At 48.0% G+C, this 60,948-nt stretch overlaps 3 protein-coding genes across 17 annotated transcripts; 2 read left to right on the top strand and 1 right to left on the bottom strand.

Annotated features, from left to right (window-relative positions):
- On the top strand, positions 393 to 40,301 carry LOC110400594 (myosin-M heavy chain-like). Of its 15 annotated transcripts, none has more exons than XM_021400596.1 (9): positions 423 to 521; positions 7,726 to 7,805; positions 25,227 to 25,345; positions 26,789 to 28,521; positions 33,734 to 33,908; positions 34,686 to 34,890; positions 35,317 to 35,939; positions 37,564 to 37,709; positions 38,547 to 40,301. In XM_021400596.1, exons 4-9 carry the CDS (start codon positions 26,951 to 26,953, stop codon positions 39,340 to 39,342), a joined length of 3,516 nt encoding a protein of 1,171 aa, XP_021256271.1. In that variant the 5' UTR covers positions 423 to 521; positions 7,726 to 7,805; positions 25,227 to 25,345; positions 26,789 to 26,950; the 3' UTR covers positions 39,343 to 40,301. The 15 variants fall into 15 exon arrangements, with proteins under 15 accessions (XP_021256270.1, XP_021256267.1, XP_021256271.1 ...); XM_021400591.1 differs by having other exon boundaries at positions 21,040 to 25,345; XM_021400594.1 differs by lacking the exon at positions 423 to 521 and adding an exon at positions 21,867 to 21,983 and having other exon boundaries at positions 578 to 21,202.
- On the bottom strand, positions 46,229 to 52,421 carry TSN (translin). The gene is made up of 6 exons (XM_021400600.1): positions 52,154 to 52,421; positions 51,982 to 52,075; positions 49,572 to 49,668; positions 48,759 to 48,874; positions 48,108 to 48,187; positions 46,229 to 47,747 (listed from the first exon to the last, which is right to left on the bottom strand). The coding sequence occupies exons 1-6, from the start codon at positions 52,217 to 52,219 to the stop codon at positions 47,511 to 47,513; spliced, it is 690 nt and encodes a 229-aa protein (XP_021256275.1). The 5' UTR covers positions 52,220 to 52,421; the 3' UTR covers positions 46,229 to 47,510.
- NIFK (nucleolar protein interacting with the FHA domain of MKI67) lies at positions 52,625 to 56,091 on the top strand. Its single transcript, XM_021400599.1, is given in 7 exon segments — positions 52,625 to 52,789; positions 52,876 to 53,001; positions 53,626 to 53,734; positions 54,005 to 54,216; positions 54,520 to 54,597; positions 55,545 to 55,689; positions 55,692 to 56,091. Coding segments are annotated over 7 exon segments (864 nt in total). The 5' UTR covers positions 52,625 to 52,639; the 3' UTR covers positions 55,736 to 56,091.

The following is a 60,948-nucleotide window of genomic DNA, read 5'->3' as shown; positions in this document are numbered from 1 at the left end:
TGCTCCAAGGGTCCGAGTGAGACTAGCCATCACACGCAGGGCTCTGCGAGGATGCTGTGGGCATCACCCTCAGCTCCGCAAAGCCGTGATAAAGAAACACCCCACCCGTGATGAAGAACTGGGGACTTCTGAGGCGTTCAGTTAGTCAGGACGCCCACGAGAACACAGCGCGCAAAGCGAAGGCTCCCAGCTCGGGCTGCCTCACGCCCCGGCCGTGCGCGCCCACCCGCCGCGCCCGCACACGCTTCTCCCCTCAGCCGCGGCCCCGCCCCTCCCTCTCCCAGGGGCGCGCGGCGGGCGGGGCCGCGCGGCCGTTGCGCGGCGGCCGTTACCCGACCCCTGTGCCGCACGCGCTGCCGCGCGCCCGCCGTTGCCGTGGCGACGGGCTAAGCCAGGGCCCGGCGCGGTGCGGCGCTGAGGGGCGGGCGGCGGCGGCGGCGGCGACGGCGCGGGCCGGGCTCGGCGCTGCCGGGCATGCACAACAAAGGCGGGAGGCGAGGCGCCGCGTGCGGGTTCTGCAGGTGGGTACGGCGGCGGGCGGGCGGGTCGCGTTCTCCCCGGGGCGCGGGCGGTGGCGGGGCCGCAACAAAGGCGGATGGCCGCTCCCCTCCCTCCTCGCCCGGGTGCCGCCGTTTCGTACCCGCGCGGCGTCGGGGCCCTCAGCCGGGGGCCGCGGGGGCCGGGGCAGGTGCGCGCCTCCCGGGGCCTTTGTCCATCCGCTGCTGGACCGCGTTGTGCCGGGTGTGCGCCTTGCGAGCGGCTGAACGGGGCTCTGCGGGATGCCGCGGTCATTTCCGAGCCCGTTTCCCTGTGATTGGGAACGCGTTCAGCTCCGGAGTGCGTGTTCCCACGCTGATACCTGAGCTGTTTGCCGGGGCACCTGCTCGGGTCCGCACGGGTGCCCAGGAATTCCCTGAGGCAAATCTAGGCACCCGCTTCTCCTATCTCTGTGCTGCAGCAAAGCGCCGCTCTCTGTGTCTGCACTTCTGCATTCCCACATCGGTGTGGCACTGAAGGGCATCAGCTCTGCGGCGTGCGCTGGTGTTAGGGCAAGGCTAGAGTGGTCGGTAATGGCTGCTTGCGTTCACGGCTCTCAAAATGCTCCGTAGACATCCATGAAGGCTCGGATCCGTGCTGCAGAGGTTGTGGTGCTTTTCCCGTTCCCTATTCACAGGTGGAGGTGCAGATCAGAGACCTAAAAGGATTTAAGTCAAAGATTTCAGTTGCATCTGGAACCTAAATGAGGATCTCACAGATCCTCAGACTCCTGGCTGAGGTATTTTCCTGCACCTCTTCTAATGAAGTCATCTCTTATCTTGACTAGCTGCTCCCAGAGCTGCGCTGGGCTCTGCCAGCCCATGTCTTGAGATAATTTTGCCAAGGTTTGTGTGCCTTTAGCACTGTGTCTGATTAACACGGGTCTGTGGTTGTTGGTTGGTGCGTATGGGTGTAGAACCTAGGAGCCATGGAATAGGCTCAGTGTTGGACAAGGCGTTGTATGATCAGACAGCAAAGTGTGCTGATGAGGGAAATGCAGAAAGGCCAGGTATCTGCTGTGGCTTTGTCAGCCTCTCTCATGGAAGGGAGAGGGTCTATTTCTTTGAAAAGACTAACCTTGCATTGTAAGGCGTACTTCCAAAAGCAAAATAAGTGGTAACTGTAACCTAAAAGATGCCAGCCAGCTTTTGAGAGCCTGTCCACTTGGTTTTGTGGCCCAGACAGGAGATAGGCAGTGTTTGAGATCATGTTCCACCTGGCATTTGCAGAGCTCTGGGCAGATCTAGTCTTATGAGATATTCTGTAAACCCTTATTTCTCAATATTTAATTTTGTAGAAGATCAAGTTCCACTCTCACAACAAACACCCTCAAGAAACAAGAGGCCAAGCACCACAGTGCCGCAGTAGCAAGGGGCATTGCTTCCCACTGGCAGACACAATGCGGTATCACAGTTTGTTTCCTTTCCAGTGTTTTGGAGGGACAGTTCTTGCAGAGAAGAGGGAGCAAGCATAGCTTCAGGCCTCCATTGCTGGGCATCGGCCAATTACTGTCATATCAGATTAGCTCAATGGCACATTATCACTCATTTATGTTAATACAAATGTAGCATGACTGTTCCATACTATTGATGAAACTACTGTATTTACAGCCCTATAATATGACTAATTGGAAGGGAGGTTCTGGTTACAAAACCACGGACTTCCAAGGTGATTCCTTCTGCTGCTTCCATAAGGGCTAGTTTTGAACCATGAAGAATGAGCTGCTGGAAGACATAATCCATTTTTTATTTAGCATTGATGCAGTTACCGTTTTGGTAAACTCCAGGAAAAAAAATGTATCCTGTATCACAAAAGAAACAGAAAGAACTTGTGTTTCTTTCTACCTTGCCACAATCTAGGCTCGGTAACCTGTGCTGCAGTAGATACGTCCTTGCCTCTGAGAAGAGCTCCTGCCTGCCTGTGCCCTGCAGGAATCTGTCCCTTGACACCAGCATTAGGTTTTCCCCAGCTGCCACTGCAGTGTATGAGCATGTTCTGTTTGTCCAGAGCAGCTTGGCAGCAGCGCTCATGGATGTTTGTGAGATGAGAAGGCTTAGCATGCAGTTCTTCAGCCAGGGCTGTAAAGCTGTCTGCAGCTTAGTGGCTATCCTGCTCACCTGTCACCCGCTGGCATGCAAAGGATGCACCCGTTTGTATCTGGGAATAAACTAGCTCCTCTGGCCAGAGTTTCTGTGAGTTTCACAGTCCCTGCTTCATAACGAGCTTGGCTTCCACCTGCTTGGCAGTTCACAGTGTCCCTAACAGCTGGTTCCTGGCGGCCATTAGCACCTTGCAGCACAGGAACACCTTTCACTTTGAGTCTTGGGAGGATGGACAAAGCTGGCAGCATCAGTCAGTGATCCTAGGAGAAATAAGGAGGGGGCACAAAACAGATGCATGGATGGAGAGAAAGAAGGTGGACTGAGAAGGTATGTGACAAGGAGGGGAAAATGGAGTGACAGGTGGGAGGCACTGTGGGAATGACAGGAGGGGGAAGGAGGCAGGGAGCTTGGTGGCTTTTGGGAACAGAGGAAAGGATTCTCCTCTGCTGCCAGTGGATTGTGTTTTACTGCTCTCAGCTTTTGGAGCCATTCAGCCAGTCCTGAGCCACTGCAGCATGCTGCAGCGCTTGGTGTTTTCAAATCCCCTTTACAGCAACAAAAGGTGAGCAGCTCTGGGAACTGTCTGGGAGAGGTGGGATCAGTCACCTTGTCCACAGAGCCCTACCTGCTCAGGAGGGGCCCTGGGAAAAGCTGTGTTCCGGCAGCAGACACCAGCACTGGTTATGTGAGGAGCTGCGATTTGCTACATCAAGGACAGCAAGGACAGTGGAAAGTCTATGATTTCAGGAATTTGCTATGGAAAGCTGGGACCCTCGGGATGAGGTAATGAGAATAGCTGGAGAATTAAGCAATTCCCATATTCATAAGATGACAGAGTGCAGTTCCTTTGCCAAGGCTGTATTAAATATGCTGAGGGGCAGAGGAGTTCTCTGGCTTTGCTAACAGCTGCTTCAAGGTGAAGCACAAGGGGAAAAGGGAAAAAAAAATCTCAACCATCTTATTTGTTTAGCCATGGAGCAACTCAGGGACCTCTGTGGGCTTTCTTAGAACCTGGGTTTGAGACAATCCCCTCATCTTCTAGAAATAACCTAATTGGGAATTAAGTAGCACCTGGAAAGACTTATTTCCAGGAAGGAACTAAAGATGCTTTTGAAATTCTTCTCTATTTCCTCTCCTACACAGGAAACCAAAAAGCAGCAGTATGTTCTTATGAATTGATCACGGCTTTGTATTTTGCAAGTGTTTTTAGCTAGAGAAAGTGTTACGCCCTTGCCTCCGCTGCTGTTGAAATGCTTAAAGATACATGTAAGCAAAAATAATTTTTCCTTTGGGATGTGAAGCTTGAGCAGATGCCAGTGGCAGTTTACACTCTTGCTTCTTTGCTAGTGCTTGCAGGAGCAGCCAGACGCTGTGCTGGTTGTAGGTGCGGTCCTAGAGCTGCTCCAGTCGAACGCTGCACAGCCTGGCAGCTGGGATCAGTGATGGCAGCATCCTGTCAGAGCTCATTTGTTTGTGATGGAGCAATCTGAGTTTCTGGAGGCATGCCGAGGAAGGCAGTCAGTGACTGAACTGTGACAGTGGCTTTCACCACAAGTGCACGATTCACAAGACTGTCAGAGCACTGCTGGACTCATGGGAGCTTGTACCCAAAGAAAGAAGGGAGTGAAGGACCATCAGATGTGAGGACAGGCAGCTCCATTCAGACCGAGCAAAGAAGTGATACATGTTAGGTAGGCAGTGCTGCTGTGACAGATTTATCTGCTGACTTTGTAGCTTGCTTCAAGGACAACTCGCCTACCATTTCTCAATTGAGTCCTTGCTCATCTTGAGGACGTTGCTCAGTAAACCCACCTTGCACAGAGAACAAGAGGGAAAGCAGCAATTTGAAGTGTGACTTGGGCAGACTAGTAGCAGCTGCAGCCGGTGCTGAATTGGAGTCCTCTGGACTAATGGGGCATCAGTGCTTGGTGAAGCTGATCAGCACTGTGCTGAGGTACCCCTGTCACATGTGGTGTTGCAGCTGCTGGGTTGTGGCCTTCCTGACTGTTTCTGGGAGCAGACAGCTGCGATCCCTTCTGGAGTACCTTTCAAGACAGGGAGTAGCGGGGCTTTCAGTTCCCCCATCCTGCAGTCGGAGCACAGAGCCTTCTGCAGGCAGTATCTGCTGGGTGCTTGGAGCAACAGACAAGCTTTCCCTTTCCAGCATCATTCTCAGCTCAGATCCCAAGATGCAGAGGAGGTAGCTTTGCAGCAAGTATGCGCTAAGAGGCAGTGCTGAGTGGACAGCCTGCCAAGAGACTTCTTGATCTTGGTGTTTCTCTACCCTAAATACACGTGAATGGACAGCTGAAGTGCTCAGAATTCCCTTCGGAGTAAAGTAGAGAGAAGATTCTTTAGACTGGACAAGGTCATCTCTATCCTTCCCGAAATGGGCATACTTTAATTTTTTTTTTGTCTTTTGGCCATACCAGGTCAGAGAACCTAAGCCATATGCTGAATATAAGCCAGTGGCCTGACAGCACTGCATGCCACTAGAGACAGGAGATTTCACGTCACCTAGAGTCCCGTTTGTAATTAACCAAGTTTTTGTTTTAATCTTTGTTTCGTATAGTAACTTACTGCAGCTGTGCTAAGATCATATTCCTCTTTGCTGTAGAAGAGTGTTTCTTGTAAGGGATCAATACAGTTTCACTGCTGTGCTAGTTTAACCTGGAAAAACCTCAGGCCTGAACTGAACGGGGACCTCTCAATTACAGAAGATCTTGCAGCACTCCCTCAGGAGGCCTGGTTTGTGGTACTTAACTGTTTTGCACTAATGTGCCCCATTTTCTACCGCAGCTGTTGCAACAGCTTTGTTCTCTGTGTGCAATCAGGGTTCAGGTTTCTGCAGTGTAAGATAACTTGTCTGTGAGCCACAGTGCGGCAGCCCTCTTCCTACTTAGAGGGTGCAACATGGTTTTGGAAATCCATGCCTTATGCTTGGAGAAGCCATACTTGCAGTGGGGAGACCTCACAAGTTGTTAGCACAGCTTCACTGAAAGCTCTGAGAGCGTCATTGAGAACAAAGAGCAGCCAGAGTCACAGGTGAAAGAAAGAAAAGCAAATCTGTTTCTGGAAGAGGAAAGAGTAAGCCATGGAAGCTTCCCTTGCTGACAAGCAACGCCTGAGCTGATAAGCTTTTGAAGGTTAGGATGTATAACTTCTTTGTTTGAGTCTTGGGAGCTGGGAAGGACTGACATCCCACTCCAGGCTCTCAGAACCGAGCCTGCTAATACCACAGGGCTTCCACAGCCAGTCACATCTTTCGGGAAAGATCTTGTGCCCTTTTTTCCAGGTTCTGTCTTACCTAATTGCCATACAACGATGTCTCCAATGGTCACAGTCACTGTTCCTATGTACTAGTGTGCTATTTCTGATTACAACCCTGCAACACCTATCCTGGCTGTCAGTGCGTACCTCAGGCTTTTCATTGCTGTAGCAGCAGCATGAAGCAAATCTATAAGACAGGTAGGCCTGCCCAGAAACACCCACAGACACTTGCATAGCCCACAGCCACATCAGCTGTCCCTTCCATGCTTATGACACTGCAGTGTGCATTAGTGTGTAGCTTTTTTTTTTTTTTGTACCAGATGGCTTAGGAAGAAGCTCCCTGCTCTGTGGTGGGGAAAGGAATTTTTGTAGCAAGGAATAGAGGGTATAGCAGGAGTACCTGTGCTCAGCAGTGGGGATGAGAGAGCGCAGCTCAGTAGGAGCAGGGAAGAGGCAGGACAGGGGGGTTAGTTAGGGCTGATGAAGGCACCAAGGCAGCGTGAGCAACATGACTCCACATGAAGAAGAGCAAGGAGCAGGGTGTCGCTTCTAAAGTGGTTCCCTGCTTACCCTGTTGCTGTTTGAAACACACAGTTAGCAATGGGAAAAAGCAATGCCCTTGGACAGTGCCTCCAGCTTCAGAAGAGTTCTTCCAGCATTGAATTTGGCCTATGGATTTTAATTACTCACCACTGTGAAAGTAATGAGAGCCAGTGGAGTTGTACTGATTTTATTTCCTTTTAATTTGTTATGATGCTCTGGATGCAGATTAACTTTCCCAGCTCGATACATATTATTGATTCATCTTGCCTTGTGATGTGATTAATTGTTCAAACAAGTTGCCAATTTCACTGTAGTGTCCCTTGGTAGCTCTGTGCTCTATGCAGTGTCCTCCTTGCTCTGGCAGTAGCCAAAGTCAGGTAGCTCTGCTTGGTTGGGTTATTTACATTGGTAACTAAGGATAAAATCAGGTCCATTGTAGTGTTTCTTTAAATACAGCACTCCAGCTTCCTTTCTGCTCCATTTACTCCGTGTGAAGGTTTGTGATTTGATGGAGATGAGCCTGCTCCTGGGGCCTGCGCAGAAGAGTGAGCCTCACTGAGGGGAATCAGCTTGCAAGGTGGGAGGAGAGCTGCAGGCTGGTGTCCTCCTGCAGAGTTCCTCCAACACACAGCTTCCTGGGAAGCCCCTTTGCAAGGTAGTGGCCAGCCACTCGCCCTGGTCCTCATGTGGCAGGCTTGGTTGGTGGGCTCCACCTGATCAGATTAACTCAGGGGGAGTGTGGTGCTCAGAAGAGTCAATGTTTTCTGTCCCATCTTGGCTAGTAGAGAGCCAAAGGAGAAAGGGTACCCTTGTGCTGTGAGGGGAAGCAGGAGTCTGACTGCAGCACTGCATCCCCTTCTGTGCTAGCCCCTTGGCATGGCAGCAGGGGGCCAAGTGTGTCAGGACTTTGTGCCATCTCAGGCAGCCGTGCTCATAATCTTCTGGTTCAAAACACTGCTTTGTGGTTACTGGTTCTTCAGACGTTATTGCCACATGAGACCAGTGTGTCCCTCACCAAGTCCAGGGGAACACTATGGCAGTGTCATATCATCACAGGCCATTGGGTATCTCAGTGCAGTCATTGCACTGCTGAGTTTGCTGCAGCTCAGTGGTTGTTACCTGATTCCTGATGATGGTTATTGGTGCCTGGGGGCATTCCCTCGAGCAGGAACTGCGCTCAAGCCAGAGTAGCTTTGCCTCAATTCAGAGAATCTGAACAGTAATCTGAGGTGTAAAATATTATTTGCTAATCCTCTTGAAAAATATCCATCAGCTCCATGGACAGTTCTAATGCACAGGAACATATGTGCTGACCATGCAGTGCTGGGGAGGCCAAGACAAAGGAGATGAGAGGTAAGTACTGGTTTGTCTTTTCACACAGCTTACTTTAGGGCTTAGAAGCCCATATCCAATTAGAGCAGCCAGGCAATTAACATCAAAACGGTTGAGCCTCATCTTTATTTAGCGTATGTTAGTATGGTGGTGGTAGCTGCAAGGAGGCTTCAGATTTATCTGAGGAAGTCTGGTCCTGCCTCTGTTATCTCCGTCTTGCAGAACTTCTGTTTTCAAACATTGCCATGTATTACTTGTCTGAAGCATTGTCAAAGCATCAATTTTCTATCTGTCTCTGTTTTCCTTTGCCTCCAGTGCTCTCCTGTGTGCCTGTCTGCCAACAGCTGCTCACGCTGACCCCTGAACAGTGAGGAGTTGCTGTCACCAGCTTCTTCAGAGATACTGGGCAACAGCTTAGGAAAGCGCTTTTGGAAGACTGGAAAATAGCACTAGGCAGGAAAACTGAGGCGCAGTCGGAAGCTGGCATATGTCAGCACCCTAGCGAGACTGGGACAGTGTCCCACAGACACCTGTTGTGCATTAGCTTAGCAGTGTCACATTGTCCTTGCACCTGGTAGCATTTCCCTAGAATACTCACTTAGGGAGATCAAAAGCCTTGAGGACCTAGTGGTTCACCAGAGGAGGTGCTTATGCTGCCCTAAGCAAAGCTGTGCAAGTACTCGCTTTTGGCTTCGTTCCACCATACCCGCAGGGAAGATAAAAAAGCATTTAACATTTTTTTTTTTCCTCTGCTTAGACTAAGCCAAGTTGATCACTTGGCTGGGCTCACTCCTCAGCAGCACGGAGTATGTCACCAGTGAGCATGGCACCAGTGAGGGCACCCAGCCACACCAGCCTTACAGAGACCCAGCCAGTTCAGCTGCATCCATTTTATTTCTTTTAGATGGGAAAAAAATTAACAGAAGCATCTAATTTGTGCTACTCTTGATTTATACCAATCTTGCCTTCCTTTCTGCCTTCTGAGAACTAGGCTGCTTTATTCCCTTGTCTAACTGCTTTTTTTGTTACTTAGACTGAGAAAGAAGAAACCAGGTGAATGTTTGAACAGGATCTGGTAACCACCCTTCCCCAAAACTGTCTCCGCTGAAGTGTACTTTTAATATGTTCCTGAAAAAAATAGGGCTGTATTGGAAATGGTGAAACTTTTGCTTCTCCACTTCCCTGGCTGTCTCTGCCTCACAGAATCACTTGAAGGAAACAGTGTATCTTCAAGATTTCTTTGGCATTTTCTGCTGTGGCAGTTTATTTATTCCTTTAATGATGAAATCCCTTACTCCCATCTCCAAGCTGCAACTCCCCAGAGCACTGCCACGTGATTGTATCTCAGGGATGATGTCTTGCTTGGAGAAAATGCAGTAAATGCCTGCTGGTCTCCTGAAGGAAGAAAGCAAAGAAAGCCATGTAGCAGTTGTTGTAGTCTGGCAATTTAAGGGGGCATTGTGAGAAGAAAACTGGTGAGAGGCCAGAAAACTTTCCTTGAAAGTCCATTCTATTCTACTGGAACAGAGGTCGCAGAGTTCAGTTAATTCAAATAATTAAAGCACACTGCTTTCTCTGATGCTCAAGCACCTTAAGGAAATGAATGGCCTGGTTCTCACGGGTGCTGGCAGGTTCACTTTATTAACTATCTTTTACCGGTATCAGAGTTGAAACACGGGGGTTGGAGTCCAACAGACACGGGGAAATCAGGACCAGACCTCGGGTCTCATGTGTTACCAGGTACAACCTTCACTGCATCTCCCACTCTGCAGCTGTAAGAGCTACAGTAATTGCTTCATTTGCACGCTAGGGTGAGAGGATGCAACATCACTTTGTGGCTTCTCTGAATTATCTTTGCCCATGTCCACAAAAAGCTCGGGGGTAAATCAGTGTGACCTCCCACAGAGAGGAGACAGACAGTTAGAGGAGAAAGTGCTGCCTTCACTTCACTTCAAGGCAGAGGGAGTAGGCTTTAATCTCACAAGTGATTGATGGTGCAGTATTTTTGGAGAGGAGTGAAAAGAGAAGACGTTGGTGGTCTTTTCTCACGGGGCTAGGTCAGATGTCTCAGGAAGTCAATTGCTGACATCAGAGTACTTCTACCAAAATATTGCAGCCACAGAGGCCTGAGCAAAATCATTTGCTTTGGTTGAAGCAAGAATGGCACCTGGAAATAAAATCTGACTTGTGGCAATTAACAGATGTAGAGATCTCTCCGTGTTCCTCAGGGTCTTGAGCCAAAGGCCTTCTTGTCTATCTGAATATGATTCAGAGCTGCTGCACCATCACTGCATCACAAATTCTGGTGGAGGACAAAGGTAGGCAGTGCTAACTAGAGCCGGAGCTGAGATCAGTACCACTGCATGATTGCTGGAAAGAGAGAAAGTTCTGGACTTCTGGGAGGGTCTTCATCTGCAGTTAGTGGAGGGTTTCATGGCTGCCTTAGCAAACCTTATACGAGCAGCTGAGAGGCAGGAGGGTGTTCATAGCATTTATCTTTTTCCTATTTCTTTATTAACTTTAATTATTCTCTTCTGCAGAAGGAAGAAATAGAGGAAGAGAAATGTGTGTTTTTGTGTGTTTTGTCTAATTACAGTTGCTTGATTTTCCTTCTGCTTTTAGACATTTACTGAAGGTTTTACTATTTACCAGCACAGTTGAAAAAGAGTCCTTGTTTCATCAAGTGGCATAAGATTAAGTTAACCATTTTCTTTTCCAAGTCCACTGACATGCTTCCAAAATCCAGCTCTTTCATTGCCCAGACTGTGGGTAATTTGATTCCTGTGGTAATGACAGCCCTTAGCAGCAGCAGACATTATGCCTTAAGGTCTCTGCACTGAGAATGGTGGTGCCTACTTCTTTGCATGACCAGTTAATATATTTTCAAACATACTGCCTTGTTTTTCTGGTCATTATCTTCAGACATCCTTAGCTTATGGTAAATATAAAAGTCCAAGGTTGATTTTGGAAAGAATCATGAAATATAGAACCATTATGTTCTGCAAAAGTTGATGGCTGAGGCAGAATGCTTCGTGTATTGGTAAAAATCCGTGGTGTTAGTTGGGTGTCTTCCATTTGAGAAACCTTGGCTATTTTCACAGATGGCAGCTGCAGGACCTCAGTGGCAGGAATTAGGGCCTCTCACTTCACACAGAGAAAGCCCTTCAACCTTTAACTAGACAATCTTCAATTTGTTTTTAGCTAAAGATTTTTAGGCACTGTGAGGTGCTAAAGAGGATCTTGCTGAGCTCCTATTACCTCAGCAGCAGCTGATATGTAATGAATTATTCAAGAATAGCCAGTTCCTTCATTAATTTTAATTACTCAAATTTTCCACCATGTTCTAGACAGTGCTGCCAACTGGGGTATGATAAGGTAAGCCCATTATTTCCTGAGGCCTTTTTCATTGTGTCCAGGTTTACTTACCTGAGGGCCTTTATTGTTAACAAGAGATTAGTAGCAAACAGTGCTAATTAGGGGCAGATCTACAGTGGTCAGTAGAGGCAACAGAACTCCCCTGTCTCTTGTGGGATCCCAAAGCTCTGTCCTTACATAGGGAAGGTGCTTCTGCATATACAGAAGTGGACTCAGCTGCTAAATGCTGACCTCTGGAACAGAGTGTAACCCTTCAGACAGATGGCCTGGACTCTACAGCAGCTAATAGGCACTTTCCATCTTTCCTACCGACTTGTTCTCTTGAAATTGTTACTAGGTCTCTAATATTTCCCCAGAGTGGGCAGATTGTAGCATTATGAACCAACCTCTTTAGTGAGCATTACGTGGGTCAGTCTGGTAGGTAGCCATGCACTATTGCTGGTACATAAGCAAGCAGCATCTCAGTAGCCTGCACAAATCCCGTCCAAGCTGCTGATAAACCTCTGCACAACATAATAGCTGGCACAGTAACCTGAAAGCTAATTTGGTGACTCTTGTAACCTATCTTTCCCTGTGTTTCTGCCCAAGCTCAACAACAGAAAATGCTTTCTGACTCTGAAGCACAGTATTAGCAGTTTCTGTACATCTCTGAGTGTGCAGAAACATTCTTGTTCATGGGCTGTCAATCTCAAAATTACTCAGCCTTTTGTTTGCTTCCGCTCTCCTTGCTGGAAAAGAAACAATCTCATGATGGAGTTAAAGGCAAAAGGATGTTGTATGTTACCTATAGATTTTATTTTTTCCATATAGTACTAGGTTGCATAAAGAAGTGAGACTGAACTATTTCGTCCTTTCTCTCCTCTGTAAACTGCATGTTACATAGGTCAGGGGATTTCTCCAGCACAGGTCTTAGGAAGGAGTTAGCACCTAGGGCCCTTATCCTTCCTGTACTCAGGACAGGTGCATTTTTTTACCAGACAGAAGCAGAGGATCTGCCCCAAACCCATTTCTACAGTCGCTGCACCTGCCCCTGACCATTCATATCTTCAGAGAGCTTAGTTTGTCATAAGGACACAATCAGGTGTAGCCTAGCTGTGCTTTACAATGTGTGCAAGGAAGGCAGAAATCTCTGTAGCTGCTTTTGTTATCACGTATTTTTGGAGAGCTAAGATGAACTGTTGGGAGAAGAGGCTGGACACCAGCAGTGCTGGCCATGGTGATGAATCGGTCCGTGGGTTAGTCCATGAGTACCTAACCTGCCAGAACCTACATGGTTCATATTCATGAATGTGCTGCTAACAATGCATTCAAGTACAGCAGCTTATCCACAGCCCTGGCACTAAGACTTACTTTGATTGATTGATGAAGGTCAGACCTTGCTAAAGGAAGGTCACGGTTATGGGAGTTTTAATTGTTTGATCTTTGCGGATGGAATGTGAAAGAATAGCATCTAATAGTGAGAAATCAAAGTGTGGCTCCTCACAGTCTATTAAATAGCAATATCCATATATTTGTGTTTCAAGAGGTGGGAAGAATATCTGCAGATCTCTGTAACCATTGCACCAGCTGCCTCTTCTCATCTGCCTCACATGGACGCTGGGCTCAGTTCCCCATGTCTTACCCATTCCTGCTACTCATCACTGCCCCCAGAAGATTGTTCGAGGCCTTAAGACCTGGACCATGAAGTCAAGTGCCTACCTGTAGTCTGCTGTGGTCTAGCTTCTCTTCCCAGCTAACAGGAACGTGCTGCTCTTACATTATCTTCCAAAGTGACCCAAGTCTAAGGCCACTAATCTCATGTTTGGTAGTAAAGCAAAGAAAGCAAATCATCTCAGATTAATCTTACAGGGCTCCCAGGGCAGTTACTGCTGAGCAGCTGACAGAGGTAGCTTGCTACTTACTCTACGTTCACGGCACTGCTGCTGTCTGTTCACAGAATCATAGAATGGCCTGGGTTGAAAAGGACCTCAAATATCATCTAGTTTCAACACCCCTGCTGAGTGCAGGGTTGCCAGCCAGTAGACCAGGCTGCCCAGAGCCATTTCAGTGTTGTTCCACTTCATTTTGGGAATGAAACTATTCTGTTTTTAGGACCCAGCAGATTTCCACTGCTTCATGCTATCATTAATCCTGCAGCTTTTTCTTTCCCCCATTTTTTTTTTCCCTTATCAGTTTTGTACAACTCTTAGCTTGTCATTTTAACTTACTACTTTCTGTTTTCCCCAGTGTACCACACCTGCTTTCACTTTCCTAGTAAACAAGAACCCTATTTTTTTTTCCCAAGCCAATGTATTTATTTTGCTCAGTCATGGAGTGGCTATTTTAAAACTTAACAAAAAAAAAAACACCAAAATTCTCAATTCTCATTTTTATTCTTCTGCTTAAGGCTCCTTTATGATCTGGCACATGGTTGTTTTTAGCTCTCTAAAAGCAGCGTTTTCAGAGTCATAATGATAGATAATTGGTTTGTACTGGGCTGTTTGCACACAGCAAACATAACTGCGTGCAGATCACTGGTAACTAAGCAACCAGTTATGTTTTTAATTCTGTGATCAATTCCTCGCTATCTATCAACGTTAAGTCTAACACAGCGTGTGCCCATAAGGGATGCAACAAGTTTTGGAGTTCACATCCCATCATCTATAGGACTGGAAGTACTAGCAGCACGAGGCTGCTGGCTTACCACTCTGACTGCAGGCTCTGGCAGGTGTGCAGCTTTTGTCTTTGTGGATGTGAATGTTTAATGGTCTTGTAGTCTTGATGGCTGAGGTAAGTAGTACCCAGAAGTAGTTAATTACCTGCCCGATTTTTTTTTCTGTGATTTTAGGCAGCGAGAGCAAACACTTTTGCACTTTATCTACTAAAGCAAATCCTTAATGTTCAAAGGATTTCCTTTGTGTTGTTTGCCATTTGGAAGTCAGAAAGGCCATTGACGCCAGTCTTGAGTTGCTTTACTCCCACATCCACCCTGGAAGGTCATCTGGCAGTGCTTGCTGCATGGGGCATTTGAAAACTCTTGGTTTTCTGTTCTTTTGTTCCATGATGAACGCTTCTTTCTTCTATTAACCTGGGAAAGTAGTACTCCAAATCCAAGGGCTCAGGAAACTCCATGCCAGGGAGCAGCAAGAGGGATGTCCCTGGTGAGGAGGCTGAAGTGGGAGCCAGCAGCAGGACAGTTTGGGACAGCAGTCTTGGGAAGGGGGGCAATCCCACTGTGCCCACATGGGAAGAGCAGAATAGGCCCCATGACTGTCTCTAAAATGCAATGAGCATTTCATGGTGCTTAGAAAGAGCTTTGCAAGCTCTATCTCCGGAGTCTCTGCACTTCCCCCTTCTTACTATTGCTGCTTGCTGAAAAGAGCCATATGGATTTTGTGCTGAATGTCACATAAATGCTAATACGTAAGTATATTTAGCGGTGGCATATGGGCAATAGTAAATGGAAATGAGTGCATTTTTGGTTCCAATTATATAGGCAAGTTCAGTGAAGCTAGATGCTCCAGTGGGTTACAGGAAGCTCCATTCACCTGGATCCCAGGACCAGACTTTGTCTGGGGCTGTGTGTGCGCTTGGCTGCTCTGCCTGACTTTATCAACAGTGCTGATGTTTGCTAGCAGGTGTAGTGAGTCCTGAAGACTTCAGCCCTTGCAAAAATAAAACCCACAACATACATTCTGATTTGGGTGGTACTGCAGGGCAGTCAGCATCCTGGCTGTCCTTTAGGGTGTTAGAACAGGCACAAATGTACATGTTAGAGTCAGCTATGTGAGCTGGCTCTGAACTGAGTCTGTCTGGCAGCTTCCAGGCTAGCTGATGTCCGTACAGTCACTGGTCATGGTAAACCTACAAAATGGACTTTGCTCTTTATTTTTTCAATGGTTGGATGATTTAATCTTGGAACCCCAAGCAAAAAAAAAAAAAAAAAAGAAAAAGAAAAAATCCAAGCTGAGCAGAGATGAAAATTTTTCATGAAGCTAGATGGTATCCCCTTCGATGATAATGCCATGATTTTATCTGCTCTGATTAAAAGGTTAATTAGATTTAGGGCATTTATACGCAAAGGAAAAATGACAGGATCCTGACAGATTTCTTCAACTTGCTCGGGGGTTTCTTTATAGCAAATCTACTGCAGTCATTACATTACCCGCTTTTGTCACAGCCTGATGTCTCTTGTTTATAGCCTCGCCTGCAACATTAAATAGCAGCCATAAAGCATTTTGCTACTGGTCCTGCCAGCTGATGAGTCCATTTGAAAGCCTGCTCATCTCACTGCATGCGTTTCTCTTTGCATAGGGAAGTAGTTAGCTTTGAATGTCACCCAGTCCTATGGAGGCAAGTGGGAAGATGGATTATGCTGGCAGTAATCCATCCATCTGTTCATCTGCCAACGCTAATGTTTAGCTTTTCAGGCTCCCAGTTGTCTTAAATAATGCTGACCTACAGGATCTGGGGTGGGAAAGGTCACATAGCTCGTTTTGTCTTCCATTTCTTAAGTGGTAATTAAACGTTCAGAGGTGTTATAGCTACATGCAGGAATCTTGACAGGCAATATTTGTGAAGCTGAGGTTAAATCCTTTTCTGAGGTGCTATTGTATGAGACTCTTAACATCATATTGGCTGTAGCATATGCACCATCTTTTCAGGGTGCTTCTTAAAAATGGAATTTGTGAAGGTTTCAGATCTGCTCACCAGTAGTGACAGGGTATCTGCAGAGACAGTATGTCATCTCTTTTGATTGATATTTCCCAACTGTAGTTCAGCTTTGGGTAGGTGTCTGTACTTGGAGACAACTGCAAAGGCTTCAGACTTCAGTGCTGTGTAGGAGCCAAATTAGTTATTAGAAGAAATCTGGTTGTTTGCCTGCAGCTCAGCCATGATGCTGCTCCTAGATCAGCTTAGTCCTGCCTTGATAATTTCAATTAGCAGTCAAAGGTTTTTGTCAGCTACTGTGATCCGTGCCTTATTTTTCTTCCCAGTTGTAAAAAAAAAAAAAAAAAAAAGGAGAGAGAGGATAAGAAACATTTTGCAGAATGGAAGGAAAGTCATGATGTCTCTTATTGCTAGGGAAACGGAGCTCAGAGCTCGTTGGGAGCAGCCAGCTTCAGAGCCTGCAGCAAGATAGTGGCCTAGGAAGGGCCACAGGGTATCTTGAGACTGGTTCTGTGTCTCCTTCACACTTAGCACCATGGGACTACACGGCCAGTACCTGAGATCCATGGTACAGGATGAGAGCATCTGGCTTAATGTCCTTATCTTCTCCCTCACTTGCTTAGAAAGAGCTGCAGAACTGCTGTGTTCATTCTGACTTTTCTTCAGCATCTTACTTGTGTAGTGGCTGACCCACACTGCAAGAAGATGCAGTTTACTCACACATGTTATCTAGAGCATCCAAGCAAACAAACCCATTTTCTTACAGCTGATTTTAACGGAGGGGCGTGTCTTGCCTCTTCCTCCATCACCTTTCAGAGTACAAACTAGTGAAGCACCAAAAAGATGAAGTCCATTAGCAATATGGAAAAGCTGAAATATATAAATGTGGTTAGGAGCATCCTTAGAGCATATTTGCTGATATTAATCAGTCACAGAATTTGTTTCTTAATGGTGATGGTATAAACATTGCCAGTAAACTACTTGTGGCATGATGCGCGTGTAACAAAGATCTTATTTAAAGCAGATATTAAGCTCCTACAGCCTCCCCCATCTCCCAGAGCAAAAAACCAGTTTCTGACTATGTCACCACACCTTGTTTGTGGTGAAACCTTTCTTCCACTCGTGATGCTCACAGCTGCCCATTTCCTTGTTCCTAGCTGGGGGAAAGATGATGCTGCACTTGGTTCTGTGCACCCTGCCCTGGCCAGCAGCAGGTCAAGCAGGACATGAAGCTTGCTAATTGCTAGCCACAGCCTTTCCTGTAGGGAGGACACCAACTGGAGTCTTCTCCAGCCATCAGTGTTCCTAAAGCACCTAATATAGACAGGCTGACAAAAGGAGCTAGGGAAAAAAATCATTTTCATAGCTAATTGAAGTAGAGGTGAAGGGAAGAGGTGCAAATCCAAGTTGAAAGAGCAGCCTTTGTCTCTGATAGTCAGCTGGGAAAAATAATTTACTGGAGCATTCAAGAATATGAAACACAAGCAAATAAATGATGCTGACAGTCTGATCAAAGGGTTGCTATATGAGAGAAAGCCTCTGTCAGCGCTGGTTAGGCCTCTGTGTGCTTAGGAACCTTGCCTAATAAATTTGATGAGCAGCCACATGTGATGTAGGGGGAACTCACTGAATTTTGCTCTTGGGATCTGTTCGTGCCATAAAGTGCTTTCAGACTCCACAGTCGATTAAGATCCCGTTTATCAAAGGATGCAGAAGAGAGTCACAGGGTGATTTTGTCCCAGGTCTTGGTTCACGTGGGAGTGTAGGATCTGAACGCACGAGTGATGGAAAAGGTGATATATCACTTGGATCTGATCTACACGGGGACAGTTACTGGCAAGACTGGCAGTGTAATGACATTTATTCCATAATGACAGATCCAAAACAATAACAACTTTCTGTGATAAGTGCCTTCCAGGTGATTACTTACCTGAAACTGTACCGCTGTTAGGAGTAAAAAGTTCTTTAGTGAGTTTATACGTGTTTAGAGCAACTCCTAGACAAAACACAGCAGAAAAGATAGAACCTTTGCTAGGATAATAAGCATGCTCTAAAATGGACTAGTTGTACTAAAGTCTGGCCCACAAAACAAGTACTTCGCAGTTTGTACATCCCTCAATAGGCTCAGATAAATGATGTGTGAAGAGGAAGAAGCCCACTGAGATTTTATTGCTTCTTTGTTATGATGTCAGTAGCCTGGATTAGAAATGTTATTCCTTGAGAAAGCAAGGCCAAAGAGAGAACTGACATTTTAGAAAGCCAGTTCCTGTACCCCGCGTCCCTGGAGCACTTTGTGCAAGGTGACAGTGCCCAACTGCAAGCAGAGCACAGCCTGTCCTTGCCAGCGGTCACTGCTTCATTACTCAGCTCAGATGAAGGGTAAGAGATCACGCTACACTGTGTACTACAGAGTAGAAAGCTGCGAGGAAGTGCACTGTGCTAAGCCTCTGGAAAGCAAAGCAAAGAAGGCAGTGTGGCGGCGGCTTTTCCACACTTGAAACAGCTCTGGAAAGGCAGGAGGCTGCTGGTGGCTATCGTGGCGGCTGAATGAAATTGTCACTTGTGATAAGGCCTTTTGAGAGCTGGGGAAACTCTTGGCTCTTCGCCTACTGGCAAGGCTCCAAGTGATTTCATTGGAGCCAAGTTTTTGACTCTGTATGTGAAGTAAATTGCCAGGGTGAAGCTGCAGAAACAGCGCCTGGTAATGAAAGGCCTGCAGAAATCCTCGTACTACCGAAGCAGCAGAGTCCTGCTGCTGGCAGGAGTGTTGGCGCTGGCTCTGCAGAACACTGTCTCGTTCCCGTAAAAGGGAGGATGATTCAGGAAGTGCACAGTGCCGCTGAATCCATTCTGGCTGTCATTTAACTGTCCCTTTATAGGCAAACTCACGCTTTTGCGCAGAATTTTTTTGACCCACTTTTTTTCCTAGCTTTCCCTGAATTCCCACCAGTCCCAGGGACTATCCATCAATATCACCATAGCAACGAGAAGTCGTTAATGCTGTCCTGCCTATCGACAGGGTGTACACGGCGCTGAGCTGGATGGTGGGCTGTCACCATCAGCTCCAGGGAGAAAGGAAAGAGCTTCGGGCCTCTGTGGAGTCAAACCTCTCCATCTCCATCCTCTGCCTTCCCCTAGGGGGGTCCTGCATTGCGTAGTGATGGTAAGGGACATCTCTCTTTCCTTAGCAAGTCGTGAGCAGTGTGTGCTGCAGGGAACTGCTGTTAGGAGAAGCTGGGGCTGGGTTTGCTGCAGAAGTATTGTTAAATGTGCCTCTCTTGGGTTTGTTTGCACAGGGCTGTGGCACTGAGAGATGCTTTACATTGCAAATAAGCGACTTATCCAGCAAGCCTACAGGGAGTTCCAAGCAAAGCAGGAGGCTCAGGGGCCAGGAAAGGGGAATGGCAAGTTAAACTGCGAGGTTAGATAAAAGACATGTCATATAACTCTGCTAAATGGTAAAGGAAGGGTAATTCTCAGCAGATGTAAATTAGCATTGACAAGCTCTACTGATTTACACCCAACTCTGGTCTGGCCCGCTGTCTGATTAGATGAAAAGCATCAACATCTGAAAGGGAGGGGGTTGTTTAGAGAGGCCCATGGGGAGACTTTGGGATTGAGGAGTTGAAAATGTGCAAACAAGAAGAAAAGAAAGAGACTTTCTTCTTTCTATTAGGTAGGAAGAGAAAAGGCTTGTGATGTTCTGACGCAGAGGCAGAGCCTGGCCAGCTGCAGCAGCTCTCTGTCAGGGCTCTCACTGCCTGGTAAAACGGGCAGCATGCAGCTTTGGACCTTCTTAGGACAAATCCCTGGGCTGACACAGTTGACTGGAACAGCCTTCCCAGGTTTTCTTCAGGAGCATTGCTTCGGACCTCCATACTCAGCAGGGTGGGCAGCGTGACTGCCTGTGGCCACCCTCACTCAGCAGGACTGTCAGCACTGCTGCATTCCAGATTTCCTCACGCCAAACCTGCCTCTGCAAGCAGTACTCCAGTGCCTGGCAGCCTTGAGATGTGACCAAACAAGCCATAGGATGAGATCATCTCCCTGATTCTCCAGAGCATCTCCCTCCTCCCTTGGGCATCATTCTGAGCTCACCAGTGGGGCATGCGCTGTTGGCTTGGAAGGACTCTGCTCGTCCACCTTCCATCAGCTTCAGGAGGTGCTGGACTAGGTCCCAGTGCAATCAGTGAACTAAAATCAATAGAATTACACTGGGAGATATTTTTCTGCCAGCTTTCGTATTGCCTTGTTGGAAATTCCAATGCAGTAAGACACTAATGCACTCAAAATTCAAGGTTTAGGGAGCAGAAGCTGATGACATAAATCTTACTTGCAGAACTAGTGTGTGATTTCCTTCCTCTGCCATATGCATTTTAAAGAGCAGGCTGGGACTCTTGGGGCAATTTTAGAACAAGAAATTAGGAATCCCTTCAGCAATCCTGATGGATCCAACTGTATAGGACTGGTTCTGTGTTAACACCCTGTTCCTTCTTGGTTGTGTCTTGCTAGTCTGACCAGGAGCATCTCCACCTTGAAAAATTTCCACCGTCAGCTGAGATTAAATAATGGGTTAAATTATGATGTTATAAAGCACTTGATTTTATTTTCCATTTAGTATGACTTGATTTTTTTTTTTTACCTCTTTCTTGCTGCTGACAAAATTCATCTGTGCCTGCTCCTTCCAAAACTATTTGCTGCTGTGTCGGAGTGGGAACTGGGTGGTGGCAGTCTGTACAGCGGGCTCCTGTCTGGCTTTGTGCTTCCCAGAACTGATAGGGGCTGGATGGGTGTCCCTGGTTCAGATTTACCTCCAAGAAGCATGTGCAGCTGATCTGGGGATCTTGGAGCCAGACAGGGAACAGGGTTGGGGGCTGTAATCAGTTCAGGCTAATGGTGCTTGCTGTGTGCTATTCCAGCACCAGGATGGATGGTGGACAAGATCTGCTCCATGTGACCCAAGGGCATGGTAATGCTTGGTTCATGGTGTGTACGTGTGGCTGAGAAGTTGATGTGAGTCCCAAATGTCAGCTGAGTCAAGCTAAGCATTGGCTCTGCTTGATCATAAACCCCACGGGCTCTTTCTCCAGCTTGAAGAGGGAAGTGGAGTGGCTAATGGTGTTACATGAAGTGCAGAATCTGTTGTTCATATGCAGGGTAACAGGTGCTGTGGGTGATCTGTCCCAGGAGTGGGTTTCATTGCAAACAGAACTTATTTTCTCCCCCTCAGGAGTCATCCAGTGGAGTGCAGGGTGCTGACCCACTGGAAGCTTGGCTGGTGCTGGGTGTTGCTGCCTCCTAGGGTGCCTCAGAACATTTGCTGCCACGTTGCTCCAGCTGGGACTCCAGATGTCACAACTGCGTCTCTAAGAACCTTTACTATGTAAACTGAGGTACTCAGCCTTCTTTTGCCACAAGGTGAATGCCAATCTGTGCAGTCCCTCTGCTACATTGTCAGGAGGACTGTTGGAGCAATATTGTCCAAGAGACAGAGCGGTGCATCAGTGAAACAAAACAAGGTACTCATTCCCAAAGTCAAGGAAACAGCTCGGAGCTCAGGTCACCTTGAAAGTACACTGCCTGAAATCAGTGAGCTGCCCTTTCCTTAGAGGCAGTCTGGAAATATCCTGTCATCACAGCCTTTCTGAAAGAGGAACACAAGGAGAAAACTACGCTGTGTCATAAGAAGAAGCTGCTCAGACTTAAAGAGCAGCCAGAAAAAATTCATCAAGGGCACTGCTGCCAAGTGCACAGATGTGTGGAACAGTAGGGCCCCTCAGGTGAAACCTTTCGTGTCAGTCAAGCAAATTTCCCAAACAGCTTAAAAAACTCCACAGAAAGGAAGCCAAGAATGCTTAAGACCTTCAAGTGATTCCTTCAAATTTTGAGATTAGTTTTCCAACTACCTTGAGAATATTTAGGAGCTAATCTGACCAAAATAGGAGTACACATAAAGTTACAGTAATTCCTACATTCTCCATGGCGGAAGTGTATGTGCCATAGCGGGATGTTCCTATGATGTACAGCAGATTATACAGAGAAATTCTTTTTCTCTAGAACACCTGGACGCTAACCGTATACCTTTGGCTGCTCTAATCAGCCAGTCCTGACCTTGGCCAAGACCAGTTCTTTTTCTAGAAACGATGGCAATGGTGGAGGTGCTTTGAAAGCGACGTAAGTTAAGCAGTGAGCGCCGATGGGCTGCGTGAACCTGTGCTGAATGCAGTGGGATGGGGGAAGAGGTTATGGTTTTCTCTATGTTCTCTAGTTTTGAGACCAAGATGGCAGTTTTTCCTCTTGTTAGCTGTCCTGATTTGTGCCGTGGAGCAAACAATGAAAGCAGTGGTGAAACTGTAAACTCAGGGAAAGTCGCACTCAGTTGCTTACCCTATGAAAGGAAAGAAACCCAGGAAACTGAGCCCATTTAGATAACTGCTGTGGCTGTACCTTTGCTGCTACAATTACCAGACACGCTGTAAGCCTGCTTGCTGTTTCAGCTGTTAGAACAGGAAAAAAAGAAAAAGAACTGCTGTTGCCTAATTGTTGTACTGCATCAACTAGCTCCTGCAGCACAGCTCTGGTTAAATGAACAGCTAAGAAAGCAAAGACAGTTATGGCACCTTTATTTTTCTTGTTGACCTTTAGCTTGAAAAAGTAGATGCGTCTGGCATTCTTTCCCTTGAGACTGCTGGTGTTCTGCAAAGCAGCCAAAGTGGAGTGATGTGCCTGTCAGGGCAGGAGAGGGATCACGCTGTGTCCGTGAGGTTTGCTGTATTAGAACACAAAACTCACAGCAGCACTATATCTTGCTAAAATCCTATGCACAACTCTTTGAAATGTGCCTTTTGCTTCCCTCTAGCTGGTTGGATCTCTGAAAAAAGAGGGACGCTGTGCTTCAGTGGTGCAATTTGCAAAACCGATGTCAGAGAAATTAGGATAAGACCTGAAGGCTCATTTAATCACTTATTTCAAGCTTGAATGAGATGGCTCCAGTTACTCCCCTCCTGTGGAAACAGGATTTTGTTGTGATGGGCATGATTAATGTATTTAATCTGTTTGGGACTAAGATGTTGTGCATGTGAAGAGTGGAAAATGTACCAGACTTGCTGGATCTCTCTGATGAAGGCAGGAGAGACCTGACAATAGCAAGCTACTCTCTTCCATTGTGTGGGACAAGCTGCCCAGTTTGACAAGCGTGTTGGGCATATCTCAGTGAAGCGAGCCCTGTGAGGCAGCACTGGCAACCCTGCTCAGCCCTGCTGGACAATGTGTTCTCCTTTCCCGAGGCCTTGTGAGGCTCTGTGGTCTCCTGTGCTGATGTCCCTGGAGACCTTGGATGTGACTGATCCTCCCCACAGTGCTCTTCACCAGCACTGAACAGCTTATCCTCATCCCTGCCTGCTTCATCCTCCTGACATTTTCCTGGTTCTTTGCTGGGAAGGTCAGCCAAGCAGAACGGCTCTTGTGTGCTTTGGGAAGGAATGATTTATCCTTCAAGCTCTAATCCTCGAGAAATAAGTTCTCTGTGAGGATTTTGCAAGAAAATGAAGGTGAGTGGCAAGTCTCCAAGCAGGCATTTATCAGAGTAGTGGGGGAGAAGTTAAACAGAATCACATGGTAGAAAATAAGCTGAGCACGCGATGCCTTTAGTCTTCCGCTTGCTTAAGACGTGAGGCTCATGGCAGCCAGGAGCTTTTTGGTCCCTGAGCCAAGGAACAGGCAACGTGATCAAAGAGCAGTGATGTGCCATTCCCGCAGCAGCAGTCAACATTAAGCTCCTTTTGCTGTTGGGCTTTTTGCACTGGACTCGAGGATTGCTTGACTTGAAGAAAGGCTTTGGGGTAGGGGAGCGCAGCATCAACCCGCATTGCTCAAGTACGCCGGGGAGCAACAAAGAGCTGCCAGGTTGCTGCTTGGTTTGACTGGAAGAAAGCAGGGTGCATTGGAACTACTGTGTACCTTTAGGATAGGGTGAGTTAGGGCCCAGAGCTGGAACACCCTGTGAGAGACCAGCATTTACCTCTCTCCTTGCCTCACACTTTGTGACACTTGGTGGTTTCTATACCTGGGGTCACGTGCAGAGCATATCTATAGCTCTGAGAGGGCCAGAGGACAAACTCCTTCATTTTGCTGTAGTTCCCAATGTTTCTTTAATGGTGGCCATGTCAGACTGCAGCTGAATATTCTATATGTACAGTGAGCCCGCAAGAATGCATTGAAAGGTCACCTTTGGCTTAGCAGGCATAAGCGTCTGGACTCAGATGGTTTATTCTCTCTCCATCTCCCTCTATCCTACAGCAGAGAGCCTGTGATGTGCTTGTGGTAATGTTATTTTACAGCTGACTGTGTGGACATGTGGTTTATGTTGTAGCAGTATCACTGGCCTGACAAACTCCAGTGTTTGAGCTAAAACTGTAATGCTCTGTGCTGTGAGGCAGGGAGCACAAGAATAGGGGAAGGAGAGAAAAGGGCTCAGTGTTTTGTGGTTGCTGTCCCAGTCAGGATTAGCCGCAGTTGCTCTTGGTGTTTTACAGAGATTTTTGTTTATAATTTAGAAACAAAATATCCCTCTTTCTCCACTTAGCCCTGTTATTTTTGGTACCTGCCTCCACATCAGCAACTTCTGCACAGCCTGCTCTGAGCGGTCTCTGTCTCCTGCTGTCTCCAGCACGGCTCTGTCTCTGTCCCTGGCCCTCCTCTCTGCTCTGCCTCTGTCACCTCTCTGCCTGCCCCTCTGCCAGCACCAGCTTCTCCTGGCTGCTCCTTCCCCAGAAGCAACTTTTGCCACCTCACACACATCTCCATCTGGAAAATCCAGCCCTGATGAAGCAGCAGCAGGCACCCTGATGAAACTGGCCTCTGCTGTCCTACAGGGTGAAGGGGTGCCCTCTCCTGTCACCGCTCTGTCATGCGGAGGCCAGCTTACAGGACACAGGCACCCCTGTGTGATCTGTGCCTCCACCTGAGCAGGGGTCCTGCAGCCCAGAGGGGCCAGAGCTGCCGGCCTTGCTTCTTCTCTCTTCTGCTGACTGCTTCCCCTTCTGTCTGTGCTCTTTCTTTCTTCACTGTCTTGCTCTCTTTTCCACACACACACACACACACACACACTCACACACACACACACAGTGTGTGCAGCCCAGGGACCTGCCTCATGTAGGCTGTAGTTGCTCTTCACCCTTAACTGTACGGAGCTCATTTCCTTGGGCAAAGATCGCTTTATTTTCAGCTCTCACTACAGCAAGGATTGTCTTCTCTTTCTATTCAATCTGAAAGCAGAGTGCAGAAAGCACGTTGTGGCTTTTAATCCCGTGGCTGTGACCTGACAGGCCATGGCATCTCTCATTATCAACACCGTCTCACAGGAGCCCCTGCACAGTGACTGGCTCTCATGTCATCTCATTCTCTCTTTCTTAACAGATCATGTTATAACCTATGATCACAGAAAGTCCTGATCCTCACGTTTCTCTGCTGTCACCTGTGGGCTCCTCCAGAGCCATGAAGAAGGGGGAACTCCAGCCCCACCATGAGAAGACTGGGTGAGAAGTGCCTTTGACATCTTGGGGAACAGTCACACCTTAAGAGCTAGTTTTAATTTTTATTTTTAGTAGTTATGAAGGACTGTAGTAATATTCTTCATTTCACACATTCACAGGAGCAACTTTGCCTTCCTTTTCTGGGATGATGTTAGAGAAATTTTCGTTAACTTGGGGAATGTATGTCAGTTTGATCCACTCTTAAGCAAGGCATGAATCAAGCTACTACGGTTACTAAGATTGGCTTCCAGGCAATACACTGCCTCAGGTGATTTAGTCTTCAGGGAGTAATGAGTCTGTGGAGTCTGTTCATTTCCCTCCTGGTCAAGGTGTCTGTGCTGCTCCAGTAGTTGGCAATGTGCAGAGAATCCAGCCTCACGACAGGCAAACAGTCTGGGCTGTAGCTTATAGGATCCTGTCTTGCTTTAGCAAAAGACCTTCTCCTGGGTGTTCTAGCTGGTTGCTTCTTGCTTAGCTTGTTACTAGATACTGTTGCCCCATCATCCCAGCTCCATGTTGCCCTTATGAATCTCAGGCTAAGCTCATATCCCCTGCCTAATCTTATTTTCCTTCACATATGGCCCTTACTCTCCCTTTCCCTTTGCTTCTGGTTGCCAGTGGAGGGAATGAATAGGTCTCAAGCAGTCACTGATGTCTTACGTGACTACTGCCAAGTCCATGAAGCCCAAATCCTTAAGAGAAATCAGGTGTTTCTCCATTCGGTGTAAAGAGGCCTGACTGGTTTAGATCGTTCCTTCCATTTCCAAGGATGACTTAGATACTTAGCCTACATCCTACTGGCTTTAACTTCAGCTCTCTTTTTGAGCTGTAATTTGGGATGATCATTCAGGCCTGCTGCTGAGTGTTCCAGAGGGTACATTTGTGAGGCACCTGTGTCTCTGCACTAGAAAGGTTTTGGAAAGGCTTGCCTAACAGTCGTTAACACATGCATTTCCCCGTGAAGGGTAAATCAGGTCACCACCGTTGAGCCTTTTTCCACCTTGCTGCCTGAGCGTTCCAGCAAACCACACCATCATGCCATCCTTTCCCACCCCTACCCTCTCGCTCAGCTTCACATTTTTGTCTGCAACCCATCTGAGAAAAAGAACTCACACTCTCTTGTAAATCTTCCACCTCCTTCGTGATGCTGTGCGAGTAAGCTGAGCCTGCAACAAGCACTTCTAAGTATTCCTCACTAGAGTTGAGCAGTGTTTTTGTGAGGGAGCCACTGAGGGTAGTATAAACTTCTCCAAAATTAAAACCTTGGCTAGAGGTGAAAAAGATTCCCTGTCCCAAGCCCTGTGGTTCATCACCTAGTTATGGTGCTCTGTTTCTCCCCAAGCTGTTGGTGTTCAGCTTCTGCTTTCCCTAGAAGCAGGTCTGCTATTGCATCCTGCGAGCCATCACCAGGCTGCTTCAGTAACTCATCTTTCCTTCCATTCACAGGTCTTCTGCGCATGGCAACTCAACCCATGTGAGAGTCCAATTATGTGAGTACCCAGCAGCACACTTTGCTGTCTGTGGACATTGACTACCATCTAAGAGACAACCCAGCTCCCTCCTCTCCCCCTAGGAGCCACTGTCTTAGAGCCTCCATGTGCATTTGCTATGACATACATCAATGTTGATGAGAGACAGGAACACTGCCGGGTGATCTTGAGCTGCCAAAATAATCAGCTCTGTGCGCAACATGGCTTAAAGGAATTTTCAGTTAGCAGCATGCATCCACTAAGGAACTTAGACACTCATATTTTTTCTGGGGACTTCCACACTCTACACTCCTGCCACACAGGCAAGGCACTTTTGGCCAGTCCTGTGGAAAACCGGATGTATCGGAGCGTGGAGAACCTTCACTGGGCAACAGTAGCTGACTCTGCGCTGTATTCTCACTGCCGGAGCCTGGATAACGAGATCATCTTTCGCTATAGAGGCACCCGTCAGTGGTCAGAAGGCTGCGTGGATGTGGCCCCCGTACGGAGCACGGTGGACTCTTTGAGAAGCCTTTCTCTCCGTCCTAAACAGACATCACTGTCAGCACAGAATGTGCTCCTCCCTCCCTTCGTCAAAGTGCCTCAGTGGCTCTTCCCTTCTGCTGAGGACAGAGCCCTACGCGAGGATGCCAAAAAAGAGCTGAAGGAGAAGCTGAGGCTGCACAGCAATAAGGTGGCAGAGCCCAGCAAGCCAGTGCGTCCACAGGCAGCCCTGACTGACCTGGCAGCACAGGAGTTTTCTGAATGCCAAATGTGCCAGCAGTACAAGAATGGTTGTGCTGTTAGCTGCTGCACAGTTCTGGGGGAACACACCGCTCTAAGACACAGCCTCACAGGGAGGCAGAGACTCTGTGTTGCACACAGGATCATCAGTCCAGAAGACATCAAGCAGGAGGCTCAGAGGAGGCTTTGGCTCCACAGGCAGAATAGCTCCCCCAACTTGCCCTTTCAGCATGCTGGGGAAAGCCATGAGATGGTGAAATCCAGAACAGCAGAATCCCTGGAACGACTCAGTGGGGAAACAGATGTCAGAGAAACACTGGGGCAGAGCAAGAAAAGCCACTGCAAAGGGAGGCTGTACATACCCACCTTTGAGGAATTCAAGCAGATGAGAAGTAAGGAGGCAAATTCATCTGCTGGCAGCAGTGAGACAACAAAGTGCGTGAATAAGGGGCTGCTTGCAAACCAGACCCTGGATGAGGAGAGCAATAGGAACATCTGTCCAGAAATTTTGGGAACCAAAGCTGTGAATGAAGCTGCCATCACAGCAGAGGATGATGATGACGTGTTCCAAGAAAACCACACCTCTGCTGGGTTTTCCCAATATCCAGTCCCATGGGATGGTTTCAGGATAAGCAGCCCTGAAGTTAAGGACAGAACTATCCAGATCTCCAGCCCGGATATATCCCTGGTGCCCATTTGCTCTAGCCCTATTCCACGATCACCTTTGCAGGCAGTAGCAATACGCAGAGCTGGGCAGGAGATCTTCAGTGATGAGCAGCAGAAAGGAGAGACAAGACAATTAAATGATGTCCTCCACCTTGCAGGGCAGTCACTGGCTTCTGAAGCCCAGTCCTCTTGCTGTTCATCGCTGCTGTTAGAAGGCACAGACTTGTCAAGCTATGGAGCTAAGCTACAAAAAATGAAGGATGAATTCATAGGTTCGGCCCTGGAACTTATTAAGAAAAGGTAACATGCTCTGTGGTGTCACCTGAAACTAGTTCCTTTGTTAGACTTCTGGTCTCTCTCCTGATACGTGCATTTAACTCCTGTAGCATAAACATGCTGTTGACAGAGCCTTTTGTCCTGGGGTCTCTGCGGCGCGTTACCTCATCTTTAAACCATTGAGCTTTAAATCCATCTTTGTTTGGGATTAAGCATTAAAAAAAAAAAAAATCATTTTGTGCACCTTAGTCTCTTAATCCTGTCCAGACAGCAGTTATTAGTAGTCCAGAGGCTCAATTTCCCACTCGTTTTATTTCTGTAGTAAATTATTGACAGGTCTTTTTTTTGTTTGTTTGTCCTGGAATATTTGTTAAAAGTATGAGACAGCAGAGAGAAAAAAGTATCAATACAATTCCTTTGGAAAAAAAAGATGTAGAGTCTGTCCTATCATTGTAGAACATTAATCCAGGTAGTGCGACATACAGCGAAAAGGGCTTTCACTTACTGTCTTTGTGTAGTGAACTGGCAAACAAATGAGAGTAGGAGGATGACTTCTGTGAGTCTTTCACCACCCTCTGGAGATCAGCAGAGCCAGCAAGTGAAAGTACCTACTGTCCCTCTGCCAACGCCACAGCGTGAGCAAAGTAATTGTGTAAAACCTTCCTCCTTCTTCTCCAGATGTTTTTTTTCCTCTCTCTGGCTAAGGTGTTCACAAGGACTGTTTTCTCTGTCCTGGTTTTGGACACTGCAATCCTGCTGCCTTCCTTCCTTCCAAAGAAATGAAGGGTCCTTTCCCATGCAGGCAAGTGGCACAACAGGAATCGGCAAAGTTCTGCAAGTTAGGAATACCGGGCAGTGTTACTGTGTTAGAATGAGCTAAGGCTGATGGGAAAAGGAGTGTTGGTGGAGTGGCTTGTTTCATAAGTCTGGCTTTCAGGACTGGCTTTGCCAAGAATTATATTTGACTTGCTTCCTGGCTGCTTCCAGCATCTGCAAGTGCAGTTTTGAAATGCCAGGGCATCAGCCTTGAACGCCGGCTTGGTATCTGTGGAACGCCAGAGCTCTGAGGCTGGACTCTCCAGTGTTAGAAGAGATGATGGTGACTTCTGCACAGGGATGAGAGTCATCCGAAAGAGCCTCTATGGAATTATAGCTGCCCGTGTAAACAGAACCAGAGTGACAAGCAGAAATACTTTGGCAACTCTGTAATCCCAAGCTTCCTTCAGCTGTCCAGCCTAGCTTTTGTGCTACACTATGAAAACCTGATGAGGAAATAGACAAAAAAAAAGCTGTGGTATGCAGCCATTTTCATTGAGTAGGCTATTTTTATCTTTGATGTGAAATGAAATACACAGAATGGCACAAGCTGTGAGTAAGAGCATAAGAACAGCTGTCTGGGCAGATCAAAAGTTTGACTAAGTATCCAGATCCTGAGGTGCATGCATAGCAAGGTATACAGGAACTGGGTACTGCACATGGTATTTCTTCCTGCTACCCCCTCTGCTTCCAAATACTTTCTGCTCAGGGCCTTTATGGTTTCAATGGAGTTTCTGTGCTTTTAATATCCTGGTAGCTTTTGTCTCTGTGAATGTATTCAGTCTCCCTTGTTGGGTTTGTTAAAATATATGATTTTGTAATCACCAGAATGGGAATTCATCAGCAAATGTGAATGGCAGTGTTAGAAAGATTGTTTCATGTCAGTGAACAACCCTGATCTGTTTGTTTTAGATAGTAACAACAGTTACTAGTAAAGGCCATCATTTGTTCAGGATAGCAGGAGGGAACTAATCCGCTGGCATTGCCAAGGTAATGGGAAACTCTAGTTTACTTTGGCTGGAAAAGTCTCCATTTCCCATCATTTCCACGTGAGACTGAAAGAGCTGAATATTCATTTATAACCTAAGCTGATTCTCACTGCAAAGGGAGGCTTCTTGTCTTTTGGGTCCCATATTGTGATGACTGGGCTACATTTTTTCTAAAATCTTGCATGGAGGGAGCTGAAAGCTGGGAATTTGGTCACATTTCGAGATATAGAGCTCATCAAGCCTTTGATAGAGATGTTGTGATGGAACATCACAGAATAAGACAGCTGAAATTGTCTTCTCTTTCTTGTGGTTTTGTGTAAGCGCTACAATTTTACAAATCAGCTTTGTCTGGTAAGTTAATTGCCTTCCTATTAATTTATACATATTTATTTAAGACTCATTTAATTGGCTTAATGTTTTAGCAGAGAATATTTGATTTTCAACTTAGGAATCATAGCAGCTTTCATCCTCTCCTGGGTCACTGGGTACCTTTAACTTAGGTTGTAGCCCTAGATGGGAGAGGGTGTTGAGATCTAGGTGGAAATTCTGTAGGCATTTCCATAGACTGTCCACCTTCTGAACCTTGGAGTAAGGATGTGCAAAAAGGAAACATGCCAGAGAATCCAGTGGGTTCAGTACAACATATATATAATTATCCTTATGTTATCACAAGGGACAGGAGGCAAAAAAAGTCTCAGATGCCAATTTCAGAGCCCTAGCAGCTGGATCCTCACAAGCCACACCGTCGTGCTTACTGCCATTGGTTCGCTGCAGCTGGCTGAGCTCCCTCCCTCTTTTAGGGAGGGCAGAGCACAAGGAAGGAGCAGTACACAGGGAGCATAGTAAGGTATTGGGAGAACGTCATGAAAGGAGGAAGAAATGAGAAGATGAATAAACCTGGAGGTGTAAAAGAAAGGATACTCTAAACTCAGTTTACTCCACTGCATAGGTGATGTAAGTGGTATGAAAAAGCAGCATGCTCAGCACAGTCTTACAGTTTGATTCAGCAGAGACTACTGCAGACTGGAAAGAGGAAAGCTGGCAGCAGTGATGGTCTGGCATGGGGAGCTACAGCTGCAGGAAGAAATGTACAGGGAAGGCAAAGGAAGGCGGAAAGAAAGGACAGGAAAGAAGCAGCATCTAGCTCGGGCTGCTGGCTCACCAGACTGCTGTAAAAGTTAGAAAGCGCAGCTTCTTCCTGAGAGCACAGTGTATATGGTTGAAGGTGTCGTGATCAAGAGAAGATAACATTCCAGTTTTGCTGCTGAGCTTGGATGCACCCTGTTGCCTCTGTGTGCCTCAGCATACTCCTTTCTTTTGTATTTTTGGGCCAGAAGCTATTCTGAGCAGGAGCAGATTTTGGAAATGTTTGTTTTCTGGCAGTGGCAGATCCTCATCAAGAGTTTCTCACTCCTCCAAACTCTGACTTCTCTCCTTCAGGTGTGCCCTGCTGAACTCTTCATATTTCACCCAAATCATCGAGATGATCTCGGTGGGAATACTCAAGGAAGGATTTAGGTGGAAGTTTTTCAGGGTGGTGACCCAGGAGCTTGTGGATGCCCCGTCCCTGGAGGCATTCAAGGCCAGGCTGGACGTGGCTCTGGGCAGCCTGGTCTAGTGGTTGGTGACCCTGCACACACCAAGGGGGTTGAAACTAGATGATCATTATGGTCCTTTTCAACCCAGGCCATTCTATGATTCTACGATATATTTTAAACACAGAGAATTTCAAAGAATTATTCTAGAATCCAAATCATGGCCACGTACAGTGCGGAAGGAGTGGTACCCCAGCATGGTTGGGGACGGGAGGGAGGAAAGAGACAGGAACATCATTAGTTGGACCAGGCCAGTACTGTGGTACTACAACCTGCAGTACTGCAGTGCTGTGTGCCTGCAGTGTTCTAGCACAGATGGTAATACAGACTGCTCTGGGGCAGCATGGATTTTGGCCTCTCCTTCCTACAGACCAAGAGGGGTGAAATGGCACTTCCAAATCCACATGGCAGGGCATGAGCACAGCAAAAGCAAAAGCCGGGAGTCTGCTGTTAGCACTGTGCCAATGCTGCACAGCCACAGCTCAACTCTTAAGTTGGTAAATCTTCTGGTGGTGTCAGCTGGGACCTGAAAGCACTGATGGAGGAAGATGAACAAGCATCAGCTGCAAAGTTGCAGACCAACTTTTTTGGCCTGACAACAAGAGCCACTTTGTGTTCTGGGAGATTTGTTCCCTCTTCAGTGATTTCAGTACTGGCTGATGGTTTGTTGTCAGAGCCAACTGTCATTCATCGTAAAGAAAATGCCCATCTGTCTCATGTGTTTGCTTGTAGCTGACAGTGTTGGAATTGTGCATTAGCAGTATGACCTACCAGCATCGGTTCACAAGTGAAGCCTTTAAAAAGAAGCAGATTTTATCATAGGAGATGTTTGTTAAACATAAGGTACATTCATAACCTTAAATATTTCCAGACACTGGCTTCCACTGTGCACAAGCATCCATATTCAGTCCTGACATCCCTTCTTAAAAGAATCCAGGCCTTAAGTAACCCCAAAATGAAAAAAATAGAATTATTCCAAGCGAGCTTCATTATGCATGCAAGAAAAATGTCTTAGAGCCTGTTAAAAAAAAAAAAAAATTACAGGTTGTGCGTGTCACAAACTGCAGCCTGTCAGCTACTCTGTCAAGTCAGTGGTTTTGCACCAGACTGTGTCTGTCTGGAGAGGTGTTATCTGCAGGGGGAGGAACGTGGGGTTGGAACAGGCTGCCTGTATCAGCCAGGCCAGGCCCTTGTTACCAGCAGACAGCTGTGACTAAGAGCACCCCAGGATTGCCAAGTGAGACTCACAGGCTGCCAGGCATTTCAGGGCTCTTCAGTGCACCAGAAGTCCTGATCATGAGCTCCCTGAAAGCAGAGGGAATCTTTCCAGTGGTTTCCGCAAGTTTGGGATCATGTGAGATGAAGAACAGAGGGAAAGCTCCTTTAATCCTCTAATCTCTTCAAAGTATTGTGGTTTCTCGCAGGTGCTTTTCTTCCACGTGAACAATATGGTTTCTGTGTTGACAGCATCTCTTTAAATAGCAGAAAAAATGGATATAGCCTACTTAGAAGGAGGTTTTTCTGGTCCCAGTGGGTGAACCTCACGTTTTATGAACACAAAAAAGTCCTGTGAACACCTGAGACTTGATATCCCAGGTTGATGCTGGTATGAGTGCAATTACCCATTTGCACTGCTGTAACAGAGCTGTGTATAGAGCCCCTGAAACGCAGACACAGAAATCTCTCCCAACCAGACTAGATTCCTGCCTGAACTTTCCCTGAACTGCTGCGGCTGGGCTGTTCAGACTGTGGCTTTCTGCTCAGTCTCATCTGGGTCAGGAATGGCAGGTGAACTGTGGAGGTGATGTTCATCAGAATTTGCTTCTTTCCCTGCAGCTGCAATGCTGAGACTGCTGCCAAATCCCCCTCTGAGGGACAGTGTGATCTGAAGGAAGACGATCGCCCACCTCCAGAGGACAGCCACCAAGCCACAGCAATGTCCATGACAACAGAGAGCTGGGAGGATAAGCCAAGCAATGAGAAATCCAGCGACACTCAACCTGCGGGGAATGTAAGGGAGAGGAATTCACCTCTCATCTTGTGCATTTGTTTAGGACTTTCTCTTGTCAGAAGCTCTAAAAGATCTCTTTGTTGTAGAAACTGGGCAGCTTGGCATCTGAAATCACATCAACTTCCACGACCAATTAATCAGAAGGATTTCTAGTGCCTTTTTTATTACAGTTAAGGAAACAGCAGTCGGTTGTGTGACCCTGCCTACCTGCCACTGCAGGGAGCTCAGCAATAATCCCCCTGTGGCTTTCACCATGCTACCACCCCTTCGTTGCTGCACTGCCCAGGAGATCAGCCAGGTCCTTCTCTTGTCCCCACTTAGTCAATCCACTAATGTAGGTGAGGCTTAAAGGCTGGAGTTCCTGGACTAGCAGCTCTGAAGTGTTCACAGAACAGAGGGAAGCGAAATTAGATCCCTGGAGGACAGGTGCAGTTGCCACTTTAGAACCTTAGCCAGGGCTATGTTGTTTACTTCTCCATGCTTATTTGACAGCTGAGCCCACTGAACCCAGACACTGCTGAGCCTCTGTACTGACAGCTACACAGCCACAGGGGGAGAGGAGTCCTTGCTGTTGGAACTAAGCGAGACAGAGGGACCTGGGGTTTATGATCATAGAATCATAGAAAATCCCAAACTGATCATGTAGAAGAGCTGCATTTAAAACCCCACTGCTAATGAATTGCTTTTTTCCTCCTTTGGTAACTGAAATCCGGTGGCTGCAAACCAGGCATTGCTTTGACCACTGCCTTGCTCCAACCCCGCTTGCCTTTCTTGCAGACCTCCAGTCCCAGCTGCCGCCGATCCAGCTCCGACATCGTCCATGAGAGCACAGATGGTGCCAAGGCCCAGCGGGAGTGCCGGCTGCGGCCGCACTTCAGTGACCCTATGCCAACAGACTCGGTGAAGAGGAAGCAGCTGGAGCTGAAGATTGCAGCGGCAGCACGGCAGCACGCACAGAAACGCCGGCAGGAGCGAGACTATGGTATGCACATTCTGCACTCTGTGGTGGGCCAGGTGCTTAGACCTACTATTCTAGTGTAAGTATGATGTAACTCTAATGACCTGGGGAAGGAAGCATTCTGGATTTAACCTTGATATGCAAGAAATCAGGATCCACCCTGCTGTGTCTCTGTCCCTGTCTGGCAGATGATGGCAGGGGGAGAGGGAGCCCAAACGAGTTCACAGGTATAGGCAGTGCAAGGAAGACGGGCTTCACCTGGGAGCCTATTACTTCTGATCCCCACTCCCTAACTTTCCAGCAGCAAAACAGGAGGAGAGACAGCCAACAGCCCTGCTTTCATCAGATCTCCCCACCGGGATTCTGCTGCTTGTGGCTGTGCCAGCTTGAGTTCCCCGGGTGAGCTCTGTGCAGCTGGAAGTGCCTGTAATGATTTATGTCTGTTCTCAGGTCCAGTGGTAGCAAAAGCCAACCTTGGCCATGGCAGCAGCTTCGACGAGACTCGCCGTGCCCCACGTGGCTCCCTCCGTTCCAGGCATCACTGGAGCAACGTCAGCAGCCTGAGCACAGACAGCGGGATTGTAGGCGTGAATGATGTCCGTGATGACCCGGATCCCAGTGAGGCCACCCGGATCAAGTCTGCAGAAGTGGAGAGGGCAGACAGTGGCATCAGCCAGATGTCAGCCAGGAAGTGGAGGAACAGGGCATCCGAAACACTGAGCTCCCTGCAGGCCTGGGAAGCCCACCGGCCCTGTACCGACTGCGGAGAAAGGGACCTCCCAGTAGAGACAGACGTGCAGAACTGTAATCAGAGGCGGGCTGACCTCTGTGAGAAGTGCCGCAAGCGTAGGACAGAGCGCAAGGAATCTGTGCTGGAGTTTGTTAACACAGAGGCCAGCTATGGAGAGGACCTGCGCATCATCAAAGAGGAGTTCTACCTCCCCATGCAGGCAGCTGGGCTGCTGAGCCAGGAGCAGCTCCTTGGCATCTTCAGCAATATTCAGGAGCTCATTGACCTCAATGAAAGCTTCCTGGAGATACTTCAGGAAGAGATCGATCAGGCCTTTGACCAGGTATGATGCCTGTGTGCTCCGCAGGGGCTGAATTGGGCAGGTAGGAATAGGTTTTGTGTTAGTGAGGCAGCACTAGGGGGTTTGGGAGATAGGATCATGGGTTCTGGTCATCTGCCCAGTTCCTTGCTCCCTCAATTATTGTAAACCAGTGACTGCAGTTGATCTCTGCCAGGTCACAGCTGCTGACCTCACTCTGCTGTGGTAATGCCACTGCCTTTAAAAGGCCATCAGCAATTTATCCCACTAACAGGACCTAATTGTCCCATTAGCAAAGCTAGCTTTAAGCCAGATAACTTGGACACTTTTAAGAGTGTGACCACAGGGTCACAGAGCTCAGCTTGGTCTGGCCAGCACAAGAAGACCAAGCTTGCAGACCACGTGCTTACCCTAACCCTGAGCTGGTGTGAGGTTGCCCTTAGGCTGGTTGCAGGGCCAGACAGCACAGGCTGCTCCCTGCTCGGGTGACAGCTTGCACCTACTTACAACTCTGCGTATCAGTTGCTTCTACTGATGCACTCTGCCTTGCACAAAGAATTCTCCTATCCCACCAGTTTAGTGGGCAGAGGGCAGAGAAATACAAATAAGTTTCTAGAACAGCAGCCAGTCGCTGCAAAGGACAAATGAGCAGCTTCACACCCTCCTTTCTTTGAGGAATCAAACCCCACTCGCTGCTTTGTTAGTTTCAGCAGGACATTTGTTCTCTAGGAAACACAGCCTTCCTCTCCCTCTCTGAAACCCTGCACATCAAACTGAGCAACGTGTCCTAGAAACTGACAGCCTCTCTCATGCACCTGGCATGCTGAAGACAGATGTGCACTGTGGTTGTCCTCTGTGAATAATTTCTTGAGACAATGGCTTCTACAGCAGCTGTGGATTTCCCTGTTTCCTCCTCCATGTTGCCCTTTGCAGTCAGAGCTCAGTACTGCATCAAAAAGCCGCCAGCAGAGAACTGCTCCCTCTCTTGCTGCTGAAATGAATAGTAATTGCAGAGTGTATCAGCACGCACCTAGGCAAAGCTAAAAGCATTATGTGGCACAAGATTCTTATATTTCTGATTAGTCTGGAAGTCAAAGAGCAATTTACTACGAAATTCATTTTTCAGTTAGGCATGAAAGTAGCCAGTAGGAGCGCAACTGATGGAGATCCTGCTTCCCAGACAGCCCAGCTTCTCAGAACAAATGCAAAAGTTGCTAACTGCCGTGTCTGTTCCTTGAGTTACATGCCTCACCTGCCCATTTGAGCCTAAACTTTCTGTTAATTGATGCACTGCTGCTTTAGTCTTATAGCAGACCTGCCGGCAAGAAGGGCCCCTGAAAACCCTCCTGACTAGAAGGCTGACTCTGGCCTTTAGCCCCTGGTCTGGTGAGCTGGCTGAGCCCACAGAAGCAGAAAAGACATCTCTTTATATGTAGAAGAGTGATCAGTTAGAGCAGCTTCCCTTCCCCTCCCCATATGCTGCTTACTCCTGGACCTGCAGGGACTGCCCTTCCTCCAACAGGGTGAGCCCAGCTGTGTGCTCACCAGATCCCCCTGCGCTAAGTTTGTACTGATGGGACTGAATGCAGGCTCTGTGCTTGTGCTTCTCCTGAGCTAACCCAGCAGGGGCTGTATTGCTTGCTTGCAGGGGGATGATGACCTGATGACCGTGTGCATTGGCGAAATATTTCTGGAGTTCGTCAACATGCTGCCAGCCTTTCAGACCTACTGTCTTCAGCAGTCCTCCTCTGTGAACATGCTCAATGCGCTGGAGAAGGAGAAAGAACTGCTCAGGTGAGAAGAGAGCTGAGAATATTCTTCCAAGCTTCGACGACAGAAGGGCACCAGGCTGAGGGCAAAGCCTTTGTTAGCTCAACTAGATCAAAGTTCTGATGCTAATGTTTGTTAGGGACGAGCTGCAGTGTCTTGGGGTGAGGAGCTTACTTCATGCTTCAGAATATGTTCAGCCCTCAGTACGCTCAGTGAGGCAGCCTGATGGTGTCCATCTGTATACAGTATTTTGTACCAGTGGTTGCCCTCTGACCACAGAGCTTAGCTTTCACTGAGTAACACCCAGCTAAGAACATTCTCAGTCCCTGCACCGGAGCACGGTTTGGATTTCCACTGGGAAAAACCACTGGGTGAAGTATGCATGACTCAAATGTTTCCCATTCCTAGCCCCAGCCTGCTAGGCGAGTCATTTCTCTGTTTCCACTGCAAAAGCTATAAAATGATGACAGTACCAAATTCTTGTTTGGAGAGCTTTGCAATCAAATGGTGAAAGAACCTACAAATTTCTGTAATCTGATATAAGCTGATGTATCTGCCTCGGGCCTGTGTCAGTGTGTACCAGAGAAAGATCACAGCATCAGTGTTTCACAGCGATTAACAGATGACTGCTAGGATATTACGTGCTAGCATACCAGGCCCCTTGTCACTGTTCTGCAGCTGAGCACGGCTGCAGACATTTTTAATTTTTGACAAGACAGAATTCACAAGGCTGCTAAAGCTAGAGCGAAGGGCTGCGGCACTCAGCAGCTGTCAGCACCTCGCCTCTCATTTGCATTTAGAATTGCAGCATCTGCTGACAAAACAGGCACCATTTCATTCCTTCTTCTTAAATCCCTGCAGAATATTCCTCAACGTGTCCCAGAATGACAACACAGCACTGCGACGGATGAACTTGAGGTCCTTTCTGATGGCCCCTTTGCAAAGGGTCACTAAGTACCCGCTGCTGCTCAGCAGAATCATCAAGGCCACCACTGAGTACCACCCAGATCATGGCAGCCTGCGGGAGGCCAAGAGCCGCATCGAGTCCCACCTGGAGCACATCAACATGAAAACCAAGCAAGAAGGGAACACGTGGACCCTCCGCTCCTTTCGCCAAGACAGCAAGAAGAAGAGGGAAGTCATCAACATCGAAATGAGAGAAACCGCCCTCAAAACGGTGGGATGGCTGCGGGAGGAAACACGATTTGTGATGGAGGGGTCTCTGCAGCTGGCCCAGCCCCCCGATGGCCAGTGGGTGAAGAAAGGCAGCAAGACCCTGAAGTTCCAGAACATGCAGGTCCTCCTCCTGGTGAATATGAAGCGCGTGTCTGAGTCCAGCCTGGAGTCAGCTGAACCCGGGCCTGTGAAGGACGCCGTGCTGGTACTCATCAGGGACAAAAATAATGGGAAGTTCCATTTGCTCAGGGAGCCCTTGAGGCTGAGTAATTGCATTGTCTCCACTGATCCTGACTGTGATGACACCTTTGAACTCATTGAAATCAGGAGGGAGGCGTTTGTGTTCCGGGACAGCGACCGGGCACGGACTCACCACTGGTTCAGGCAGATCAGGCGGTACTCGCGGGAGCTGGGCTCCTGGAAGAAGCGGCGGAACGCGCTGCCCAACATCATGATCAGCACACCTCATACCAGGCCCTGAGTCCTGCACGGGCAGCACGCACTGACACTGCGCTTGGCCGGAGCCACGTGCGAGGACCACGGAGAGCCTTGGTGGCTCCGTGAACTTGCTCTGCTTCGTGGACAACACGGAAAGGAGTCTGACAACCCAACTCCTACTGAGCAGTACTGGAACCAAGTGTTACAGCCTAAGCCTGGTCTCCAGCCTCAGGACTCAGAGCCTGTTTGTGGCTGATGTACATACACGGAGGGGCCTGCTGAGGAGCAGACCTCTGGAGGAAAATAATGAGTTTAACTTGTTAATATTGCACTGCGGGAGAATGACGTACGATGCTTGCATTTGCATGAATTCTGTTGAAAGCCAGTCTTGATAACGTGAGAGAGGTTTCCACCATGGACTATATTTCATCAGCATTAGGTAAAGTCAGGGTCAAAATTAGGGGCAGTATTATGCAGAAGAGGAGGAAAGTCGGAGAAAATGTTTTCCACCACTATTCCTAAGGACTGTATTTCATTTTTCACTTGTATGTTCAGTCAAAATACTTGTTTTAAAAGGTCTTTCATCTTTCGTCCAAGTCAAGGAGGAGTCAATTTACTCAGATCCAGCTGCATGCACACAGCACACCGAAAAGGTCAGACAGTAATAGGGGTTCTTGCTCTCTCACGTGTGCACCCCAAATACATGTAAAGACCTGTGGAAGAGCAGTATCCCCCCACTGGAAGTCTGTATTTAATGGACTTAGAGACTGGAACGTTACACTGCATCTAAAATATCTCAGAACTGTATGTAAATATGGCTCTGCTACCACTAATAGTGAACTTAAAAAGCAATTATTTAAATGATGTAATCTAGCGTATTTCAGAATTTAACTGCAAGGAACAATTTACATTGTCCTGTAGAGTAACATAAAAGGTTTTAATAATTATGTTTCAATGACTTTAGGTGGGTATTTTTTTAAAAAAATATTTGGGTTTTCTGGAGTAGGTATTTCATTTGGTGTGAGTGGCATTTGAGTGAACAGCGTGCCTGTGCCCCCTGGACAGAATTCAGGGGCTATTCCTAATGAAACTGGGAGAAAAGTGCAGCCCTGCTACCCTGAGCTCCAATAGACTGGCACAAAACCTTGTGCCCTGGCCGCAGTCCTGCCTGGGCAGGTCGGGCCCCAGTGCGTGAGAAACGAGAGCTGAAACTGAGACCACAAAGCTCCCCGGTAAGGTCCGGCCTCTCTCAGTTCCTCGGCAGGGAAATTACTTGAAGCTGAACGATGGTAAAAGGCAAAAAGGACTTAACCTTTTCAGCCTGACATTACCACTGGCCGTGGCCCTGCAATTACACCATCGGCAAAATGTCATGCTGTGACTAACATGGCAAAGGCCACACTACAGCCCGAGAGGCTAAATTAAAGGAGCCTGAATTTTGGTTGGTGAATCTCAGGGAACAGTCCTTAAACGTTCATTCGGATCCCTAGGGTAAGGACAAAGCCAGTCAGCATCGTTTGCCGTCAACAAGATTCTTCTGATACACACAAGGAGCGTATTTGGGTATTTCTCCTGAGATCAGCACTGGCTAGCCCACAGACAGAGGCAGACAGGGCTCCCTCCACCAAGCTGGGCAGGCTCTGATCCTGCGAGGTCCCCGCTGCCCCAGCACTGAAGTAGGCCTCCAGAGGGTATCCAGGTCTGTCCCTCTGCCGCAGCTGCTGGGGCTCCTGGTTCTGCCCCGGGTGCTGAAGCAGGCACCAGCAGTGAAACGTGCTTACTGGCTGCATCTTCTCTTTAGTGCTTTGTTTTGTCCGTGAGGAAATGGCAGTATTTGCATCCTCTGGAGACACTGCAAACACATACCCAAGGTGAGGGTGGCAGCACGCAGCTGAGCGCTGCAGTGAGCCGTAGCTGGCAAGATGCCTGTCAGGGCAGCAGCACGAGTGAGCTGGCATTCCCTCCAGCTATTTCTAGCTGTTAGACAACAAATTGTTTGTTCCCCAAAACATGCACTGAACAGCCAGTGAATAGCATGAGGCGTTTATTTTAATTTGTTGTTTGTTTCTCAAATAAATTGACACAGAAGCGGAGCAGCTGCTGGATGCAGACGTCTCTGATGCTCTCGTGACAGATCCGCCATCTAAGCGCCTGTGAGCCACATTGTCATACCATGCAGAAAGCAGCTTCTTGTTGCGCCTTCGTTTTCTCTCCCATGATCAGAGCAGTGCAGCCTCCTTCTCTTCATTACCTGCTGCGGCAGTTGTGTTAAGAGAAGACATAAGGACAGTAAGCATAATACATTATCCAAGCGGCAAGTGGCTTTCACAGCCACGGAGAGCTGCTGCTGCTCCTGAGAAGCTGTCAATTACTTTCCGGTGCAGTGGTTCTCTCTGCTCCAGTTCACACTCAAAACCAGAGGTGAACTGTTGGTACAGTCATATCTTTAAATCAAGCTATCACCGGTCCCCTTGGCTGCTTCGAAAGGTTAGAGAACAATAAGTGCATGGAAAAGGTCTAATTTTCAGCATCAATCTTGCATTTGGATGATTGTTCAGTTTTTCAGGTTCTGGGCTCTTCTAAGTATGACAGGAAACACCTGCCAGCCACGCTGCTGCAAACACCGCCTACTTCCTCCGCACCACGCACACTCCCCAAAGAAAGTCCATAAAGAATCGCCCCGCGTTATGAACAGAACATGTACTTGGTGCTGCAGCCCCACCCCTAAATAAACTGTGGCCAGGGAACAGTACAAGCTCTTGGCTCTGGGACATCCCGCTACAGTAAGGGACAGACAGATTGAGGAACCTGCCAAACTGGACAGACGCTGCGTTTTGAATGCTGCCTATCTTTTACGTATCCAGTGTGTACTCAGCTGCTTGCCTGCTTTTCAATTACAGGCGTTGGAAGGGAGCACGAGCACTGAACGGTCTCTCCGGCCCTGCGAGCACTCGTGCTGCGTGGTGAGCCTGCGCAGGAAGGGTGAGCAGCGCCAGCACACTAACAGGGCAGTAAGTTTCCATAATCCTCAGGTACCTTGGTGAACTTGGATGGTCCCTCTCCTGGGAAATTCCAGATCCTTCAGTATCCCACGCACACATCTTCCTGGGCAGCCCTAGAGATCAGCTGTGTGGTATTTTTCCATTTCTGATTAACCTGACAAAATGCAGTTGTAACACCGTGGTACTTGGGAGCGGGCTACCAGCCAAGGAAGTAATTATTTGTTCCAAACTGGCCTTCTTAGGGCTCTACAATACTTCCATGCCTCTCAGGATTTATGACTGACAATAGCGATTACTTTTCAAGACTCCTTCCATCTGATCTTGCTAGAATAAGAAGGACAGAAGGAAGAGAGGATAAATTCCCCCTTCTGGGATCAAGGGAAAAAAAGAAGAAAGTCAGATTACTCCTTTAATTCATCAGAACTCATAAAGAACCTTTAGCAACGATTTAGTATGAATCTTACTGGTAACTTACCAGGAAAAAATGAAATAAATTGACAGTCTGTATCATAGAGTCCAAGCAGTTCTGAGATCAAAACGCACCCAGAAAGACAACATTGGATTGAGATCCCCCTGTGAGATCAGGTCCCAAAGAAGGAAAGAAAATCCACTTGAGGAGTAAGTGTGCTGGGTGGGAAAGCCTGGAAAAACAAACAAGCAAATGTGGGGAGATCAAGAGTAACAGCTTCAGAAAGCAGAGACTTGTGCTTCAGAGAACAGACCTCTCTTTTAGGCTGAAGGAACTGGTGAATCTAGTTCTGTCCCCAAGATCCTCAAAGGGAAGAGGATTCAAATCTTCTAGCATCATGTCCAAGATGAAGAGCCCTCTTCAGGGCTCACAGATGGGGCAGATGTCAGCCTTGTTTCCTCTTAAACGCGCTGAGGATCTTACATTCTCCCCAGCAGAAGCAGTTTGGACATTTGGACACCCATAGTATGAATGTGCAGATGAACACGTGTTCTGACAAGAGCACGCTCCCCCTTCTTTCGAGCAAGGGTTTGTTTTGGGACAGTCACTCTTCCCTCAGGCAGGGCAATGCCCCAGTGATGGCTGCCCAGAGCAAGGCAAAAGAGGCAGTGAACACAGGTAGAAAAACCTGCCAGAAAATATCTTCAATAATTTACGCCTGGCTCACAGTCCGTGTACAAGAGATGCTGTACTGTCAAGGACTGCTCCTTTCTAAGTCAAACACTTAGTGACACCCCGTGAATCCAGCAGGCAGCCAGCTCTCTGGACAGCCCCCACATTGGAACAGAGCTGCACCCCGTGGCAGCAGACAGCACTGTGAGGAAGGAGGATGGCTGCTGACGAGCAGCCGAGGTCAGCGTCCACACGCGGACCCAGGACTCATCCATGTTTACTTTCTGCTCTTGTTAATTGCCTTGGTGCGTCATGACTTTGCTGGCTAAAAAACAGGACTGAGGTTCTACAGCACAGAAGGCATCACTCTGCAGTAAAGGAAGGCACGTTGTTTGCCCGGACAGAAAATCCCCGGCAGTTCTTAACAAATGGAAGCAGTTAATGACTGCAAGAAAAGCACTGCAGCTCAGCAAACACTTAAATCTGGCGCCACAGGGTGAAGAAGGAGCCTCCACCGTGTGCTGGCACAGCGCACGAAGCACCGTGCAGCGAACCAGGCTTGGAGCAAGCACCTCTGACAAGGATTGTTCCAGCTAGCTCAGTTCCTTAATCCAGTTCACTGCGCAAAGACGTGTGCTGGCACCAGCAAAGGGCACTCTGGAGGTGATGACGTGCCCTTTAACAACCGCCAGCTTAAAGAGGGTGCTGGACTTGGGCTGCGCTTTATCAATTCCAGCAGCCAGAGCTGGTTTAACTACCACCCTGAGGCCTCCGCTGCATCCTGCGCCACGGCGCCGCGCGCCCCTCCTTCCCGAACGGTTTCAGGTCAGCACTCTCATTGATCTGCAGGGCTTGAACTGGCAGTGCTATAAACAAATAACAGCTCATCAACTATTTGAGTGCCCTTTTTACTGAAGCAAAGCAGCAGCACAGAAATGACATCAAGATGGGAGGAAAAAAGCTGTAAGCGAATACAAAGACGATCCAAGAGAGCGCTCGCTGGAACACATCTCAGGCCGAAGTGGTTCAGAGAACAGCTGTGCTGGCTGCTGAGTCAGACTCCGCCGTGCTCCTGCTCTGACTCACTGCCTCCCCTCCCAGCTGCCCGCACATGCTGCGCAGTGTGTTCAGTACCAAGTAGGAGTTAGTTCGGAGTTCAAACATTAGGAGCCAGCAGGCTTCTGCAGTCTTCAGAGCTTTGCCTCTCCTTGGCATTCCCCACTGGCTCACCTGCTCCATTAGGAAGTTCTGCTTTTCTGAAAGAGTGGTCAGGCGCTGGAATGGGCTGCCCAGGGAGGTGGTTGAGTCACCGTCCCTGGAGGTGTTCAAGGAACATTTAGATATAGTGTTGAGAGACATGGTTTAGTGGGGTTATTGGTGGTAGGTGGATGGTTGGACTGGATGATCTTGTAGGTCTTCTCCAACCTAGCTAATTCTATGATTACTGCCGGGAAAGGGAAGAGTCAGAGGAGAGACCTCTGACTCAAATCTGAGTCCTCCCTTCTTTCCTCTGCTCCCAGCTGTGGGACATAAGTACAGCTTATTTAGCACCAGCATAAGGTGCAGATTCACTATCAAGGCTGGGAGGCCCTACAAGCTATCCGTCCAGAGGAAGCTGCACAAAGATGCAGGTCCCCACCTTTCTCTGCTGTTGCTTAGGGAGAATGTTTGCTGTTTCTTTTTCCCTTCCCCAGACCCAGCTTGGGAATACACTATGCAGACTGGCTCTTGCAAATAATGCTTTTCCAGAGGGAGATGCTAAGCTCTCGCAGAACCTAGGAACAGGAAAGAAGAAGGGGTTTGCTAAACACCCTAGGGGGAAGTGACACTGCAGTGTCAGGCACTTGCTCTTCAGAGAGCTTTCAACAAAAAGATGCCACGACTTGCAGACTCTGGAAGCCCTCAGACTTGCTCTTCCAGTTGTCCCTCTCACAGTACCTGCACGTCTGCACCTGAGGCACAGCACTGCTGTCTCACCAGCCACGGGAGATGCAGGAGCTGGCGTTCTGGGCATCTACTGAGAAACTGCATTAAGTGTATGGGATTCCACATCAGGAAGCAGAGCTGTTCCACGACCAAACACATCCAGGGCTGCTGGGACACAAGCCAGCACAAAGCCTTAATGCACACATGTCCTGCAACCAGAAACCCGTCCTGCCAGGTGGCCTCACATCCCAAGCCCACGTGCCAGGAGCCCTCCAACCTGAGAGGCCCCAGACTGATGCTCAGGAAGCCTCTAATTCCTCTGCTCCCACACGTTTCCTGTGTAACCTTGGTCCACGTCTCAGAGCCTTAGGGCATTGTTTCATGAGCCTTTGCTTTGGACTGTAGAACTGGCTTAATTCCTTCCTTCCTCCCACCTCCACAAGGCTGAAGTGAGAAAGAAGCAAACAGTGGCGTAAGGTGAGAACAAACACACAGTTTTAAAGCTGGCCTCAATGCCAAGGGCCTCAGGAAGTTATACCCTCATTTTCCTCAGCTGTGATAGGGGGATACTGCTATCTGCCTACGTTATGTGACAGGATGAGGACAAACACGAAATATTATGAGACGCTCTGAAGATAAACCTTGCCACATCTTGGACATGGCACTAAGAGACTCCTCCATCTCTTTATTTTAACTGGTTTAACAAGTCAAAATTAGTTGTTTTATTTTTTTAAGCCTATCAAATCTGTGTGCAGCTTGACTAGCAGTCCACTTGGCAGCTGGGGAGAGCGCTGCGTTTAACAGCGTACACCCAAAGTGAGCCCACATACAGCTGAAGGCTGAATTTGAATTATGATGCTTCAAGTTAGGCTCCCAGGAAGGAAAGGCAAAAACATCAGATAATCAGAAAACAGGCAGAGTTACCAAATGGCCAAAGAACAGTTTTTATTGGCCAAAGTAACCAAGAAACCATTTTCTTCCAATAAACAAAATAAAAACGTAACTGAAACAATGGGAAACGTTCGTCAACTAAATGAAACACTAACTAGCCCACGTAAGCTTGATTGTTCATATTCATCCTCTGGAAATATTCCTCCTCCCAAACAAGTTGTTTCTCTCCTGCGCTAGTGCACCCCCTGAAGTAAGAAAGTGGAAAGACTCAAAGTCATTGAGGACAAGGGAACTAACAAACTGGGAGCTAGGATTCTGCCCACTTACACAGATGGAAAAGGCTGCTGGTATCTGCAAATATCTTACACGCCAAGTATCTGAAAGTAATGATTTCCCTTTCTGGGGACACACAAACATTTTACTACGTGAACTTTTTTTTTTTCAAACCCAGGAAACAGGTACAATCATGGCCTGTGTAGGTTGTTAGAACTCAAATGCTACCTGCAGGTTGTCAGTTAACACTTCTCTACTCAGAAACTTTGCTAGTTCAAAAGAAAATGAAAAGCTACAGAGTTCCTAAAGTAAAAGACTGAGTAAACTCAGAGTTACTCATGAGTAAACTCAGAATTTACTCACGTCAGTCAATGAGACAGCAGGCAGCGAAAGCAGATACTTGAGAAAGCCTTGTACGCTCTGGTAGCAGGCACCTTGGAGGGAAAAAATGAGACAGATGTGCCCAGGTGTAACACATCGATTCCGAGGGGAGATAAACTAACTGAAGCCATTGTAAAAGATCTGGATAATAAACAGTTATGCAAATCTGTTCAACTTAATTGAAGTAAGTGAAAATTAAAAAAGCAAAAAAACCCAGTGTCTTAAAAAACCCACGCAGATACTTACAGTCTGTGTTTTTAAGATGCCATGTATCTGCACTGAGCTATGTGTGCACACATCTGTAAAGGGGCGTGAGTAGAAACAGCTGCAGCACGCAGCTCCCCGGGCACTGAAGCAGCACTACAGAACCAGTGAGAGGTTTGGCTCATGGAGTCACTGACCGCCACTGCGCACAGAGCAGCAACGTGTGTTCTGACAGAGGAATTTAACTGGGAGCAGAGGGCTTGCTGCGCTAACCTACACGTGATTTTACAAAACATTCTGAGATCTAACACCCATACTACACCTTTTGTAAGAAAATAGAGAGCAGCTATCGGCTGCAGTTCTTCTAAACTACTGCAGGAAGGCTTTGCTAGCACGCCTCCTAACTTGGCAACCATTTGAGGTAATCAACGATGCCGTTACAGTGAGCATCCTTCATTTCTCTCCACCCGCACCACTCGTTGCCTCCTTATTGAGTCCTCTGATCGACAAGTCATAAACCACTTCCTCAATTTTCTTGACGTCGTATTTCAGGCCGTCGTAACGCTTCCTCAGGGAGTCGTTCTTCAAGTTGAGGAGACGGAAGCCAGAATCCAGCTCGTTGATAAAAGTTGAGATGCGCAGAGGGCGAGAATAGTCACCGGCCGTGACGCTGTTCACTGCCAGTCTGGCCTAGGGGAAGAGGCACAAGTCACCTGGGAGAACGCCAGAGGAACGCACCCGAGTCACTGCCCTTTTCCCATCGGCTCCTTGAGCAAACGAAGCAGGTTTGTTCCGGGCAGTCGGGTTATTAAACTCACATCTACCTTTTGGTTGACCAGACTCGGGAATTTTCAATCCAGCTCCTAGTTTAACACTTAAAATATCAGGGAGGAACAACCCTGACACGCAGACAAGCAGCTGGCTGAAGGTCAGACTCATTCAAATACAAACGATAATTACACAAACAACTTGGGAAAGTTACAATAAAACAATAACACATTACTTCTGTGTCACTTTCAACCCAAACATTTGCGTGGATATCTTCCCTACCAGCTCACTGGCGAGAGTTAATACACCAGAAAGGTAGTCTTCAATGTCCAGGTGAAAGCCCCTCTCCCGATCAGCTTCAACTAAGGAAAAAAAAAAAAAGCAGAGTGGCAATCAGGTGCTACTGAACAGAAGCAAAACCAAGTTGAAATTGCATTCATTTATTGGAGCTAATTCGAAATATCAAGTTTATGAAATATTATTGCAAAGTAAAAACCAGCCTTTTCCTGCATATGATGCAATTACTGCCTCTTCACAGCCTTTTGATTTAGCATCTTTTACACCCTCAACTGGACTTGCAATAGGTTCTAATTCATCTAACAAAATAACTGAATTTACATAGAGGAGAGAGGTCTACAGTTTTTTTGGTGTTTTGTTTTCCCCACAAATCCTGTGCTCTGGGAGGCAACAGTTCTTCTACAGCATTAAAAAAAAATCTAATCTGTCTTCTCTTTAAGCACCAAACCAAGAGGTGAGAAAAGTAAGCTGCCATCCTTGTACGATTCTTTCGGCAGACAGGCAGGCTGCATGGATACTCTTCACAGTGAAGAACTCATTAACACATAACTACTTTTGTTTACATTACATTTTCCAATTCCAAGCTACAACATCTGAAAACTTCCCAGGCTTTTTCTCTTGTTACAACGAACTTACTCCCAAGTATTTCTGCAACAGCTTCTCGGGTCACCAACGTTTCTGTCTCCAAGTAGACTACAAACGCTGCCAGAAACACCAACCGCTGAAGCACAAACCTCCAGTGCTCATGAAATCTGTCGAAGAAAACACCAAATCATGATAAAAAAAATAGTACGTAACATCCATTCCTGAGGAACAAGCATTTTAGACATCCGCAGTATACATTGTTTTTACCTTTACGTGTAGCACTCTGCAAGATTTTTTGCTCACTAAACTACATCAGGCTTAAAATCCACTCCTCCATCCCCCAGCACTACCCCTTTGCTGAAGGTCAGTGCTGCTCACCCCCCTCACACAGCTGCTCAGTTCACTGTTTCTCAAGCTGCCACTCCCACCACACAATCACCTCCTTCCCTCCCGTCTCCCAGCAGCACATCTGAGCTCACAACATTCTTGGTCTTTGATTTGTTCTTGCCAGACACTGTCCCCTTCTGGCAGCAAATAAAACAAAGGTGATGACTTCATTTACCATCTGCAGTATCCAACAGCTATTTTGTGGCAGATTTAGAGCTATGTTTTCAGAAACATCCCTAGCCCAACAGCTTAAATTACATTAATGGAGCAGCAAATGCTTTCACAAACAAGGGATGCTCCAACAGAACGCCAATTTCTTAAGTTTTCCTTCCTAAGAACTCACACTTCTCTATACTAATCACTCTTCAAGCAGAACCACTGGGCCCATAAGCCTTTAAATCACTCTTCTGTGTAACGGTGCCAAATACGCTCGCCTCATGCTCAGCTCCGTGTCTGGCTGCGTCTGGCTCTGCACACCTGTAATACTGATCAGCAGGAAACTTGGTCTTCAGAGATTCCATCTGTGTTCTTACTGTACCGAAGTGTTCCCGAGCCTTCTGACATTTCTTTGGTACTGAAAAACAAACAATGCAACATTCAGTGCTTGACAAAGAACAGGGTTTTGGAAACAAAGAGTTTTCAGTTGCAGACTGCACTAATGCTCCTCTAAGCACACTGCTCGCTTCTGTCCAAGACAGTTCAGCGACGTTCAGGTGGCTCTGCAAAGCAGTGACACCTACAGCACCAGTCACAGGTAGGTCACAAATACTCCAGAGTTGTGGCCCCTTAGCTTTGAACTCGAGACAAGCGCTATTTATGAAACGCTGTTAACGGCAACTAATTACTTTTGTGATAGAACTTAAGCTGTGGATGAAGTCTGCGTTTTGTAGTGAGTACTGACTGGAGAAAACACCAGGAGGATCATACAGTCATCCAAGAAGTAATAGGAGATGCAGACAGACAGAGAGGATGGAAGGGATCAACACGGGGTCAGTGTGTCACCTCCAGATTGAATCAAGGAGCAATGAAACCTGGGGACCACGTGTGGAGCAGGGCTACAAACGCGTAATGAAGAAGGAGAGATGAGAAGTGGAGATGGGGAAAGGCTGAAAGGGGCACTGACAGCAAGGTCAGATAGACCCCATCTGATGCAGCAGAGCCACGCTTTTAAAGGCCTGCAGGTATCTAAGGAGCTGTGAAAAGTTAATACAGCACAGAGCTGGCTGGCCTCAGCCCACTGTACACCTCCTCTAGTGGCTGCTGAGGGGCCTACACTGTCAAGCAACTCCCAACAATCAAAGTAACTTTTCTTTCTCCCCCTTAAATCCTGTAACATTCTTTTCCTTACCAGTCAGGTTACAGGAGGCAATGGTGTTTCCTGCTCTCAAGCAAGGTAACTGAATGAACGGGATTTCAGCCTGCCCAGCACACGTTCAATCTGTGCATGCGAGTGGTCTCGGTTTCACACCGCCCACTGCCACCTCCCGTTCACCGATCCCAATCCCGGCTGGGCTGCACGTGCAGGACCACAGCCCGACACCGCTCATCACATCGCTGCTCCTAGGCTGCAGCACACACCGCACTGAACAGTTTCATCATCAGTCAACACGAAAAGCTGCCGCCCCACAGTGAAAGAGGTTTGTGGACAACTCCATGAGAACAGCTTTAGCCACGAGGTATTTTAAGCCCCTGGAGAACGGGGGGAAGCCATTGTGCAATACAATGTTTTAAATACCTCCAGCTGGCACAGAAAATTGCCCTCCGTCAAACTTCCAGTTATCACATAGCTCTATGAAGATAACTCGAGCCACCCCTTGCCCTTCCCTTCGGCAGTACAGATTGCCTTGCCTGGTTTAAATCTTATTCAGTGCTTTCACTGGCTCTCTGCTGTCTCCTCGAGTTTCCATCTCTCTGCTCCAACTGTTGATATAAGAATCATCATAAAGGATCGAACAGCAGGGAGCAGCATGCTGCCACCTGTGATGGCCCAACAGGGGGCAGGGCATGCAGCACAGCTTCTTTTGGCAGCAGCACCGGTTCAACCAGCCATGGAAATACAGCTACAGTCACCAAGCGCCATTATTCTCTACTGTCACCTGCAAGTAATTATTAGTATGAAAAAGAGCAAAAAATATATATATCTTCAATATATTTTGGAATAAAGTACAGGGCTGCTCTTGGTGCTATGAAGTCAGTCATCCCCATAGTCCACAGCTATAAGAACCATCAGATACATCTCTTTCTGACCTGTTAAGGAATAACCCTTCTTGTTTCTCAGTAAAGCTGCTGGAACTAAACCAAACAGAAGCCTGAGAGCACTGCCCCACAGAAAGCCAACCATTACCACACAGAACTGGAGTTTAAATAGCTGACACCTGACAACTGCTACTTGTCTCCATAACGACTTCCGTGTTAACTGGCATTATTTCCTTTACTATAAGCCTTTACTAGTCAAAGTCACTATTGACTTCCATCATAATGCTTGGAACAGACGACGTTCTGACAGGTTATTGCCACGAGTTAACTCGTAACCAATTAAACACACTTCCGTTATCTTTGGCAGCGGAAGAGTTGCAAGCTGAGCTTCCTTCCTTGCGGCACTTCAACCAGCCCGCAGCTGTTCTCAGACCCTGCAAGTTCCAGCACCAGCTCTCTCCCCGAGTAGAAAAAGTGAAAAGACACGGAGCCAGGCACAGCAGTCTATTACTTAGTAATCGTTTCTCCCCTTCCGAATTAGCTCTCGAAAGCTTCCAGGAAAGTCAGAACAACCGCAGTGCCTGCACGTTCCCGTTATGCCGAAGGACCCAGGCACGGGCTTTACCCCGATCGGGGCGAGACCCGCACGGCACAGCCCGGCCTCGGAACCGCCTCCCCCGCCCGCACTCACTGTCCTGGAAGCCGGCCCCTTGGTGCACCCCCTGCAGCAGCGTCAGCATCTCTCGGGCCGTCTGCTCCAGCGCCTGCACGACCTTCCGGATCTCCTGCGGACACAGAGTGCCGTCGGGCGGCTCAGAGCGCTGCGCGCTGCCCCACTCCCCCCGGCCCGGCCCCGCTCCCACCTCTCGGATGTCCTGGTCGGCCGTGAGCGCGCCCTGCAGCGCCACGAACATGGCGCTCACTGACATGGCGCCCGCCGCCGCCACCGGCTCCCGCCTCTGGGGCCTCCGAGCGGGGCCCTGCCGCGCCGGGCTGCCCGCGCAGTGCCTGAGCGCCGCCGGGCTGCCCCGCTCAGTGCCTGACGGCAGGAGCCGGAGAGCCGGTACCGCTGAGGAAGCGGTGAAGGCAGAAGGCGGCGGGGTGCGGCCGGTGTCGCAGCGTGAGAGCCCCGTCCCTGTGCTTCGCCACCCGTGCGAAGGCCGCGCTGCGCGGCGACGCGGCCCTATTGCTAGGCGACGTGGAGCGCGGGGGGGGGACGGGGGGGCGGGTAGGGCCCCGTTGCTAGGAGACGGCACCCGCCTGCTCCGCGCCTGCGCGCTCCTGCTGCCGCGCGACACCGCCGCGTGGGGGAATGACGCACTTCCGGCGGCCGCTGCGAGCCGAGCAGCATGGCGGCGGCGGCGGCAGCAGGGGCCGGGGCCGGGGCCGGGGCCGGGGCCGGGGCCGGGGCGCCAGCGTCGTTTTTGTCCCTGGAGCCGCAGCTGCAGCGCACGGTGCAGAAGAAGGTGCGGCGTGTTCGCAAGAACCGGGTGGACGAGGTGAGTGGGGCGCTAGGAGGGGCGACCCGGCCCGCTCTGTCCCGATCTGTCCCGTCCCGCGGTGACGCGGCTGCTGTGCCCTGCAGGAGGAGCTGACGCCGGGCGTGGTGTACGTGGGGCACCTCCCGCGCGGGCTGTGCGAGCCGCAGCTCCGCCAGTACTTCGAGCAGTTCGGCACCGTGCGGCGGCTGCGGCTCTCCAGGAGCAAAAAGGTACGTGGGGCATCGCACTTCTCCCTCCCCCCCCCGCCCTGCCCGGCCCGGCCCTCCGCACCGCGTGGAAAACTCGGCTGCAATTTCCTGATCGAGCAGAGGGAGGCTCCCTTCTGCACGGCGCGTCTGAGAAATAAGGGCTTGAAGTTGAATTTGAGTGAAGACTAAGGGCTGGCTGTCACAGAGCCACTGCTGAGCAATCACGGCGGCAGTTAACGTAGCCCCGTTTTCCTCCACGTAGATATGTACAGGTGTAAGCAGCGTGACCAGAATGTACTAATTCAGAGTAAAACCTGAAATGTCATAGGAAAGACTGTACTGTCTCTCTTGGGGCTTTGTGTTTCTGAATTTATCATCGTGGTCTAACATTGCTGTATAAACTTAGTAGCAAGAGGCAGGGGAGTGTGTATCGCTGAACAGTTTGTTCCGTGCACAGGTATATACTTAGGAATTCTATCTGACTGATGTGGGACTAAATCTGCTGCTTTTCGTGAACTCACTGAACTGTGTGAAAATGCTTACATGCAGCTGAGAATGCACATCAACTTTGGAAGCGTAAAATATTTTAATTTAGTTCTTCAGGTACCAAAGTGTCACCTCAGATCTCTTTGCTGTTGCTTGCAGACAGGAGGGAGCAAAGGCTATGCCTTCATCGAGTTCGAGTCTGACGATGTGGCCAAGATCGTTGCAGACACAATGAACAATTACCTCTTTTCTGAAAGACTGCTGAAGTGTGAGTATGGACCAAAGTGCTCATTCTGTAACGCGCAAAGCAAATCCACGTGTGCTTGTGTTATTTTGGGGGGTTGGGTCTCTCTGAGTGTATTCTGCGTTTTCTTCCACTACCTTTCTACTGAGTATTCAGTTACCTTCCATCTCCGGCGTTCTTACGACGCTGTAACAGTGCTTGGTGTGGCTGTGGGTAATGTTACACTGGAACTCGGCTGGCGCCGGTGGGAGTAGCAGCTTTGTTATCACCTGCTGTTACATGCCTGTGGTGCAGGTCAGTTCATGCCTCCCGAAAGGGTCCACGCAAACCTCTTCAAAAACAGCGACCGGATGTTTCAGAAGCCCTCTCAGCCGGCAGTTAAGCGGTACAATAAGGTCCGTTCCCTCGTTGAGAAGGCCAAGATGGCGAAGCGGCTGCTGCGGAAGGAGAACAGGTTGCGGAAGAGGTTGGCCGAAAAGGGCATCAAGTACAACTTCCCTGGATTTGTAAGTCTGGGATGGTTTTGATGAGTGTTTTATGGAAAAGTAGTTTCTGAAGATGCGCTAAGTACAAGGAAACCAAGTTCCTTTTCTTTTGTTAAACAGTTGATAGTCCCGTGTTTAAAGTTGTGGATCACAGAGAGCAACAGGGGCTTTTCCCAGGCTCTGGACTGTGTGTAATTTGGGTAATTCCTGCAGGAAAGCTTTTGTAGTTAAAAAGCAAAAAAAAACTTATAGACTGCTAGGTAAGAGTTCACATCTTCAAGTGGGAAGTTTGTAGCAATTCACCCCATCCATTTTGCTTCCTAGGCTGCACAGGGGCTTCCTGCGAAGAGGAAGAAAGTTAAAACATCCAAGGCCAAACAGAACGCTTCTTTGACTAGCCAGGTAAGACCAAACAGTGCTGGTGCTGCCCAGCACCACAACCATCCACCCTGTGACAGATGGTTCAGGTCTGCAGCTGGTTTCTTTCTGCTGATTTTGGTACCTGGAAACCTGGGCATTGTTTTCCTTTGGGAGGTGTTTGTGACAAAAGAGAGTCCTTTGAGGTGGATGAACCCATTTGAACGGAAGACAGCAGTTGGATCTCCTCAGTTCTTTGTTCTGTTGGGGTAATTAGCAGCAAAGGCTTCTGCTCAGTGCATTGTTATTAGCAGTATACCATCTCCCTCATGCTCTCCAGGCACGGTTTTCCAGTGTTTTAAAAGTTAACCCCAGATCAAACTAGCAGGAGGATGAAAGGAAGTATCAGGTCATCAAGACTGAGATGTGGGACACTGACAGTCGAAAATGTCTGTCAGGTATCGACATGTTTGTTTTATTTCAGTACTTTTTTTTGTTATTTCTATGATCTTTTTACTTTTGACAATCAGGACAGGGCTATGTTGAGGAAGACAGGAAAACTTGTACATTTGGTCAACTGAATTGTGAAAGATGACTGAAATGATAGAACTGGAATGTTTCTGCTCTGCTGTGGGCTTGAACACGGCATTTTTGGCTGCCATTTGCAAATATACTTAGGTGTGTTTTTTTCTGACTTCTTCCATCTTAGAATTTTAGTGGTTTTGAGTCAGGAAATAAAAGGTTTAGAAAATCAACATTCATAAGAGCATACTGGAATTTAGGTTTGCGTTTCACATCTACTCTTTTGGAGATGACGCTTCTAGTCTGAAGAAGTACTGTCTAAAGGCAGTTATAAAAACAAAGCAGGTTTCCCTAAGACGTGGAAGTTCTGAAGGAGGGCTGGACTGAGGTGCCTTGTGGTACCACGGAGGCAGTGACAACTTTCTCTGGCAGATGCTTTGCAATGAATCCTGTTTTTCTGATCTCTTCAGGATCCTACTCCAGTCTGTACGCCTACAGTGCTTGAGCGCCGGAAAGCTCACCAAGCAGATGATGACACAGATGACAATGAAATAATGATCAAACTGCCCCCTCCAAGTGTTAAGAAAGCTGTGCAGAGACCAAAGGAACAGCCAAGGAAAAAAAACAACCTGAAGAAACAAAAGTAGGCTTAAAATTCTGATGGCCATAGCCATGGTTTTCCTCTTCCTCAACTCAAAATGGTGAGGCGAAGCTTCTGCTGCCCTGTCTCAGTTTGTCTGACCAGACTGTTTGTCTTTCACGGGCAGGGAAAGTATTCACAAATAACTCCCTTCCTGTTAGCTGTTGGGGAGCTGCATCTTCACTGTCTGTGAAGATTTTCTTGACTTTGCACTCATGAGTGCCTACAGTCATGCCAGAACCTTGTGTTAATTCTGTAATTTGTCTCTAGCACCCACTGATTTGAAAGGAAATGTTAGGCTGTCCATTCTGAGCCTGCTGATGGCATCTGTATTTTATACTTATTAACGATGACTTAAAATACAATTTTTAACTGTTTTTAGTTGTGTTGGCTTTGGTAGTGCTTCTGTTTAACTGAGTGTCTGTGCTGTATGTGAATTCTCACATAATTACGCGAATAGAAGGGGAGAGTTTTTTTCCCCCAAGAAAGACATTGACATTCCTTGAGTTTCATCTTGTTTGTGATCAGTCAGGTTTTCCCTGAGCTGTCATTGGCAGAGACAGGACACCATGCTGCCTCAGCAAGCCATTGCCTTTCAGTTCCTGCTGCCACAATGTGGAGTGGTCATAGAGGGCTCAAAAAGAATAGGGTTCAGGAAGGTGAGAAGGACGGAGATAGATGTGATTATAATGACACTCTCTCAGTGACTCAAATTAGATCACTTTCCTTTGCTGCTCTGAACTGTTGGGGAAGCCACTTGGGTGAGTTTGTCTTTATATCAAACACTTGTCACCTTAGGCATGCGAGGCAATTCCACTGATGGCCTGATGATCACCAACAGCCACTGTTGGCTGTTTTAAGGGGCATATCTGCATGCTGATTGATGTGAAACAGGCAGTGTTTACGCCTCAGACCAGTAGAACACACATACATCTGTAGTTAAGGTTTGGAGTGTGCTCTGAGATTAATGTGACCACCATAGTTGGCAGAAATACCAGCACACTTTGAGCATGTTAGGAACAGATAAGCAGCTCTGGAAAAGGTTGCTACAAGACTTCATACAACAGAGAGCAACGGAAAAGAAATAAAATGTATCTGCCCAGAACGAACAGCTTTCTTTTAAAATGCATATTCTTTGCGTTGTGGAAGTCAGACAGCTGCTAGCAGTGTGGTGCACTCAGTCCCGTCTGGAGCCAAGGCCCTTGAATGCAGCCTGACACAGGAGGGCAGCACTGCAACTTTGTGGGACACACTGCTCTGCAACCAGCGTCAGTTCTGGGAATTCACCTCCCACATTTACAGAGAAACCGATCTAGCCCAAGCAGTTTGGAGTGACCTGCATTGGTGTGCCTGATGCGTCTCTAAAATGACTTAAGAATACAGGACAAATCTGAGATGGATCTTAAATATGCCCATTTCTTTGGTGCTGCCGCCATTAATACAAGCTACTTCTGCCATGGCTCTTTAGTTAAAGCTGCTCTTAAAACAACATTATCTATGGTAACTTATACAGTATAGTTTCAATTTTGTTGAGGTCTGAGTAACTCCTTCCCCTGTGTCCCACTCCTTGCCCTGCTTTTTAAGCTTGTGCTGCTTTCTTTCTCCTCTGCTGCTCCTCCCTGTGCCATGTCTTCTGCCCATGCCTGGAAGCCTCTGTGTGCTTGCTGCTTTCTTCCCTGCTGAACTCTGTGGCTTCTTTTCACGCTGCCTGTCATGCTTGTCTGGTTGCATGGGCTTCCAGGGATTACTTGCATGCTTCTGTGGATCTCTTGGGAGGGTTTGTGTATCTGAACTAGCACCCTGGTTGCCACTTTCTTCATATTTGCGTGGCAGCGTGAGTCTAGATAAGAAAAAGACATTCCTGAAAACTGTGTTTATAATAAGATCCGCTTCCTGCTGTAAATTTCTTTCCCTTTCTTATTGGTCTTTGAATTGAGATTGGCTTAGATGACGAATCTTAAAATAAGGAAACAGAAATGGGTGCTGTTTGAGTAACAGTCACTAAGCAGGGAGCTCTCAGCAGAAGGGTAAGTTTTCTTGGTGACAGTTTCTGTTTTTAGGCTGCCTGAGTTATTAATATACTGCTGTCCTGGGAGATGCACATAAGCAGAAATTCAGACACCTGATACTTGCCAAACATAGTTTCCGTAGCAAATGAACAGACGTGCTGTGTCATGAGTTATGCCTCAGTCCGTCCACTGATTTTCATTTCTCAGCTCTCCAGTCATTGGTTCATTCTTCTTGCATGAACGTAAAGCTCCTGGATTTAGGGCAGGCTGTGCACTGTTCTTACAGTGATGCAAGATGTGCTGGGGATTTTGTTTTCAAGGCACAGCTTGCAGGCTCTCTGCCTTTCTGTAATGAGAAACTTTCTGGAGTTGGTACCTAGTACCATTTTCAAGCTTTGGAAACACAGAGATGCTCTTTAGCAAAGCCTGCTCATTTACACTCATTCAGCTTCCTCTGCTTTGCAGGAAGGAGAATGCAGCTTAGGAGTACACAGCGTTCCCCAGTACACAAAATGTTGGAAGTAAAAGAGGAAAGAAAGGCAGATTTGGCTGAAAAATAGAGGGAAGAAGGAAAAGATGAAGCCAAGCTGGAGAAAAAGGTGTTTCTGAACTCAGTAGTGTTAGACTGCTAGAAATTGAAGAAATTAAATTGAATTGGTTTTACCACCTGTTAGATTTGGGGTAGGGTGCCCAGGCCACACAGTGCATGAGGAGCATGCTAGGAACCGTGCTCTGAACGGCAATGCCAGCCCATGAGCCTCAAGTGAGGAGAGCGGGCTGGGCAAGTGACTTGCTCTTGCCAGTGACTAGCCTGTTTGCTTGCTTGGCTTTTAAATGTCTGCAGCCCCAAGGAACAAGGCTAAAACCAGTCTGCAAATGGCTCATAGTGCAAGGGAGGAATTGTGGCTCTGAGGGGTGGCATCCTGCCCTCCAAGTAAGGCACCAGCTGGGGCAGGGGGGCTCTGGCGACTTCCTCCTCTCCCAGCTGTCGGAGCTGGGTTGTTTGGTCCACGCTTTGCCTGTGTGGTGCAGGTGGCTGGGCAGGGCTGTTTGCACAAGGTGCTGTGCAAATCCCTGTCCTGGGCAAGGTATTGCTTGGAGGGTAACAGAAGCATGTGGGATGCAGTCGCTGTCAGATGTGTTCCCACAATACCTATGGGTCCTTCTCTCACACTGGATTCCCTCATTGTCCAAGAAGCCATTCAAACACATCCTGTTTGGATTCCAGAGCTTTTGGCCTAACCCACACGATCTTGAAACATCCAACTCCAGGCACTGATGGTCTGCACCTTTGTGGCTGAGGATGTGCGGGGAGCACTCTAAACTGCTTGGAATGGAGGAGGTGGGAATGTGGTGAGAAGGATCCTGTGCCACGATGCTGCCTGACACTGCTAACCCAGGCATGTCCCTCCTGCCTGAGCCCAGGAATTGGTTCACAGCAGCAGTGAGAATTGCTGAAATGAGACATTTTCTCCTCTGCAGGAGTGGTGAAGCCTCTCATTGCTTCTCACCCAGCATTAAGCAAGCATGTGGCAGGGACAGAGCTGCTAGCTGTCCTGGGAGCCTTGGATTACTTACACGGCTGAGTTCCTGTGGCCAGTAGCTACGTGGATCTCATATGCTGGAAAAGGATATGCTATGAGGGGGCTCCTGCACAGCTTTACCAATGAAGCAGATAGGGAGCAGGAACTGTGGAGCACCATCCAGATGTGCAAAGCTGGATGTCACCACTGCGTCTGCTCGCTGGAACCTTGGCAGTATCTCAGAGGCACAGGTGAAAAACAGACCTTTTTCAGACAGTGAGTCGGGAATGCTCCGTTCCATTCTTTGCATTTTTTCAGTACTGGCTGAGATGAGGGCTTGGTGAGCAGGTACAGGCCTGGGGCTCAGACTGCTCTGCAGTTGGACGCTGCTGCCGGTTCCCTTGGCTTGTGTGGGGTTCTGTTTCTTTAAAATGGGCAGGGAAGTGGAGTCACCTCTGTCACGGTGCTGTTGTCAGCACGCCCTGCAGAAGGCAGCAGCACCAGGGGGAGCGAACAGGGTCTGTGCTGGGGCACAGCAGCAGCACAGCTGCTTTGCTGCTTGCAGGATTTGGATTTCTGTTGGGAGAGCTGGAAGGATCCCAGCGTGTCTCCAGGTGCCAGGATGAGCCTGCAGGATGGGCGGAGGAAATGTAAAACAAAGCTATAAAGCATTTATCTCAGGTTTCCTATGTAAAGCATGATGTTCTGTGGTTTATTAATTGGGTGATGTTTCAAAGGTACTCTACTGAACTTTGTTTCCCGAAAGCAAAGGATCCAATTTTGCAGCTGTTGGAGCTGCAGGGCTCTGTGACTGGGCAGGATGGAGCTGTGCAAGGGCTAAGTGCTCACTTTAGAGGCAGCACACACTCTCCTAAGGCAAACCTGATCCTCTGGTGTAATGTCAGTGCAGTCACATCAGATGAATTGCAGCCCTTGTTTTGGTCCTGAGAACTCCTGGCTCAGCTTTTTTCCCACTGGTTTGTAATTTTGCAAGATGAAATCCTGCTGTGTCAATACATGATAGAGATTCAATCCATTGGTTTTTAAGGGCCATTTGCAGTCGGTGATTTGGACAGTCAGTTCTGAGGGGGCTGCTGGTGTGTGTGTGTGCTGTGTTGTCGTTCAATGTCAGCCCTGCTATTGAATTTTATAAGAGCATCCATTAATTTCAGTAGAACTCTGCATTTGGGGTGAAGGGTGAGCTAATCTTTAAAAAGGATCTTAATCCACTTACTTAGCCTCTTGCAAAGCTCAGCGTTTTTCCCTTGCCAGGAGCAAGCTGCATTCCTAACCTTGATATGTCACTTTCCAGTTGGTTTAATATTTGGGTGAGGATAAAAAGGAAATGTTTTTCGAAGATTAAAGGAATCCATGCTGCTAAGGTACATGCGTGTATGATGTGCATGTATAAAACAGGAGGTGTGATCATAATTGTAAGGCTTTGGATGGTGGAAAAAAGGTAAAATGAAAACAGCAGATGATGAAACAGAACAAGAACAGGAAGGGAAAAACCCATCTGAATGTGTAAATGGGATGTTATGAGGGAAGAGGAAATGGGGCTGAAATGTTGTTGAACGTCAATTTAAGTGTAAGACAAAAATAGGATGCCTGTTAGTTTGACCTGTAAATGTCTTTTCCCAGAGGCCTGAGGGCAGCCAGGAAGAGCAGGGGCACGTACACTGCGACACAACCGCGAGACCCA

Source organism: Numida meleagris, chromosome 5 (assembly GCF_002078875.1).
Source record: "Numida meleagris isolate 19003 breed g44 Domestic line chromosome 5, NumMel1.0, whole genome shotgun sequence".
Taxonomy (NCBI): domain Eukaryota; kingdom Metazoa; phylum Chordata; class Aves; order Galliformes; family Numididae; genus Numida; species Numida meleagris.
This window is presented reverse-complemented; position numbering and strand designations above follow the sequence as displayed.

Coding starts and splice junctions, on each gene's coding strand:
- LOC110400594 (XM_021400595.1), top strand. CDS start 26,951: ATGACATACATCAATGTTGATGAGAGACAGGAACACTGCCGGGTGATC. Junction 28,522..33,733: donor CTGGAACTTATTAAGAAAAG/GTAACATGCTCT, acceptor CTTTCCCTGCAG/CTGCAATGCTGAGACTGCTG. Junction 33,909..34,685: donor ACACTCAACCTGCGGGGAAT/GTAAGGGAGAGG, acceptor CCTTTCTTGCAG/ACCTCCAGTCCCAGCTGCCG.
- TSN (XM_021400600.1), bottom strand. CDS start 52,219: ATGTCAGTGAGCGCCATGTTCGTGGCGCTGCAGGGCGCGCTCACGGCC. Junction 52,076..52,153: donor CCGACCAGGACATCCGAGAG/GTGGGAGCGGGG, acceptor CTGTGTCCGCAG/GAGATCCGGAAGGTCGTGCA. Junction 48,188..48,758: donor TGTTGCAGAAATACTTGGGA/GTAAGTTCGTTG, acceptor TTTTTTCCTTAG/TTGAAGCTGATCGGGAGAGG.